We start from the raw sequence: 72,089 nt of genomic DNA, 5'->3' as shown, positions 1-72,089 counted from the left end.
AATTCTTTTTTTTTCTTTTCTGTCTTTCATTTGTTCTTCCTTCTTCCCTTCTTCCTTCCCTCCCTCCCTTCCCCACTCCCCTTCCCTCCTTACTTCCTTCCTTCCCTCCTTCCTTCCTTTCCTTTCCTTCCATCTTCCTTCCTTCTTCCTTCCTTCTTCCTTCCTTCTTCCTTCCTTCCTCCCTTTCCTTTCCTTTCCTTTCCTTTCTCATCCTTCCCTTTCCGTTCCTTTCTTTTCCTTTCATCTCCTTCCTCCTTCCTTCCTTCCTCCCTTCCTTCCTTCCTTCTTTCCTTTCTTCCTTCCTTCCTCCCTCCCTCCCTTTCTTCCTTCCTTCCTTCCTTCCTTTCATGGTAGCAGTTAACATGAGATCTACTCTCTTAAATTTTTAAGTATCCATACAGTATTATTAACAATAGGCACAATGTACAGCAGATCCACAGAATGTACACATATTTCGTAACTAAAATAATACTCTTTAAACAGCAACTCTTATTTTCCACCATCCTCAGTCCCTGGCAACCACCATTCCACTCTCTGATTCTTTGAGTTTGACTATTCTAGTTACTTTATGTAAGTGGAACCATGCAGTATTTGTCCTTCTGTCCCTGACTTATTTCACATTACATAATGTCCTCAAAATTAATCCATGTTGTTGTATATGGCAGGATTTTATCCTTTTTAAAGGCCAAATAACATTTCATTGTATAGATATACCACATTTTTTATCCAGGGATCTGTCTTTCAATAGACATTTAGGTTTTTTCCACATATTGGCTATTATGACTATTGTTGCATTGAACATGGAAGTGCAAATACATCTTTAATATCCTGATTTTAACTATTTTGGATAAATATTCAGAAGTGGAATTGCTAGGTAATGTGGTAGTTCTATTTTAATTGTATGGAAATTTCCAAATGGTTTTCCATATGGCTATACTATTTTTCATTCCATCAACAGTGTACAAGTGTTCCAATTTCTCCACATCCTTGTCAAAACTTATCTTTTTTTTTTTTTATGTCAGACATCCTAATGGGTATGAGGTGATATTTAATTGTGGTTTTGATTTGTATTTCCCTGATGATTAGTGATGTTGAGTATCTTTTCATGTGTCTGTTGATTATCTGTATGTCTCTTTGGAAAAATGTTTATTCATGTCCTTTGCCCATTGTTAACCTAGTCATTTGGTGTTCTTTTGCTATTAGGTTGTAGAAATCCAACATAGATTTTGAATATTAACTCCGGATCAGATATATGATTTGCAAATATTTTGTTTCCATTTCATAGGTTGCCATTTTACTCTGTTGATTGTTTCCTTTGCTGTGCAGAACCTTTTTAGTTTGATGTAATCCCTCTGGTCTATTTTGTTTTTATTGCCTGTGATTTTAGTGTCATATCCAAGAAACAATTGCCAAAACCAATGTCATGAAGCTTTTTCCTATGTTTCCTTCTAGTAGTTTTACAGTTTCAGGTCTTACATTTAAGTCTTTAAATTTGTGAGCTGATTTTTGTATGCGGCATAAGATAAGGGTCCAATTTCATCCTATTCATGTTGAACTTATTCATTATTTCATTCTATGCTTTCTGTTGGTATCGATGCACTAGAGAAAATAGCTACCTTTCCCAGTCTTCATGGACTGATCTTATCCAGAAGATCCTCACCAATCAGCTTGAGGCCTCTCAAACCTGCTCCATGTATGCATCTTCTCTGGACTAATGTGTATAAGTTACCAATTAGAAGGATTTGCTAGTTTTTCTTTTTTCTTTTCAAGAATTCATAATTTCTTCCTCCCTCTGGTGACTTGTCTACTGTGCCATGCATCTTCTGGAGCAGTAGCATTTCCCAAGTAATTTTGTTTTGTTCTTAGTTGCTTCCCAGGATCTAGAGAATGCTGGGTTTGTCCACGCTCTGAGACTGAAGCCAGCCCCATGGGCAGCCACCTGAAAAGTCTGAACACTTGGCATATGTTTCAATCTTCTTTTTCCCTCCCCAGAGAGAAGCCAGAGAATGGGAGTCTTGCCAACCATTTTGCACTGAGTTGGGGAGAGAAGCTCTGGCAGAGGATTGTGTACTAGCCCAAACCTTCACCTTCACTCTCAGTGGTCCTCAGTCACCTAGGCTATGCCAGATCCAGTCACTACTCTGAGACAAGTGACACAGAAGCCAGTCCTCTGATGGCTCCTTGGAAATGTTGGAACATTGGATGCACAGCTATACTCTTTCTCTTCCCAAGTAAAATGTGGAATCCAGGATTTTTAACTCTCTTGCTCTCTACTGAGATTACAGGAAGATCTATACTGAGTGTTTGCATGGTAGTCCATTGCTGTATTTGTTCTCAGGAGCCTCCAACCATCTAGAGTATACCAGGTCCTGTCAGAACTCTGAGACAGGCACAACAGAGCCAATCCCTTGGACAGTCCCTGGAAACTTTGAAACATTGGACACATGGTCCAATTATTTCCTTCCCTGAGGAAAAGATGAGATCTGGGTTTTTCACCCTCTTGCTTTGTGCTGAGCTTGGAAGAGGGGCTATGGCAAGTATTTACATGCTATTCAAACCACCATTTTTGTTCTCAGAGGCTCCCATTATGGGATCCTTTCTTGTCAGCACTGAGATTCAGGCTAGACAGAAACCAGTCCCTTGGGCAACCCCCCAAAAAATCAGAATATTGGACATATGGTCCAGTTCTTTCTTTCTTTCCCTTCCCAGGGAAAATCTGGGGGCTGGAGGTTTCCTCTCTCTCATACGATGCTGTGCTGGGGGCTGGTGGGAGGTAGGGGGAGGTGAAAGATTATGGTGAAAGAGTATCTTAGCTTGTCCTACCAGATTCAGTGTGGTTGGTTTCATGCTTGCCCAGGGTGCAGGAGCTTTTCAGCTGGTTTCTGTATTTGCCATAGTGGAATTTGGTTGGTGTATTGTTGCTCAGTCAGGGTTCCCAGGGGAGAAGGAGGCTCCAGGTCTTCCTGTTTTTCCCACTTATTGACCTCACCACCCTGGAACACAATTCTCTTACTTCAGTGCCTTTGTACATATTGTTCCTTCTGTTGAGAAGGAAACTCTCTCTCCCTTTTCTGTCAAATATTCAAATATATTTTAAGACTATGCTCTGATAGCACGTACTCCCTTACCCCTAGTCAGATTTATATGTCCCTCCTTTGCATTCTGGTAGCGCCCTATGCTTACCTTCAAAATGCACTTAGAATATTGTATCATAATTATTGTTGTACTGCTATGCTTTTACCCATCAGACATTAACCTTATTTTTGTTTCCCTAGAACCTAGCATGACCCGGAACACAGTGGGAAAAACAAACAAGGGATAGTGGAAAGATCTGTCTTTTAAATACATCCTTTTCTTTGTAAGAAACAATAGCATGAAAGACCATAAATGTGAATTTTAGCCACAACAATGCCACTAACTAGCTGTGTAAACTTGCATGTAGTCACACTCGATGTCACTCTCCAGCTGTAAAATAAGGTTTGTTTGACTAGATCATGATTGGTCAACATTTTTGGCTGGCAGCAACACTTCCTTTTTTCAGTGAAATCATGCTATGAAGCTCAAATAAAACACTGGAGTTATTCTGCATGAAAAAAGGAGACTATCTGGAACTCTGCCATTTAATCTCCTCTTTCCTACTGTGCCAACCCACCTGCTCCATCCTTAGAACACAGCTTGAAAACCATAGAACCAGGTGATCTATAACATTCCAACCATCCCAAATACTCTTGGATTATTTGTGCATTGAATTGTGCTGACCTCTTCCTCATTGCTATACCCCTTTCCCAGGCCCTGGGGTACACATCTCTATCCTCACTGGTTTTTATTTTTGTAAGCCCAACTAACAGATTAAGGAAATCAAGTTATTCCTGAAGTCAATAAGCTTTGTTTTGGCATTCAGAGTATTTGTTGGCTGGTTTACCAATGTCTGTAATCTATCTTATTAATGAAGAGAAAGAGTGGCATGTGTATCTTGGCTTTGACATAGAAATATCATTTTAGAATATTGTGTGGGATCAAGGCATATAGTGTTGACCAAGAGCCAGGGACAGATCACAAATTTTTGATCCTATATGCATAGTTTTTAATTTCTTGTGGTTTCTAAAAGGTGCTAAATAAAATTATTATTGACCTGAGTAGTCAATTAAATTTTGGCACAGAAGAAACACCAGTTAAATTCTTTGGTGATATGGGGGAATAATTAAAATAGAGTAATTTGAGATCTCTGTTTTTAACTTGCATCTAGTTGGTGATTTGATTTATAGGAAAGATAAGATTATTTAACAATTCACTGGAGACCAACATAAGTGACCATAAAATTCTACCTTTTTTAAAGCTACAATATGTATGACTGTCAATTATATGATGGAGTATTTATCAATCTTCTTCTAAGGATCAAACTTCATATATATATATATATATATATATATATATATATATATATGATCACTTCTAGTCCCTACAGCCTCATGATGTTAGTACTATTATTCCAATGTTATAAGTAAGGAAACTGAGAGACATGTTTAAGAACTTACCAAAGTACACTCGTAAGTATGGTATATGTAATAAAACTGTTTGTTCTGGGAGAATGAAAAAAAATTGGAAATTTTATATCAAGATAAGAGATTAACACCTATACCCAATCATAATGAAGCCACAGGTAGTGGATTTGCCCTCTTACGGTATACGACTAGAAAACTGGACCAACTCTATGAACCACTGCTTTCTAAACATCAAGCAGCAGGCAGCACAGGGTTGTGACCCTTAATAAAGGGGAACACGCAAGGTAAGTCCTGCAAGTGTCTAAATTTTCTGCGTCACTACATTTCTATCTCACTAGATTTTCTATATCACTACAGGAAGGAGGAGCCCAAACACTATAATGGTCTTTCTGAAAGGAGATAGAAATCAGAATTTGGGAAGCTGAAGCACATTTCAAGATAAATTCCAAGATAAATAAAATTGAGTTATTCTGAGAAAAACTCAATAAATCCTCATGGATTCCCCTTCAATCTGGCTGAACATGAAGCAGCACATGCATAATGTGAGAATATATGAAGCTAAACAAAGAATAGCTATCATGGAAAGAACAATTACCACAAGGCTATAAATTGAACACTTTTCAGGGCTCAAAAAGGGCAGAAAGACTTTCAAGTTCTAACCATCTAGAGTGGAGAGACCTTGTTGAACAACTGGAACTCTCAGTAGAGACCTTAAAAGGGTCATGTTTGATAGAAAATCTGAACTAAGCCAAGAGTAAGAAATACTTTTGGTCACCTTTTTAAAATCTTAAAAATAAGACTCAAAAGAATCAAGCTGATTTGCAAGCTGATCTTGAAACCAAATCCATCAATCTTTAAAGAATGACAAGAAAATTCACACTCTCAACAAAGCTATATCCATAAATTTATCATCTAATAAGAAAAAATTATACTACATTTGAAGAAGCACAGGAAAATTTTAACCGTACCATGGAGAAAATAGAGTCAATAGAAACAGATATGGAAATGCAAGCACTGATAAATTTAGCAAATAGAGACTTTAAAACACTATTATAAATATAAATAAAGAGTTCCAAAAAAATGTGAACATAATAGAGAAATGGAATACATAAAAAAGAATACCTAAAGTTAAAAAATATATAATATCTGGAAAAAAATTAAATTACTGAATGGGATTAACAACAGGGCAGATACTGCAAAAGAAGAGTGGTGAACTTGGAGACACAGCAATGGAATATATCTAAACTGAAGCACACACACACACACACACACACACACACACAGTTGAAAAAATGATAAAAGCTACAGTGACATAAAGGACAATATTAAGTATACTAGAGTATATTTAATTGAAGTCCCAGAAAAGAAAAGGGGATGGTCAGAAAAATCGTTTGAAAGAATAATGGTTAATTTTTTAAATCAATTTTATAAAACCACATATTCAAGAAGATTAAAAAAAAAACTAACAGACAAACACAAAGAAGGATAAATGATAAGAAAATTACACAAAGGTATATCATAATCAAAATGCTGAAAAGAGGGGCACCTGAGTGGCTCAGTCAGTTGGACATCACTCTTTGGCTCAGGTCATGATCGCCTGTTCCATGAGTTCAAGCCCCATGTTGGGTTCTGTGCTGACAGTCCAGAGCCTGGAGTCTGCTTTGGATTCACTCTCTTCTCCTCTCTCTCTCTCTCTCTCTCTGTCTCTCAAAAATAAGTAAACATTAAAAAAAATTTTAATGCTGAAAAGAGAAAAAATATTTAAAGCAGCCTGGAAGGGGGTTGGGAGAAAGACACACGAGAACAAGTGTCTTATAACTTTTCTTCAGAAAAGAGGGAAAAGAAATGAGGACAATTGGGACACATAGAAAACAACTAGCAAGATAATACAATTTACAAATACTTATATTAAATGCAAATTATCTCAATCTGTAATTAAAATGCAAATATTGTCAGACTAGATAAAAAGGCAATATTCTAAATTGCCTATAAGAAATTCACATTTAATAGATTCACCCATTAAAAGCAAAAAAAAAAAAAGAGTAAACGATATACCATGCAAACATCAAGAAGATATAATAGTCTTAATTTATATGTGCCTAATAACAGAACTTCAAAATACATAAAGCAAAAAGTAAGATCTAAAAAGATAAATGAGTATTTATTTTCTCTACAATTATAGTCAGACATTTCAACATGTCTTCTCTCAATAACTAATAGCACAAATAGACAGAAAATCAGTAAAGATATAGAAATCTTGAACAACACCATCAACCAAATTCACCTAATTGACATTTATAGAACACTACGCCAATATAATGTAGAATAGACATTCTTTTCAAATGCACTTGAAACATTCATGACAATAGACCATATACTGGGTCCTAAAAAAAAAGTGTAAATAAATTTAACATACCAAAGTCACAGAGTATCTTCTCTATCACAACATGATTAAATTATAAGTCATTTTCAGAACAGTACCTGGAAAATCCTTAAACATTTGGAAATTTGTCTGAGGCAAATGCCTATGAAAAAAGTCTAATTATCTAGGGGGCAATTTGTGTTAGTTTCACCTTCCAGAGTCTAAAAATTCCCAACTAAGAATGATCCTTTTTTCTGATTGTCACTTACTATGCAACAGCTGATTTCCATGTGCAGAAAACTCAAAAACTTTATCCATCCACACTACTGTCTCAGAAAATACTAGCCCACTAAGAACTGGAAAGGCAACTGGATATTTTATTTTTATTTGAGGAATAAGTTACAATGTTAAGAATGTAACAAAATCAATGCAACTTGCTTCATTCTATCTGAACATATCCCACTTTGGCTCAACCTGCAACAACCACTGCATATATCATCCTCCCTGAGGGCCTATGAGTACTCACCTATCAGGCCCTGTCGGCCATTCAAAGATGAATGACACATAGTCTCTAACCTCAAGAAGCTTGCAAGTTACTTTACCTAAATCCCCTAAATTAACAGGGTATGTTCACATAGTAAAGGCTACTGCCACATTGTGAAGCATTCAGTTTTCCTGTGGCTTTGCTAGTCAGAGCAAAAGGACAAAAGGAAACAGAGCAAGCGAGGGAGACCCAGAAGCTCCTTTTCTTTTTATAGATGTCAATTCAGTACTCGAAAATTCTGAATTTCTAAGAGGTTGATAAGCTATTGGTTTTATAGTAAAAGGACATGGATAGACTGTCAGATATTTTCCCCTTCCAGGTAAAGAAGGTGAACCATGAGTAGTAGTGATAATTCCACATTTTTATACATGCCACTGGTTCTGAGATTATTACCAATCTTAAAGAACAAAATTTCAAAAAATGGTGACCTTCCAAAACTTTCAGAAAAGAGTGATGTGTATTCGAGAGATATTAGCAGCTATAGTCAACAGTGCTATTTTAGAGAAATATTGACAGTTCCTCTAATATTAGCAGTTATATCTCCCATCTACTGGAATCTGTTTTCCAGGTTGAGAATGTCTAGGGGCTTGACTCATGATTCCGTGGCTCCTAAAAGAGCTTACTCTTTTTCATTGGTTTTCTTTTTTTTTCTCTAATGCAAAAGAGATTCCAGAAATAGAATCCAGAAAGATTCCCTTACTAATCTAAGAAGTGAGACTTTCAGAGACAATGTATTTTGACAGCACCTGAATTTTAGGAAGATGAACAGAAAGCAAAGAGAATAAAAGCCCCCTTTTATCTTTTTTTTTTAAAGAATTGTTTTAAAATTATTGAACAGTCTTTTTTTTTTCAAGCTTCTCTGTGCTGTATTTATACCATGAGTCATTGTTTATATAATTTAATTAACATTGGCCAGTGCCTGCAAACTAAAACACTGTCTTAAAGCATTTGCTTGAAAAGTCTCCTTGTCCCTGAGCTGTCATTTCTTAGCATGATGGATAATGGATAGAAATAATTACCCTGAACAAGGCTAGACAGCTTAAATGATTAGAGTTTCAAAGAATTAGCAGCCCTAGCTAAACATCTTATTTTTCAAGATGCATTATTAAAGGAAAATACCATAGGGACTGTGATGAATCTGAAAACCTTCTTAAAACTGTGCCATTGTCTATGACAGGTAAGTTTATATCAAGTATATTTGCAGAGACTCTTTTAAATCAGCCTGCCATCTAATACCTCATAAATCCCTCCACCAAAGTGACTTGAAATACTTTTGAATGTCAAGCATCAATGCAAGACATAGTTAAGTGGAAATATTGAGGCTTGGTATATACATCCCAGGGCCTTCATTAATCCCTCACAGACATCTTCTGTAGCCCTAAATATTCAAGGGTTTTCCATTTGTTTCATTTTTTAAAAATAATGTTTAGTATTATGCCATAACTAGGATTGCCATTTCCCAAAGCAGGACCATTCTCTTGGCTCTCATGGCATTACCTTCTGTGCTGCCGCTTGGAAGGATTTACCACCTTTACTTTATTAGAGCATTTTTATTGCTCAATAAAATTTTTTACTTTTATGTCCAATATTGTAAATGGTGAGAAGATGATGGAAAACTTTGAGAACAATCAAATATCTAAGGAAGTAACCAAATCAATTTAATAAAAGCCACATTCTTTTTAAAACTATTTCTTTCTCAGACACACAATGAGCAGAGCCACCCAGGGACATTTGTGCTGATGTGTCTTCACCCCTTGCTAGGGAAAAGAAGAGGCTCGGTTTCTTGCCTATGGTCAAGAATAAGTCCTCTCTTTTATTGGCATTCAGTTTCAATCCCATCCCACTGGAAACATTTAACAAACATTTGCGAGGAATTTGCGAAATAAAAATTAAGGCCATTTACGGAAGGTGAGTTGTACATGTGTAGGGGGCCTGTGATAACCATCTACTTACTACTTATGTGACAGAGTTCGTGTTTCATCTGGAGAAGATAATATTTTTTCACACTAATGATTTCAGAGTCTAAGGAGATTACATATATGAAAACACTTAGCACAGTATTTAGCCCATCACAGGCAAAAACAGAAAAAAGAAATGTATGCTCACATTTTGTAATGAGGGGTATGTGATTAACAAATATGAAACATCTCATTTGACATATAAAGGAGGCAAAGAAGAATTCCAACAGGCAAACACTATTTAGGGACCATTCTTTCTATACTTTCTTCCATCTCCTAATGCCAGATGCACTTACAATGACGGTTAATGACTTTATAATCCCCTCTGATAATCAACTCTATTTCATCACTAAGATCAGGTTTTGCTTGATACAACCATGCCTGGTATTTCAAAATTACTTCTTGCCGATTCATCTTCTTCCAGTAAAATTCTCCTTCCCTTAGAACAATGATTCTCAAATTTGGCTGCCTATATAACTAACTAGGGATCTTACAAAACAAACAAATAAATTAAAACAAAACAACTGATGCCAAGATCCCACAGAGATTCAAATGTCACCGATGGGGGGGGTGGGGGGAGAGCCTGACCATGCGATTTTTGAAAGCTCCCCCAGTGATTCTAATGTTGACCTGAGGTTGAGAACAATGCCTTGAATTTGAAGGTTAGGAAAGCAATCCATGGCTAACATGAATGGTTTTCACACAGGAAACCACATCTGAACTTTTTTAGAAATACAGATTCCAGAGCCTGTCTCAGACCTACTGGATCAGAATTTGTGGGAGTGGGTCCCAGAATACACATTTTTAGCATGTCTCCCAGGTGATTCTCACAGAGTTTGCACAGCACCAAAACACAATGAAATCTGATTATGCTCTGTGACCTCAATGTGAGTCATACCTGTTACTCATCCCTGGTGCTTGGTCCCTCCTCTCCAGCTGCTAGCTGCTGAACGTAGTGTATAGGCAATGGTTTTCCGAGAAAGTCAACAAAATATTATTAAACATTAACTGATACTTACAAAATGCTTACCAAACTGCAGGGACAGTGATAAGAAATTTGTATGCATTATCTTATTTGAATCCACACAACAAAGCTGTGAACTGGGCTCATTTCCTAGCTGAGGAGATGGTAGTTTGGAGGGGTAGTTTTCCCATGGTTATGCAAGTGAAAGAACTGGGATAGACAAGTAGGTCTAACATTAGACTTAGCACCTGTGATTTTGATTAACTTCCACATCAGTAGTTCCTAGAGTGTGGTCCACCAGTATCAGCATCATGTGGGAACGTGTTTGAAACACAAAATCTTAGGCCCCACCCCACACATAATGAATCAGAAATTCTGGGGCTTAGGCCCATCAGCCTGTGTTTTAACGAACGCTTCAGGTGGTTCCATTGCACGCTAATGTTTCAAAAGCACTGTTCTTCGCTATACCACTTTACCCATTGAAACAGGAATCTCTTTCCCCAAGGCACTGAGCAGCATCTTTCAATCTCAGTGTCCTATAAAGTTCTCTGGGACTCTTCCTAGAAAATGAGGCAGGACATGTCCTACAGGAGGGTTTGGATTTCAGCTGCAAGGGGAACAAATCAGACCCGTTAGGAGACAGATGAATGGAAAAGTGATTGACTTCACCCAACAGCAGGAAAAGTAATAGGAAGATAGAATGCACTGCCTCTTCATCCTTGACTGGCTTTTCTCTCTACAACCACTGTTGGCTCCCGCTGACTCCAGGAATACTAGAATTGAGACAGCACACACAACGGTAATTATTTTCTTATTGTAAATGACTTACCATTACTACAATACACAATAATAATCATGCACATCATTATAGAGGCTTTTAATTATTTAATTTCAACCTTAAATCTTTCTCATGTGTGTGTAGTCCTCAGTCTGAATGTCTCTTATTATTTAAAACAATTACAGTGAGTATTACTTCTGGGTTTGTGTGTGTGTGTGTGTGTGTGTTTCTTTTCCATGCCCAAACGAGTCTGATCATTTTTTAAATTTTTTTAATGTTTAGTTATTTTTGAGAGAGAGAGACAGAGAGAGAGTGTGAGCAGGGGAGGAGCAGAGAGAGAGAGAGGGAGACAGAATTCAAATCAGGCTCCAGGTTCTGAGCTGTCAACACAGAGCCTGACCCAGGGCTTAAACCCATGAACCGTGAGATCATGACCTGAGCTGAAGTCAGATGCTTACGACTGAGCCACCCAGGGAACCCACAAGTCTGATCATTTTAAATGCTTATGTGTGACATGTGTATAAATATCATCACTATATGTGCATGTTTTTCTCTTAGCTTGAAGTTACCACAATGATATCTTTTGGCCTTATATAGTAAAGTCCCCTACCCTAGTAGAGATTGATGGATTTTCCATGTAGCTTGCAGAGAGCTGCTTTACTGCTACCGTGATAGCATAAAGCCAAATGGGTGGTGACATTTCAAGAGAGATGTGGGAGAGGACAGTTTGCACAGAGTAATGTATCTTGGAAAACTCCATTCTTGCCTCCCTCCCCAGTGTCCTTTTAATGATGAAGTCACTGAATAAGTCAAACATTCTAGGAGCATTTTAAATTTGTGTTTGTTAGTGGAACAGCTGATCAATACGAAATACAGGCAAAAAATGAAACCACAGACCTAAGGACAAATAAACCACAACTCACCAGTGGGTCAGATTTGCCTTCCTTTCTTCCTTCCTAATTAACCATGTGTTTATGGAATATACTCCAATGGAAAAAAGGCTGGATTTAGAGTGACTCAAATCAAACGTTTGATTCTCAGTTCCACCTCTAAGCCTGAGTACAAGCTTGTTTGGACAATTCACCTACCTTCTCTGTGCTTTGCTTTCTTCATCTGTAAATAGAGATACAATGAGTTACTGAGAAAATAAGGTAAGTGAGTGTGCATGTCAAGTCTTAGCATAGTGCTTGGCCTACAACTCAACAAATAGATACCTTATTTATCTCTGCCCCTTCTACATAGTTCAACTGTGGCTCTATTCACACTAAGGATTCTCTTATGCTCTTCTTCAGAGGCCTCCAAGAGAATGATCAACACCACACTCTCCCTGACACATAATTCCCCATGGTATTGGGTAATTCTCTGAAAAATAGAAGAGAATGACCTCCTCAAGAGAATGTTGTTGCTTAGTAATGATTTGGGATGTCCCTCAAATATAGTCTCATTGTCTTCTAATTTGGAGCTGGCTGGAAAAATAAAGGTATTTCAGAGTACCAAAAAGATCCTGTATTCCCTTCCCAAGTTCTCTGTTATGCTGATATCCCAATTCTCATGTGTTTCACAGGAGGGAACAGAGGTAAATAATGGCCAAATTATGGAAAGAGCTCAAATGTCCATTGATTGACAAATGGATAAAGAAGATGTGGTGTGCATAATTATATACATACACATACACACATACATATACACAGTGGAATATTACTCAGCGATCGAAAAGAATGAAATTTTGCCATTTGCAACAATGTGGATGGAACTAGAATGTATTATGCTAAGCAAAATAAGTCAGTAGCAAAAAGATAAATATCATATTATTTCCCTCATATGTGGAATTTAAGAAATAAAACAGATGAACATAGGGGAAGGGAAGAAAAAATAAGATAAAAACAAAGAGGGAGGCAAACCATAAGAGACTCTTAAATTAAGAGAAAAATCAGAGTTGCTGGAGGGGTGTTGGTGGGGAGATGTGCTAAATGGGTGATGGGCATTAAGGAAGGCACTTGTTGGGATGAAAACTGGCTGTTGTATGTAAGTGATGAATCACTAAGTTCTACTCCTGAAGCCAATATTACACTACATGTTAACTAACTTAGATTTAAATAAAATTTTAAAAAAAGAAGTAAATAATGTGCCCAAACAGGCACAGTCTTGCTCAGCCAAGAAACTCAGGAGCTGAGTCTGAAACCTAAAAATCTACAAGATTGCATACTCTGAGGCTAGGACCTGAGCCCAAATTATTTTCAAGTAGAAATAGTTGGGTGTGTTAGGAAGGACTATTGAGCAGACAGCACTCACTGCACTTTCTGGCCATGTGATCTTGAAGCAATATTGCTCAGTCTCTTTGAAACCGTACTTTGCAATAATACTTGTTTGCACACATTGTGAGGATTGAATCAAATGAAGAATCTAAAGCGTTCAGTGTGTAGAAGGTAGTCAACACCTGGAAACCACGAATATTTTTATTCAAGGGATTTTTCTCCCACTCTTTTATCTGTTACTAAGCCCCAACTTTGACCTGAGAAACAGAATTTAATTATCTTGTAAGGCACAATAAGCAGCCACCAGTCCATTTTATCCAACATGGAGCTCACTGTAAAATATTAACATTCACCCATATGTCCTTCAATAGGTGAATGGATAAACGATGCTACGTGCAGATAATGCAATATTAGTCAGTACTAAAGAGAAATGAGTTATCAAGCCATGGAGGAAGCTTAAATGCATATTGTTAAGTGAGAGAAGTCAATATAAAAAGGCTACATACTATATGATTCCAACTACATGACATTCTGGAAGAGCAAAACTATAGAGACAGTAAAAAGATCAGTGGTTGCCAGGGGTTGGGGGAGGCAGCAGCAGGGGGTTGAGTAGATAGACAGAGCACAGGAAATTTTTAGGGCAGTAAAAATATATTGCATGATATCACAATAGTGGAATCATATCATTATACATTTGTCCAAATCCATAGAAGGTATAACACCAAGAGTGAATTCTAATGTAAGCTATGGACTTAGGGTGGTTATGTGTCAGTGTAGGTTCATCAAATGTGTCAAATATCATGTACTACTCTGGTGGGGGAAGTTGATAATGGGCAAGACTATGTGTGTGTGAGGACAGAGGTATGTGGAAAATCTCTGCATCTTCCTCTTAATTTTGTTGCGAACCTTAAACCACTCTAAAATAATAAAGTCTTGATAAAGTGATAAAAAAATTAAAAATAACACTCTGACCTTGGTCTAGTCCCACTGTTTGATACTATCTTTCTTTATCTAAAAAGTAGACAAATGTACCTAATGAATCTAATAGTCACACATCTTATTGTATATGGTTTGCAGCATATGTCACAATTAGAATAAATTCCGTACTTATTTAATTAATATCTATGTCTCACATCAGAATCCAAATCTCCATGAGACACTATCTTGTTCATCCCAGCATCCTCTAGGATCTGATATAGTACCTGGCACCTAGAATATATTTAATAACTCTTGTGAAATGAATCAATAAATATGACATAGAGGTGACACAGAAATTAATTGTTCTTTCACTCAACTCTTTCATTTATACAATAAACATTTTTAAATGACTGATATGTACAAGACCACATGCTCTGTGGTTGGCAATGCTGTATTCTCCTGAGATAATCTCATTCAGTCTTCACAAAACATTGTGGGGAGAATTTGCCATTAGGCCCATTTTACAGATAAGAAAAGCAGAACTGAAAAATATTAAGGAATCTATTTTATGATCACACAAATGTCTGCGAAAAAGTGAGCTAACAAATCACTTTTTAAATGTCAAGGTATTTTTATATTGTGATTATTATTGCACACACTATTTGAAGCACTTTGTAAGTATGAAATTCACTTAATTCTTAGCAAAACAAAAAATGCATTGAAGTGGTTACTGTCATTACCCATCATTTTCAGATGAGGAAACTTGAGACCAAAAAAAAGGTAGATGACTTTTCCAAGGACATAAAAATAATCAGAGATTAAGCAATTTGTCTCTGAACTCAGTAGATGGTAGAGAGACAGGGCTTAACCCCACAGACTCCATGCACTTAGCCATAATATACTACTATACTTCTCAGAAACCTAAACATGATTGCAAAGGAAACACCAAATGTTGTCAAGCCTCCTTTGGATGGAGTCAACTGAGTTAGTGAGGGGATGGCTAAAAACTAAAGTATGGTAGGATTGATGCCTGTATGATCTTTATGAAATTATTTGTTTCTCCTTATGAAATTATTTGTTATGTCTAAGTTAACACAATGATGTGCTACATTTGGTATATGCTCAATAATTTTAAACTATGTTATTATCAAAGTATACATTGTGAACTATAATCTGAGTCACAATCAAGAAATTCAAATAAAGGATAAATCAAAGCAATTGCTAATTATTCAGCTGGCCCTCTTTTCTTAGCATAACATCTGATATTCCAGAATAAGAGTTTCAGCAAGAGTTGGCTTGGAATTTATCCTCAACAACTTCAGTTTAGTCCAGTTTGATCTCAGTACAGTAAACGTGTTATTCCCTTCATCTAAAAAGCAACCAAAATTGCTTGGAACTGGGGCTTTTAAAGGGAGGATTCATTGTGTAATATCATTACTATTAAAAGTCAAGAGCTCAGGGGCAACTGGGTGGCTCAGTTGGCTGAGCGTCCGGCTTCAGCTCAGGTCATGATCTCACGGTTCGTGAGTTCGAGCCCACGTCAGGCTCTGTGCTGACAGCTTGGAGCCTGGAGCCTGCTTCAAATTCCGTGTCTCCCTCTCTCTCTGCCCCACCCCTGCTCACATTCTGCCTCTCTCTCTCTCTCTCTTAAAAAATAAAATAAACATTAAAAAAATTTTTTTAAAAAGGCAAGAGTTTATTTTTATAACTTTGAGGAGGGGCAGATATTAGAATAAGAACCTCGAAATTCAAAACTAGTCTCTACTTGAGAATAACCTCATCTTCCATCTTAAGATGCTGATTTTAGTTTATGAAGCCTCAGCAATAAGAATACCCTAAAATATGGGTTGTGGGGTCTTACAGCTTAAGGTTTGTCAGACTGAGGACCTCCCTACACCCTTGGAAAGAAAACTAGCTATAAAATCATGAAACTTTAACTGTTTTCAACTCTAAGCAGTTGTAAAATGAGATTGTGCCAAAGAAAACTTCAGAAGTAAGGGTGAATGCACAGAAAATAGCTGGGCTATAATGAGCCTTAGCTTCTCACAGCTACCTTAGTTTGAGCCAAATATATTTAAATAACATTGGCAATAGCTCATCTGGCTGAGATTCAAAAAGAATGAACTTTTCTCTTTGTTGAGGTAACTTTGAGACCAAGTAGACAACCTCTGGGACATGTCAACAAATCCTGAGTTTAAAAAAAAAAAAAAATCCCCATACCTGTATTTTTATTTTCCTCAGCTATATTGTAATTTTCCATTGTACAACTCAGGCATATATCATGTAATCATTTAGTCATTTCACAGATATTTATTGAGTGTCTACTATGGATAAGATAATATGAAAACTTACATTTACTCTTTCAGTTCCTGTTATATAGCAGCTCAGTAAAATGGTTTGAATAATGCAATTTTTGATTTGTTATTATACTCATGTTCATCACACTTATGGTGTATCAACTTTTATTCTTCATTTAATATTCATGTAATAAATCTCTGTTGATTGTTCTTGAGCTACTATGCCAAGCACTGAGAACACAATGGTAAGTCAAACACATGTGGCCTCTGCCTTATGCGGCTTATGGTCAAAGACTCACCAACACTTACAAACATTTTACTGGAATGTGCTATGAAGGAGCGATTCTCATCAGTAGGAGAAGGAAGAGAACTTTAGGTAGTCAGCCACTCCTAAGAAGTGACATTTTACCTGAGATCTAAAGTAAGTGTACTATCTAGGTGTCTTAGATGGGGGTTCCCTAAAGGGCCTGAGACACACATTCTACTACTAGAGATTTATCGTAGAGTTGGGTAAGAGCTGGGAAAGTAGTACAGAGAAGGGGAGGAAGCCAAACAAAAGTGTGATCTCAGGTACGGCTATGCAGAGAGTAACTGCAGCCAGAATCGTCAGGGGGACTCTGGATTGTAAACCTTGCCTCAGAGTTGTCCTGGTCTGTGACAAGCTTGCTCTCCCTTAGAGCTATTGGTTAAAGGCCCCTATGGGACAGGGGTTCAAACTCACAGGCACCTCCTGTCAGCAAAATGGCTGCAGTAACCAGAAGGGAATCTTCCCCAAAGCTGTTGAAAGTACTGTGTGGAACACAAAGAAGGAGAGGTGCAAAGAACTGATATAAATGCCTCCTGGGAAATTGGGAAAAGCACTAGCATTGTCCTCCAATGGTGGACCAGAGACTTGCCAGGATAAAGAACTGAATGAAATATAAAATAGTTGAAGCCGACCAAGACTATGGGTAGATTGATGTGGGATAGACTGGAGAGGGAGATTAAACAGGTCACAGGTGGGATTAAAGCCATGACTTTTGTCCCATGTGAGGACACTGAATGGTTTTCATTAGAAGATCAACGCAATTGAATTTGCATTGAAAGACTTTTTCCAGCTGCACATTGGAGAATAAATTGAAAAGAGGCATGCGTGCAGGTCGGTAAACCAAGGTAGGAAGTAATCTAGAGACTAAATGATGATGTATCAGAGTTGGGTTTGGTAAAGAGAAGCATGCAGACTGGAGAAATTTTAGGTGAAATAACTAGGAATTGTTGATGGACTGGATGGGGGAGGGAAGACCTGAGAGGTATCACAATTTCTGGCTTCCCTGTCTAGATAGATGGTGGTTGCATTCACATGAACCTGTGAACACTGGAAAGTTAGGTTTCAGGGCTCAAAAGCAACAAAGACATAAACATGCACATGTGGGTAGGGGTCATCACCAATGGCTTTAATTCTGCCAAGAGATTACCTGTTGAGTGGGTAATATTTTGAGAACAAGGAGAAGAACCAGCAAGCAATTTCCAAATAGCAATTGGACAAATCTAGACAAGCATTAAATAGTCAACTTGCTCCAGAGATGGCAATACCCAATGAATGAGGTGGTACCTACTGGGAAGGCTGACCTAGTATAGATGAAAGAACCATCAAACAACATTAAACAGGATACAGTTAATGTTCATGTAGTATGTGATTTAACTGTAAGTCTAAAGTACCTCAAAAAAGCTTTTAATTGAGTGAAATAATTAATATTCTAGCTTGTGATGGGTCACCAAAGTTGGTTCCAATTTTTTTGGCATGCTTAATAATGTTTCTTATGGGGTGGTGAGAGAAGTGGTGAGAGTATCTAATCGTTTTAGCGTGTTTTTGTTTCATTTCTTGTGTAATTACAGTTTTTAGTATCATTTTTTATCCAGTTTTCAAAAAGATCCTTATTGATTTTCCCCAATATATCCTGGGGTATTAGTAATTTTTCTCATTAATTTCTATGAACTCTTTACATATGACAAACCTTTTGTATACTTAACATAAATGCTTTCCCAAATACAGTTTTTATGTCCAGAATCTTTCTATCTAGTCTAAGGAAACTCTGTAAGATTTTCCTTCCTTTGGGATTTCTTCACTGCATTTTCAGTTTAGAAAGCTGTCATAGACTCTGGGTCTAGAGTTCTCTCTTGTTCAGCAAGAGAGAGGATGCAGGATTAAAATGCAAGAGAGGCTCATGTCTTAGCCTCTCTTTTTATTAGGATCAGACCACTTACAAGTGTGATGGGTGTGCACAAAGAGACAATGAAACCATTAACATTAACTCATGGGAGTGGGGGAAAGGGGGGAGTTTGAAGATTTGCGTGTTAGAGGTTTGGGTCAATATAAAACAAAATCCTGGGGCTGAGCAGAGGATTGTTTACAGCAGACGTGAGCACCACCTCTGTTTACCTAAACTGGCCTAGGGGACTAGAAAGAGCAAGCTACCTCAGGGTCAACAGGCACCTTTCTCTTGCTAATTAGCTCCCCTCTGGGCAACTCCCCCCTGCTGCGGTCTAAAGTCCTGTTTACCTGGTTACATATTTTGGTCCTTCCTACAAAAGCAACTTTCTGCTATTGTACTAAATTGGGGGATGTTTCCGCCTAATCTTACTTACCTCATTTTTGATGCTTTCATCCCCAGGTATTTCTATTCCTATATCTTTGTCCTATACTGGGACCTTTGCCCTGTTTATGTAATCTTGTTTACCTAATCTTGGGTGCTTACATTCTGTGGCTTTCTATTTCCTTATGCCTTGTTAACCCTTGGGTGCAAGCTCAGGAAATTCCTAGAATTATTCCCCACAGAAGCTTTCCTTTATTTAGAGATCAAAGTATGTCTAAAATTTGTTTTAAAGAAATCCAACAGGGTTGGAGGGTTAGTAATGAGTAAGTATATTAATGAACCAAAATTAGTCATGTGTGTTGTCCGTGTTGAGTATGGAAGTTCATTATGTTTTTTTTAATTTCACTAAATTTTTTATAGTAAATATTTAAAAAAATTTATAATAAATATTTTTTAAATTTCCATAAATTTTCACTAAAATTTTTATAATAAATATTTTTAAAACTTATTTCTAATTCAAAAGCAAACAAAAAAAATAGTTCTGCATAGTCTTCTACCTGGACTTCTTGTTCTATCTTCTTTCCTATCATCTGTTCTCAACATGACAACCATTGTTCAAATGTAAGCTTTTTAGCTCCTTGTTTAACTCAACCACCTTCAGTGGCCTACAAGACCCTAGGTGATCCATATACCATCATCCTCATTTACTGCTCTGATCTCACTACTCTTCCCCTTTGCTGACTCTCCTTCAGCTACACTTATATCCTTGCTATTATTTGAATAAGCCAAGCACACTTCCACCTCAGGACTTTTGTACTTGCTTTTCTTCCTAGTGCCCCAGGCTTCTGCACGTGAACCCCATACCCTCCAGGTCTTATTCAAATATACCCTTCTCAGTGACACTATCCCTGCCTACTCTAGGAAAAGAGTACCTCCTCAGTTCTCTACCCTCTTACCCTTCTTTTACCTTATATCATCTGCCATAGTTATGTAGTTACTTTTTTTTTCATTATATATATCTTCCAGACTGTAAACTCTTGGAGTCCTTCTCAGTTTTCATTTTTACTGTATTTCCAGTGCCCAGAACAATGCTGATAAAAGAAATAGTCACTAAATAAGTATTAATTGAATGAATGAATGAATGAATGAATGAATGATATATTCAGGCATCAAAGAAACGCTTAAGAACTCTAGCACATCTACGACAGGATATGAAAGTTATTGTAATTGAGATGACTTTTGGGGCACTTGGGTGGCTCAGTTGGTTCAGCATCCGTCTCTTGATTTCAGCCCAGGTCATGATCCCAGGGTCATGGGACTGAGCCCCACATCAGGCTCTGTGCTAAGCATGGGGCCTGCTTAAAGATTCTCTCTCCCTTCCTCTGCCCCTCTCCCCCATTCATGCTCTCTCTTTCTCCCTTAAAAATAAAATAAAATTGAGATGACTTTTTAATAATATAGAAAAATTCTCATCTTCTAATGCTAAGTGGAAGAAAAAGCAGGACACAAAATTTTCCCCTTAAAAAATGTTGGTGAAAAATATCCGTGGGGAAATTAATCTTAACAGCTCCATCTGAGTAGAATTTTGTGTGATTATTTTGTATTTTTGTATATTTTTCATGTTTTCTTCAAAGATTTTTATAATAAATAGCAGTATTTTAAGAAAATATAACAGCAAATTATAAATCTAAGTTTTCACTTCTGCATCAATATCTTCTATGGCTAGTCATAATGTCTATACTCTATTTGTACATATGTCTTTCCTACTATACTAGACTATTAAGGTTTGTGTTGACAGAGGCTATATCTTCTCAGCTGATCACTATCATCCAATTGCCTTGCCCAGGGCCTGTCACATAACAAAGACCCAGTAAATATTTGTGCTATGATTGATGAATGGATATGCCCCAAATTCCCAGGTAGGCAGCATGTAGTAAAAGTCATAGGGGTTCAAATGGTTTAGGGAATTTAGGGAAGCAGAATTCACATCTTGTTTAAAAGAATCTGCAAAATACAAAAAAAAAGAAAAAAAGGTATTTGAGCTTTGAGCCTGACAAAGAATGGTTGGATTTTTACAGGTATAATAGGAAAATGTCATTTCAATCGAAAAGAATAGAATGATTAGTGGCATCAGATGTGCTCCAGTGAGTTTTTGTGACTTGGTGCCCTTTGGAAAGTTAGTCCCATTTAAAGAAAAGTTTAATTGTAGGGACCCACAGCTGGTACCTTAAGTGCCAGATGCTGGTTTTGTTTTATAGTTAACGGTGGCGACACCGCTTAATTGTATATTTACAAGCAAACACATGTTGTTTCATGAAAACTACTTGATAATTACACAGCGACTACTGGAACCCCTGATAATTACACAGTTACACGTGTTACTGCTACCAAGTTATCTCCTGATAGCTGAGTAATTAACTTGTCAACTCAGCAAATGGGGCTGCAGGGGAGACGTCTGAAATGCTTGTTCCTTTTCTTACCGAGTTCTGTGGGTTCAGTTGGCACTTGTTGAACCTGGTACCATCCTCCTTTTAGTTACTTGGCACTTAACCTAGAGGTTGAAGAAATGCTTTCTGCCTCCCTCAACTCCTAAATCTCTTCATATGTCATGTGACTGTAAACACATTTTACCTTGCTGGGAATTTGGGGAGTATGCATCCATCCATCAGTCCATCTATCCATTATTGCGGAATTACTTATTTAGCCCCTCCGATGCACCAGCCCCTGTCAGGGAGTCATTGTTGCTGCTTCCTAACACAGCATGGCACAGTCCAAAGAGCACAAATTGGGTCTCAAATCCTGGAACTGTCACTCACTCTTCAGGTCTGTGATTTGCGGCCAATGTCCTAATCTATAAAATGGGTTTAAAATAATTTTTAACAGTGTGATTGTTAGGATGACAACGAGAAAGGTTAGCATAAAATAGCACTCAATAAATTTTAACACCCAACCACTGCCTCCCCCCAACTCCAGGCCCCAATTAGTCTTTACTGTTTTGCCGCTTCATCAAAATAGATCCCAGAATAACCTCGACTTAAGATTGTTAAAATTTCTGGATATGGTTGAAATTAAAATTAATTAATTAATTAATTAATTCTCAAAATTCAGATGTATTAACTAAACCGACAGGCCTTTTTCCAAAATATATTGAAATTAACAATTTTGCCAAATGGTGTCCAAAACACCTGAAACATAAGACGTATCTGTTTACTATTTCAATAAAACCAATGCTTTAGTGTCTGGGTGGCTCAGTCGGTTAAGCAACTGACTCTTGGTTTCAGCTCAGGTCATGATCTCATGGTAATAAGATTGAGCCCCACATCGGGCTCTGCTCTGAGTGTGGAGCTCTTAGGATCCTCTCTCTTCCTCTCTCTCTGTCCCTCCCCTGCTCACATTTTCTCCTTTCCCCCTCTCTCTCTCTAATAAATAAACATTAAAAAGAAACCAATGCTGGCGCATCTGGGTAGTTCACTCGTTTAAGCATCCAACTTGCACTCAGGTCATGATTTCGTGACTCATGAATTCAACCCCATGTCAGGCTCTGTGCTGATAGCTCAGAGCCTAGAGCCTGCTTCAGATTCCATGTCTCTCTCTCTATCTCTCTCTCTCTCTGCCCCTCCCTGGTTTGTGCTCTGTCTCTCTCTCCCTCTCTCTCTCAAAAAATGAATAAACATTAAAAAAAATTTAAAGAAAAAGAAATCAATGCTCATGTAAAAACCATGAGCCCTAATTACATGGAGTGTATATTCTTAGAAGGTGGAATTTAGGAGTCCTCAGTGCTCCTGGTCATTGGAGACTTCTCCCTGCCCTCACCTCTGCTCCCTGCCTTGCCTGTCACAAAGCTTCCATTCATAAGGAAGCAGCTCTCTGTCTGGAGAATGGGCCACCAGACACTGTGCCGGGACACAAATAAAACAGAAGGTGAAGATAACACTGACCCCTGGGATTAAGAATATATTGAGGCTGAGACAGATGGAATGGCTTGTCCATGTTCATGAAAGTAGGAGGTGGTAGATCTGGAGTTCAAACTCATCATTTTTACTCCCGACCCACCCTCTTCAGAGAACACCACCAAGTCACTTTGCACAGTGCCTTGAAAAACCTCCCATCCAATGCTCTATTCTGTGTTTACATTTATTAAGTGTCTACTACATGCTGATAAAATGTTATGCCCTAGAGGAATAAAATTACATATAACTAGCAACTATTCAATGTCTGCTAAGCGACGGGTACAATTAGCCTGTACACATTAGCTCACTGGATCATCTTAACTGCAGTGTAGAAAAGATGCCATTATTATCCTCACTAAACGCTTGAAGAAACCAAGGCACAGAAAGCTGATTTCACCTGCCTGAGGGCACACCCCCCTGAAGTGGCAGAAGTGAGATTTGAACGTAAACTGACTATCTCCAGAGTCCACGCTGTTTGCCACCAGGGTAGCTCTGCTGTTTTGGTAAGATAGCTACAAGACCCAGCACAGTAATGAAACAAGGGGAAATGTGCTCCAGACCCTGGACACAAAAAGCTCACAGTCTAACAGAGATGAAAGACACAGAAACAAATACACTTCAGTGTGCCAGGTGTTATCGTGTGTGCCAGGATCCCAATCCCTGCTCAGTCACTTAAAGCTCCTGAGAAAATATAACACAAAAGATGCCAACCATATGTGCCCTGGTTATTCCTTGCCATGGTTCTTGCCTGACTCCCTGCCTACTCTAGAGAGCTGGAATAGATCCCATATGGAGTAAGTGAATCAAAAGTAAATTTCAGGAGAGAACTCTAAGACAGAGCTCAGATCAATCCCAAATAAGTATATTTTTCCCCCTTTTGCATTCTCTCATGGTACCTACCTGGTCCCATCTGGCTCTCTCAGTATTGGGATCTCCCTAGTAAGGGTCTACCCAGCCTAAATTTTATGGTCCAGCCACAGGAGAGGACAGAGAGTGTCATGGCAGGAAGTCATATTGACCCCTTTGTCCTTCATACATCACCAGAACACTCTCTCTGGTTAAAGACGGGAGAGGACTCTGTGTCACCATAACAGAGGACTGGTGACATGCCCAAAGGAACAACTCTACACACTGCCTGTGAGGAGAAACAGAGGCTTTGGAGAGGAAGGGATGTTTGATAGATGAGTTAGAAATGCCAAACACACGAGGAAGAAGAAAATTCCCGACAGCGAGAATGTACAGAGGCACAGAACGGGAAATGGTAAGAAAACCAATGGGCACTTGGGCACCTGGACAGGTACAGGGAGGCAAGTGATAAGGGACATAACTGGAGAAGTAATTGGGGCAGATTAAGAAGGATTTTGCTTGTCAAGGTGAATAGTTCTAATTTTTCATGGGAGATCTGAAAGCATGGGACTGGCATGATTTATTTTAACATCATCAGAGGCAGGAAGACAAGTCAAGAGCCTATTCTAATTTTTCAGAGAATGTGAGGTTGTGAATAAGCCAGAGACTGAACCTGGGGGTTATTTATGAATAATAACCTTCAGGGCTCAGTGTCAGAGATGGGGAGAGATGGAGAGAAGAGCCTCAAAGCCTCAACAGAAGGGAGAATGACACATAGAAACACAAACAGAAAAACCCTATAAATCCGTTCTTAAAGAATTATGATAGCAACGTGGCCAAAACTGTGGGCAAGCTTAAGTTTCAGACTCCTGTTCTCCTGATAGGTAGACAGTGCTAGACATGGGTGGCAAAGTAGGGGAGATTAAACTGGACTCCCAGGTAGAACTCTTCTTCTCAGTCCTAATGGCCCCCATGCAGACTATGGTGTCCAGTGTGGGTGGGTGACCCCCTCTGAGAGAATATCCCATCTATGCCAGAATGCCCCCTAGCAATTGGCTTCTGAAGAACCTATATCTGCTCCAAACACAAGAATCTTAATTTTCAGGTTGGATCTACCCACCTAAATAAAGTATTCATCAACAAAATGCTGGAATCTAACCTTTAACTCTACACATGAAACAAAAGTATTATTGAGAATGACTGAACCCATTCTCTGAAATTGTAATAGTTTATTTATTTATTTTTAAAGGTTATTTATTTATTTACTTATTTTGAAAGAGAGAGAGAGAAGGAGAGAATCCTGAACTATGAGATCATGACCTGAGCCCAAATCAAGAGTCAGATGCTGGGGTGCCTGGGTGGCTTAGTCAGTTAAATATCTGACTTTGGCTCAGGTCATGATCTCATGGTTCATGGGTTCAAGCCCTGCGTCAGGCTCTGTGCTGACAGCTCAGACCCTGGAGCCTGCTTTGGATTCTTTGTCTCCCCCTCCCTCTACCCTTCCCTTGCTTGCTCTCTCTCTCTCTCTCTCTCTCTCTCTTTGTCAAAAATGAAAAAACATTAAAAAAAATTTTTTTAAAGAGTCAGACTGAGCCACCCGGGTGCCCCTGAAATTGTAATAGTTTAAATAAGAGCTAATGTCTACTAAAGACTTTTTTAATTCTCAACCTTTTACTAAGGGGGTTTATATATAAATAGCTAATGCAATCTTTGATGTGATATAAATTTGAGTTTAGGTGCCTATTCTCCTCCCAAATTCACTCCCTATAGTCCTCCACAGCGTTACCAGCTACCATGGGAGCAAGAGTAGGTCCATTGTGTATTTGGGCCAAAACGTAAAAAACTTTTACAGCTAAAATGGCAAGCAGTGAAGTATAATGGGAAATGTTTGGGGCTTTGAAGACAGTGAAAACTGGCTTCAGTTCAGTTCAGTTCAATTCAGTGCAACAGAGAGACGTTGAGCCTCTATGCCAGGAGTTTTAATAAATGCCCACTAACATCAGGCAAGCACTATATTTCTTAGTAGATATACGAGAGAGAATGAAGACAGAACACCTGCTCTTAAGGAGCTTGCACATAAATAGACATTTCCACAATAAAGTGGACGATATTAAGAGAGAGGTAAAGAGAGTGCCATGGGAGCACGGAGGAGAGGCACTTAGCACAGCTGAGGTGATTCCTGACCTTCATCGTAGAAGATAAGGAAGCAATCCCAGCCAGGAATGGTGAGAATCCAATTCCAGGCATTGAGAATATTACGAGTGAAGACACCCAGGAAGGACATACAGAGGATGAATGAAAAATTATATACAAGATAAAGTTAAAAGGAGGGCACACAGACTGTGAGCCTGAGCAAATTCCCTTACCTTTCTGAACCCCAGCGACCTCTTTCTTCACTAGCTGGTTGCAAAATTTAAAGATGAAAAGCACATTGGGGCGCCTGGGTGGCGCAGTCGGTTAAGCGTCCGACTTCAGCCAGGTCACGATCTCGCGGTCTGTGAGTTCGAGCCCCGCGTCGGGCTCTGGGCTGATGGCTCAGAGCCTGGAGCCTGTTTCCGATTCTGTGTCTCCCTCTCTCTCTGCCCCTCCCGCGTTCATGCTCTGTCTCTCTCTGTCCCAAAAAAATAAATAAAAAACGTTGAAAAAAAATTAAAAAAAATAAATAAAGATGAAAAGCACTAAAGGACCCAGAACAGTGTTTATATCAGAAATTCGAAGTACAATATTCATAAAACATGTACTCTATGGGATGTTAACAGATGTTCTAAGTCCCATGGTCAGTTGTGATTTGGAATATGCCGTTGAACTAGGTACAGACTTTGAGCGTATTTCTTTAGAACTACAGCTTTTCATATGCTAATTTTCATTGTGGGTCTTTAAGGGTATGAGAGAGAGAGTAAATTCAGCTTTTCCAAACCTTTTTCTTTCTTTCTTTCTTTCTTTCTTTCTTTCTTTCTTTCTTTCTTTCTTTCTTTCTCTTTCTTTTCTTTTCTTTTCTTTTCTTTTCTCTTCTTTTCTTCTCTCTTTTTTTTTTTTTTCTAACCAGGCATCCTAAAGGACTCATGCTCCATAATCACACTGGGAAATATTGGCCAAGACAGACAGAACATACAGGACTACAGGATGCCCAGCACAGCTTTGATCCCTCTGGTTCTTACCAGTAGGGAAACTGTTGCTTCATTAACTCATCACTATATATGAAAGTCAAGATTTTTTTAATCCCATACAAATCAAAGTCTGTGTGACAATGACCCATAGTAATTGATGGTTTTATCTGTGTAAAGTCATTGAAGAGTTTTCCTTCAAGCCTTCAAACAGCTGGCTTGTTAGAAGGGCTGGGCTTCAACCCCTGGTCTTGTAAGTATTTGAAAGACCATCTGGATTATAATCTATTGCCTTATAAGTAAGGAGGCAGCCCATGTGGTGGCTTCGAGCTCCACAGTGATGGGAAAAATCACCTCAATTCTCTACACCTCAGTTTATAATTTTGAAAAACAGGATATTATTATACACTCCTCTAAGATTCTACAACAATATCATATCCTAGGCCAGCCTGGAGAATACTCAGTGTCAGACCTCTGAATTTGGTGAGGCAGGAAGCCATGGTTTCCAGAACAGAATTTCATAGTTTCAGGAGGACTCTGCATTCAGTGATACCTGGGCAGTAATGTAAGGCAGGAAGAATGGATGAGCCAAGTGGATAAGAGTAGTATCTCCATCTAGCCTAAGGCTTCTTGAAAGAAAGTAAGTATAACAGCATGTGTTCAATTGAATTAATTTTTTTAATGTTTATTCATGTTTGAGAGACAGAGAGAGACAGAGCATGAGCGGGAAGGGGGCAGAGAGAGGGAGACACAGAATCTGAAGCAGGCTCCAGGCTCTGAGCTGTCAGCACAGAGCCCGACGTGGGGCTCGAACTCATGAACTGTGATATCATGACCTGAGCCGAAGTCGGTACACTCAACTGACTGAGCCATCCAGGTGCCCTTTGTTCAATTGAATTAAAAGAGGCCAGTGGACAGAAAAGACTAGGAAGACAGTTATTTGCATAAATGCAATTTGGCCAGCTCAGGAAACTTCCATATCATCACCTCCAAGGCTATAGACTTATACATCCAACTTGCAGGTAAACATCTCCACCTGCCTATCCAACAGACACCTCGAAATAAATGTGTTTAAAACAGAACTTGTGTTTTTCCTCCTCTACATATCTCCGAAGCAAGGCACTTCTAAGAGACCCCACAGGTCCAAGGAGGCATTTTCCTGCCCTAGGCTGGACAGTCCTGATGGCATTTTCCTAAGTGGACAGGAGAGAACCACCAGGAACTGTATCCTTTATCTTCCATGTTTTCACTTGTTCTCTCTTATTTAATCCCTCATAAAAACCACAAATAATTGTGTCATTATCCCTATGTTTACAAATGCTGAGAGGTGAAACTCCAGAGAAGTAAATGATTGCTCAAGGTCACATAGCCAGGAAGTCTGGGAGCTGGAATCTATACCTACGCTTGACTCCAAAGCCCACGTTCCTTGGACGAGGCTGTCTGTCAGAGTTGGTGCAAATGATGGCAGGGCACAAGGCTGGCGAGCTCCGGGTCTGGGGAAAGGCTGCTCCTTGTTCTGGGTGGTACATTCTGTCACAAGTGAGCATCTCAAAAGCACTGGCTGTCACTGCAAGAAAGTCGTAGAACTGTCAAGCAGGGAAAGAGATGTTAGGGTCCAGGTTCAGCAAGTGTCTCATGTGATAGATTAGCAGTGCTGTGCTCGCTCTACACGTTACCAGAGAGCCTCACTCCCACACACACTGTAGCTCATCCCACTACCTTCCTCCCTCCCCCCTCGCATCTTTCTCACTCTCTTGGTCTCTCTCACACGCGTACACACGCATACACACAACACTCCCTCTGCCCAATTTCTGTGGGCAATGATAAAAACATACAAGATTTATTTTGAGTTACCAGACCGCTATCCCCAGCTCACATTTTATAGCTCTCATTTACTGAACACCTATTATGAGCATCTGCTCCTCATGCCCAGGCCAATTTAATTCTCACAAAATTCCTCTGACATAGGTGTTATCTACTACATTTTGAAGATGAGGAAACTGAGGCACAGAAAGATACAAAATTGTTCACGGTCACACAGTTAGTAAGAATGGAGGAGTAGAGGAGAGGATACCCAGATGCAAATCCAGGTCTGTAGGGCTCCAAAGCCCAGGATTTGGCCAGGGCACCTGGCTGTCTCAGCAGGCTCTCTCCGTGTGGTGCTGGGTAGACAATCCCATCAAGACAGCTTCTTGATGAAGAAAATTAATTTTAAAAATCACTGATCCCTTCAGTGCCTTAAACTCAACCCTCACAGCAGCTGAAAAAGTGCTATCGAAGAGTTCTTATCCCTTTTCTTTGGAGCAGAAAAAAAAAAAAAATCTAATGAATGCTATTTCATCCTGGCTCACCTAAGAGTTAGTTGAGTGAGGAAAGCAGGAAGCATTTCCTGCTGCCAAAGACAAGTTCCAGAGACCTCCCTCCAGTGCAGCAACAGTGACACCTTGTGGCCAAGTCAGGTCTCCCCAGCCCCTCCCTGGATCCCCTCCCACACTCAGACTCTCAGGAGGGGCGGGTGTTAAGGAGGACAGAATCTTTGAGAAAGAACCAGCCACTGGGTTGGGATAGCTGCTGGTGGAGTTCATTTTGCTTTCATCAGAAGACAAATCCTGTGGTAAACAACCAAATACAAAGCTAGTTCGTGGCATGGGAGAACAGGAAATTAGACATCTTTTTTCTAATTTCTGCATTTGCTCATTTATCAGTTTCTATATCCCTTACTTTGTCCCAAATATACTTATAGGCAGCTTTAAAAAGATACATTGGTGTTCAGTTAGGTAATTGGTTTTATAATTTGGTGGGTAAGGTGAAGCAAAGATAAACAATGCCAGAAACACAGGTCCAGAAATAAAGTATATACAATATGCATAACTAGAAACTGTAATCCAAGGGCATGGATAGGACATAGATTTATCTCTGGGTCTTTGATAGGCCAATGGAAATCTGGGAGCCTCATTGGTTACAGACTAGGAGATAAAAACGAACCATAAGCCAAAGAGGAACACAACTGCTCTTCAGGCTAACAGCAGGGAGGGAAAACCCTCCCGAAGTCCTCATAGACCTTTAGGTCATAAATACTGTCAGTACACACATAGCATAACTGGCCCAGATGATCTTTCTCTGGGGCTCAGCAACTCAGAAAATGCTTACGCTCAAGTCACCCTTCTACCTTGGCGTTCTTAAAATAGTGCAAGGCTTTTCTTTCTTTCTTGTTTCATTATTGGTCTTGATTGTGTTTGTGTGTTTAGAACACTTTGTGCTTCCCCTTTAAATGATTGCTGCCAATTAGTTGTGTTGGTCTCAAATGCAGTAAGATTCCATTTTAAGAAGTCGATGCAGGGCTTTTACTGAGGAACACAATAAATTAATCATTAAATCAATTGTATTGATTGGACCTTACAAGACATGAAAAATTGCAGTGTAAGAGATATTTCCTCCAAGGGGTAGGAAGGGACTTCAGCATCCTAGGGGAGCTTGAGTCAGTATTCCCTTATAATGTCATTCTATCCCTTCTCTTTTGTTTATCCACTCTAAAATAAATATGGAGATCATTTAATTTTAAACATCTACCCTAAATAACAGTTTTCATTTATGAAGTACTCACTAAGCACTCCACACTATACTTAGTGCCCTTATACATCATCTCACGTAATTCTAACAATAAATCTGTGAGGAACCTGTTCCTATCCCCACTCTGTAGATGAGAATACTGAGGCTAGTGAACCTAGAAACTTGCTCAAGGTGACCCACCTAATGAGAAGTAATCTCGGGATTTGAACCCTGAGTTCTGAGTAAACCCAAAGCCCATGCTCTCAACACTAAAATACACCTTAAATTAATAAAAGGATACAGGGGTAGGTAGAAAACTCTACAGCATGCTTTTCTGCCTCTTGCTGGGCTGTTCATGCTTCCTCCTATTGTGCCAACACAAGTACACAGAAGGGGAGCCAAGATCAGATTTTATTTGGAGGAAAAAGTGAATACTGGTTACCAATGTCCAGACGACGAGCAGAGACCCAGGTTAAGTACTGAGACGCCAAGCCGACCCCAGAGTGGCTCACCAACATGGGAGCTCATAGAGAGGAACACCAAGGAAGGTAGGAGTCACGGGCTGAGTTGTCAGCTGCCCCTATGAAGTGACACAAAGTGTTTTCGGCAGTACCTACCATGATTCGGGGGATATACGGATTTAGTTTTCAACCTTAAAGTTCACATACTTTCAACATGCATCTTAAAATCTTTAAGCCTGGGGGCGCCTGGGTGGCTCGGTCTGTCAAGCCTCTGACTTCAGCTCAGGTCATGATCTCACAGTTTGTGAGTTCGAGCCCCGCGTCGGCTCTGTGCTGACAGCTCAGAGACAGGAACCTGTTTCTGCTTCTGTGTCTCCCTCTCTCTCTGCCCCTTCCCTGCTCATTCTGTCTCTCAAAAATAAATAAATGTTAAAAAAATTTTTTTAAATAATAAACACAGGGCGCCTGGATGGCCCAGTTGGTTGAGTGTCCGACTTTGGCTCAGGTCATGATCTCACAGCTCATGAGTTTGAGCCCCGCGTTGGGCTCTGTGCTGACATCTCAGAGCCTGGAGCCTGCTTCTGCTTCTGTGTCTCCCTCTCTCTACCCCTAACCCACTCGCATTCTGTCTCTGTCTCTCTCAAAAATAAATAAACATTAAAATAATTTTGTAAAATAATAATAAATACATAAATAAAATCTCTAAGCCTGTTTCCTCACCTATAAAGTAGGAGTCATAGCCACCGCACAGAGCTGTTGTGAGGTTTAAACGCAATAATGTCTGTGAAGTTCTAGAGAGAGCACCTGGTGGCTAATAAAAGTGTGCCCCTTTCTCCTCTCTCTTAATTTCCCTTAGCAGAGCCTCTATTAAGGAAACTCCGAGCTGGACGTTGCCACAAAGCGTTCTTATTCCCTAGCTGTTTCCTATGGTTCCAGTCAGTTTATCTCTTTGCATGCTAAATAGCCTGCCCTGAATCTGAAATCCAGCTTTGCCACTTTTACTCTCAAGGGAATCTCCACTCCATGGACCAGGTACCAAAGGGTAATCTGCCAGTAATCCTCACAAGTGTTGGGAGGGGTGGGGGTGCTGATGACAAAGGTGTCTGCTTTGTTTCCTGACTCTGCTCATTTTCACGTGACCAAGCCATCTGGTCTCAGAAGACTGGTCTTGATTTCCAAGGAAGCAAAGACAGAAAGAAACCAAGGCCGATCTCCCCCACTACCTTCTCTCCCAGAAGCAGAACCTCTCCCAGGCTTAGGGCCAGAGGTAACTATTTTTCAGGATGAATCACTCAGAAAGACCGATATGAAAGGCAGAAGAGGCACTATTGCTTGACCAAATTCTAGCCACAAAGAAACAAACAAACAGACAACTCAAGTGGGCTTTTCTTTTGCTGGGCACATTGGACAGATGCGTACCTGTCGGCCCATGAAAAGTAAAGGCGGTTACTTATTCATGCCACCACCTCTTGAGGAGGCCAGAACTAAAAGGAGAAAAAGAAAAGTCTCCATCACAGCTGCAACAGCGTTTAAAGGATGGCTGAGTATTCAGCTGAGATTTGAACTTGAAATTCTGGTACCAGATACAGTTTAGGATTCTAGGGAGGAACAGGAAATGGCCTAGCTCAGAGTATTTCTTTTCACTTCTTGAGTCCATTTATTTTATGGTTCTGACCGCATGCCAAAGCCATTTGGAATTTTCAAGAGTTTAAATAGCGAGGTCCAATTAATAAGGCATAAAACTGCAGCTTCCTCACCCCCGTGCATTTAGCGAGCCCTTCTCTGTTCTGAATGTCTGATTGATAGGAGACACTCGCAGCCTGTGTCTCCAAATCCACGCCAGGGATGGGAGCAGTCAGAGTGGTAGTGGTCTCCAGCATGGCTTTGTGTGTTTGGAACCATTCGAGCAGTCATGTTAAGATGAATTACAGTTCCTCATGGACATGTGTCTATGATTGGAATAGGATGAAAGTTCTGGTACTTTTATTTCTTTCTGAGACATTCTGGAACATTTTAGCAGTGAATGTGTCTCCTGGCTTTTTTGGACTACAAACTGCGCACGTATTATTTTAATAATGAGGCATTCTGCTGAGGAATTAATGAGATAGAATTGCGGGGTTCAAAGTGACAATGAAAGCTGTTGTTTGTTTGTTTGTTTGTTTGTTTCTCCCGGAGATGTATTCATCTCTTTCAAAATGATTATTAAAAAAAAAAAAAAAAAGCTCATGTTTAGATTTTACCTTTACTTGAACAGAGTCAAACTGGCAAGTATATGGGAAACAACTTGGTTCCAGGAATATTCGATCATATTTAATGGGAGAGTACATTAAATCTTTCCTCTTCTGTGTTTTTTTCCCCCTTATTGAACTGGTTTTAGGTTATAGCAGGTATTCGCTATCCTATGTAGAAAGCTAAAAAATCTCTTTTTTTTTTTTTGCTGAAGCTTTTAGGATTGGGTGGGGGAGGCAGGAGAGGATGCAATGAGGACCTGTGATCTTTTCCCTACATAATTTGTAGATTACACAAGCCCTTGTGCCTTTAATAGATGGTTCCTCGTTAGACAGCACAACAGAAAAAAATAATTGTCCTCTATTATCCTTGAGAGGCAGGGCCAAGTATTCCCCCCCAAGACATTATCATATCAAACAACTACTTTAAACCCAACACAAAACACAGGCTTTATGGGAAACCTTTGGATTTCTCACTCCTGCCAAAGGAGTTCTAAAAGATGAGCCCCTTTGTTATGGATGGCTCTGGAGTTCCTCTAATAGGTGTACCAGATGAAAGATGACTAAAGGCATCCCAGATGGAAGAGTTGGCTAACAGCAGCGCCATAAATACCTGACGGATATACAAGCCTCTTGGCGTGAAATATGGTCTTTGCTCTGATTTACACCTTTAGGACATATTTAAAAGAATGCCACATTTGCTGGGGGGCGGGGTGGGCATTAATAAAATAAATTCAGATCGGTGGAGAGAAGGTAAAGAGAATCTCTACTCCTTGACACATACATTGTTGCTTTTCCTCACTGGAGCCCCACTTTCTAAGGACACCGTCACTTTTCTGAACAGAAGTTTTTGCTGGAGAGGGCGAATGCCATTTGTCTAGATTAACTCTGAGCTATTCTGCTGGATGTGTAAGCTATGGTATTATGGAAATAGGGCTGAGTCCATAGATGGGACTCTTTATTTTCATACACTTTTACTTATTGGCTTGCTTACCTTTGTCACACTGTTGGTGACAGTACTGAATCTGGTGCTTAGTAGGCACTCAGTAAATACTTGTTTATCTGGGCCTCAGTTTTTTCATCTACAGAGTGAGAGCGAGTTCTATGTCATAAGGACCCAAACCATGTTTAACAAGAACCTCTGTGGGCTATATTCTTTGCTCACACCTGCCTGGACAAGTGAGTAACAACACATCAACGTGTGAAGAGGTCATAATGTAGTGAAGGTAAGCAAACCTGAATTCAAGTCCCAACTCGGCTACTCGCTAGCTTAGCTGGCCTGGGAAACATACTTGGCTTCCAGTTGCCAGTTTGTAAAATGGAATCTTAGAAGTTTCTACCTCATATTGAAAACATCAAATAAGATGATGGTTTAAAACCCTGAAGAAATTGCCTGCATATTGTAAGTACTCTATAAATCTCAGTCAGCACCTTGGCTGGACTTCATGAAACCTAGCGCCTAGAATGAGCTCTTCACTACCTTTCCCTGATCTAACCATGTCTGGGATGTTATTTTTATTTGTGGACATCACAACTTCGATATGTATTGTTACATACAAAAAAAAAGACAAAGTTTTGAAATTATTTTATATGAAAAATGGTTGAACCACCTAATAGCTCGGTTTAAAGGGAAAAAATCCATCACTGTAACACATATTTGAAGAAGTATTTAAGTCGGAAGGGAATTAAAAAAAAAATTTTAACATTTATCCATTTTTGAAGGACAGAGAGAGAGCACAAGTTGGGGAGGGGCAGAGAGAGAGGCAGACACATAATCCGAAGCAGGCTCCAGGCTCCGAGCTGTCAGCACAGAGCAGGACGCGCGGCTCAAGCTCAGGAACCTGTGAGGCCACGACCCGAGGCAAGGTCGGACGCTCAACTGACTGTGCCACTGTGCCCCTGTCTGGAGGGATCTTTAAGGGCAAAACTAGCACCATGTGGCAGGAGGTAGACACCATTTCTATCTAGACGAGGATTGTCTGATATTTAAGGCTTTGTGAAATGAAATGTTCTCTTCTGTGTAGGCATTAATCTCCTGCCACTCAAGAGAGTAGACCTCCTTTCTGCCAAGCATAAGGTAAAGGACTGGACTTCCTTCAACCTTAAATGTTCTGTGACTACGCAGAACAATCAGCCGGCTCACTCCCCTAATGTTATATACTGAATGGCAAAAATCCAGACAGATGCCGACTTCCCAGCCACTTAATGGTAATGTGTGCTATGGATTCACTTGGCTAATTCCATTCCATTTATAGAAAGTCACCGCTTCACTGTGAGCTTCTCCAGGTGCCCCCCCCCCCACCTTGTGTGCAGGGCCAAGCCCTTCACATTTGTTCTTGACTCTGTTCCCGCCCATATTCTCTAGAGTTAGATCTGAAGCCTCTTCCTCTCTAATTTCTTGCTTCCTGGAAAAACAAAAGGAGTCAAACCTCCCCTAAAACCGGGCGGTGAGCCCTCTTGTGGGCTCCCCTATCTAACACTTCATTTTTCATTTTGTGTCTCAGTGCAGTCTTGCTGCCTCCCATTACTCACCTCCCGCTTAATTCTCAGTCTACCTAACACACGACTGAAACAACTCCAGGAGACACTTCTCAGACCTTGCACACCGCCAAATCCGATAGATGTCTTTCAGACCTCCGCATACTACGCTTCTCTTATGCTCATCTGTCTGGGCTTTCTCAGCCCACCACTATCACACGTGTAGATATACTGTGGCAACAGGGAAAAGTGCCCCAAACACAGCAACAGATTAGCAATACTGCGAAGATAAGACATTTTGAGGACGTATAAAAGAAACGACCAGAGTGATTCACTTTGGCTCTCTGTGGCCTAAGGATAATGTTGGTGGTGAGGCCTAACAGCATTCTGCAAGGCCTTACATGCCAGGCTAAGGGACTGAGAATGGTTTATATCTGCAACAAGAAGCCAGTTCATGTTTCTTAGTAGAAAATGGTCATGACCTTTAATTATGATACACTGGATTGAAGACTTGGGGTGAGAAAATCGTTAAGGGGTATGTATTTATTTTCTGAATCCTTCTCTCTGCTTGCTACCTAGTAATCTGTGTTGTTTCACCTGAGATGGTATTCAACGTGCACACCTGCTTGACTTCAGAAGAGAGACTAATAATATCATCACTATCCTGATGAGTTTACCAAAGTATGGGCATGGGACACTAACGGTCCTAGATGGTGTGGGGTGGGCTAGACAAAGCATACATAGCTTTGCACCACATAAAGAGAATTTCTCTCTCTCTTTTTTTAATGTTCACTTTTTTTCTGAGAGAGAGTGGGTGCAAGCAGGGGAGAGGTGGCGGGGGGAAGGGGGTTAGAGAGGATCCCAAAGAAGCTGTACACTAACAGCAGAGAGCCCGATGCAGGGTATAAATCCATGAACCATGAGATCATGACCTGAGCCAATTCGGACACCCAACCAACTGAGCCGCCCAGGCACCTCCGTAACAAGAATTTCAGTTCTTTCGATCTGTTTGATTCCATCAAAGAGAAAAATATCATTTTGGTTCTCCATGTCTTTGGCACTGCTCTAACACTTAGCTAATCTTCCACTTTCATGAGGAAAGTATTCCTTGGACACAGAGCCTTCCAGACACAAGACTCTACAGCAAGAATTCAATAACCCTATTGCGTTTTCATTTATTTACTTTTGTTATTACCATCTATTTGTGGCAAGTGAAATTGCTTTCCATTTAAGATGGCACCATACATCTTCCTTTTAAAATGCAGTCGTGTAAGTAAAATTTGGGAAGGAGAGGAACTGATTTGCAGAAAAATGTACAAGTGCACGCAGATATGGTGAAACACGAAAGAGAACACTACTTAAGAGAATTCGGAAAACCATAATTTGGTAGAAAATGTGGAACTTGGCATCAGACAAAACTGGCTTCATATCCAGGGCCTGCTGAATAATGTAAAGCAGTTTCCTTAAACTGTTTCAGTCTTCACGTCTTCATTTGGAAAAATGAAGAAAATAAGACTTACTTAATAGGTCTGTAGAGAGGAATTAAAAGAGGAAATATTTAAAAAGCACAGAGCACAACACAGTGCCAAGCACAAAGTAGACACAGGGTTCATTTCGGCCCCCCCGTTCCTCCCCACCCCACCACCTGCTGACTGCTCAGCTTGGCCCCTGCCCCTGTTCCTAGGGTCCCCCTTTCACAGTGTAACCTGTGGGCAGGCTCTCACGGTCTGACAGCCTCCGAGTGAGTTCTCTTCTTGCCAGTTTCTCCACTGACAAGCTGGCAAGGGGCCTGCCCTCGAGCTTCCAGGAGGATGAATTGACTGATTGCAGGAGCTCCCAGGCAAGACCTCCTCACAGACACCCCCTTTCCTCCTATGTCAAGGAGTAGAGTCATTTCATTTGTTGCTCCTCCTCTCCCCTTCTATGTGCAAAGCAGCTAACAGCATGCTCTTTCATTGGATTTTCCATGGAGTAGTTCAGGAGCCCAAACCAGTGCAGTCAAAACAGGGAGAACCAGCTGCGCTCTGGCTTCTTCAGGAGTCTTCAGATACAAAGTCAAATCCTACTGTACCTCTTACAAGCTTGGGAAAGACGATTTCCTTGTCGGAATCACAATGTTCTTACCTGCAAAATGGAATTGTTAAGGCCTTCTCCTTAGGGTCACTGTGAAAACATAAAGGCTTCTCCCACGGTGCCCGGCACCTTATACAAAGGCTGCCTTGCAGTACTGGTCCTCTCTGAGCATGGCTTCATTCACAGGTAGAACCACCTGTTCAGAGCTGAAAATAATTTGGAGATTATTCCATTTCTCTGTCATCAGAAGCAAGAAACTTCTCCGGTACTAAAACTTCCCACTCTCTGGCTGGAGACTCCCTACCTTGAAAGGTAGTGAGTTTTATTGTTTGTTACCAATTTGATTCAAATACTGAGTCTAAATTTGTCTTCATTGTTTATCTGTTGTTCTTTCTGGAGCAAGCCTATGTAAGCGGAAGATTTAATGATTTATTTGTTGTTATTATTCTGTTTTCCGATTGCTTCCCATCTGTTATTTCCCCAACCTCTCCTGTTCCTGTGAAGGATTTTCCCACCGCCTTTGGCTTCTCAGTAAAAGATAGTTGTCATTTTGGTTTCTTATTTCCCCTTAACCTACAGTTAATCCCATGAGCCTCATTATGGTCATCGTGAAATAGAAAAGACCCCAAGATATTCAGACAAAAATCTTGCATTATTCTGGGATTTCTGGCCAGAAAAAAAAAGGGGGGGGGCGGTTAATAAGTTAGCATCTAAAAGGGAAGACATCACAAGTTGTCTTCAAAACCTAGACTCATAGAAATGTTGAGGGAGGAGGGTGGCCACATGGTGGTTGTGGCAAACCATTGCACAGAAGAACAAATTCAGAATGGTATGCCTGGCAGCACGCAAGAAGGTCATAATCACACCAGGTAAGATTTGAAAGAGTCCCTGAAGCCTGCTAGCTTTTTCCTTCCACTATTACTGGTGAGGAAGTTGGAAGCTGCCGTGGAGAAGTGATAAGTAACAGCCTCACAAGGGCCGAGTAAGGTCCCAGTTCTCGGACACCTTATCCAGTGCTCTTTCCCCTATACCACATTGTCTCCGGCCCACCCACCACCACACTCCCTGTTGATGACTGTCCCCATCCTCCAAGTCTCATCTGACCATGTGTGGTGGCGCTAGCTTAGCCTCTTACAGAGTCTGCACAGGATGAGACTTCAAACAAGCCTTTAATCTGTAGCAACAAAAGATACAAGCATCTAGACTATGGGAAGGGGAATCAAGAGAGTCTAGTACAAATCTTCATTTACAAAGGGAAAAAGAGAGAAGGAAAAAGAGAAGACCAGACCCAACCTGAATTTATTTTCCAAAGGTTACACATCTTGTTACTGGCAGAGCTGGGATGCAAGTAATAACAATAACTGATTTTACTGAATGGTTATTATGTGTCAGATACAATGTGTTATGATATATACACCCATTGCCTGTTTATTCCTTTCAACAACTCTGAGGTATGCACAGTTTTGCCTGCATTTTCCAGATGAGGAAACCAAAGCATGGAGCACTTAAACGTTTCATGAGAGACCATACATACATTTAGTTATATGCAAGACATTGGGGATAGAGAAGTGACTAAGTTCTCTCCCTGTCATCCATACGGAGTACACAGTCTGGTCATAAAGACACCCACATAAATAAGTGAGTCTTAGTCACTGTGATGAGTGTGACAATAAGAAATATGGAAGGGCAGTTCAGGAAACAAAGTAACAAATTTCCATCCGGTCTACATTACATACGAATCTGAATTCCATTACTTTTTCTTAACATTATCATAAAGGCATTTGCCATGTTATGAAAAGCTTTTTTGTAAGATCCTCATAGTGTTCTATGAAATAGATGAACTGCCATCTACTTAAACAGAACTGCTTTAAAATATTCACTATTATAAATACTTCGTCAGTAAAAATCTTTGAATATTCAACACTTTTTTCTTTTGACCATAAAATACAATTAGCGGCTCAACAGGGTCTAATTTCTTTCCCCAAAGCCCCTTTCCTCATTTTATATACAAACAAGCCAAAGTCCAAAATCATTAAGCTGTGTGACCATGTTAATGTTAAGTAATAAGCAGTTGATGTGAGCCTGGAATACAGGTCACACAGTTTCCAAAGTAATGCCTAACGGCTGTAGGAGGAAACTATTCCTCTAAGTCATGGTTTCTCAGTCTTCATACTATTGATATTTGGACCAGGTAATTCTGTCTTGTGTGAGAGTGTCCTGTGATTGTCAGGGTTTAGCAGCATCCTTTGCCTCTATTCAATAGCACCCCACACCCATACTAGTTCTGACAACCACAAGTACCTCCAGATATTGCCACTGCCCCCTGGGTCAGGGGTGGCAATATGTGCCACTGGTTGAGAACCACTGCTCTGCAAGGTTATCTGCTGCTTGAATTCTGAAAACAGATCCTCATTGACAGCATTGCCAGTAAGAAGTCATCCTTTTCAATACTGAATGTACTTCAGTTCACAACCATAAGTGGACAAATAAATCAAGTGTAACTTACATACTAAACCTCAACAAATTCAGGATAAAATACATAGAAGAGTTTCAAGTAGGTTATCCCAAAGAACAAGAGGAAATATATTATTTTGAAAGGCTTGTAGGATTCCTGCTGGTGTCCAAGAGAATATATGATCTGCACAGACAATAAAATGAAGGAAAGGAACATAGAAACAGACATCAACTCCACGGCTATCACGGCCTTCCAAGCTGCTAATCTCCTAAGATTTCTCTGAAAAGACAAACCATATGGAGAGCTTGTTACCTGGCACTAGTGTTTATGAGTCCTTGGATAGTGATACAGGGCCTTGGGAAGACTCTGGCCGTCAGTGGGGGAAGAGTATAAAGCTGGAGGAATCACTTTCAGCTAATGCATAGGTGTCTGGTTTCTTACAACACAGAATTAAGGGAGTCATAATCTTGTAATGGGTCCACATATGTGGCCACTGACTGCATCCTTTGAAACTCTGATTTCAAGAGACCATGGTTACAGGGTGCTAGCTACTATTAAGCAACCCAAAGGTACCATTCCATTGCACACACTCTCCTGGCAGCTGCAAGGTATCTAGAAATTGTCCCAGGAGACCACCTCGACCTGCTTCTGGAGACTTTCCCCTGAAAAGCAGCTTCGTGGTATTGTTCTCTTTCTGACCAGGCCTAACTGCCAGCACAAAATCCACTGTTCTGGCTTTGAGGCCTATGAATAGTTCTGTGATATTTTAAGTGGTAGGATATTGACCTAGTTGAGTCCTGGTTACCTGGGGAAACAACAACTTGGGGTTTTTCCTTGCCCTTGACCTAATGGCTACAAGTGGGCTAAACTAGCCTTTGTTATGTTGGGAGGCTGGAGAGAGGAGCCTATCCAGGCTGGAGGACCATTGCCAGGGCAGGCCAACTTCCCAGATTCACACGTTCTGGGAGGGCAGGGCTTCTTCCAGGGGCAAAAAAAAAAAAAAAAGAAAAAGAAAAAGAGTCTTTGAAGTGGAAAGGAAATGAGGGTCAGTGAACTCCCCAGGATGGGTCTTTTGGAGGTAGATGTAATCTTAACCATGTAAGCAAGGCTAAGACTTCAAATGAGTTGGCAAAGCTCATGCCCTTTGAAGCCTGGAAGCTTGCTTTTGGCCCTAGGCCAGGATGCACTTTGGGCAGTTCTTCGGAAATAAGAAAGCCTCTGGGACTCTTCCTATACTGCTTACCTGGGTCTGGAGATTCTTGCTACTGGGTGGGGAGAGCACTATCTGCTTGAGGCTTTTGGTGTCAGGCTCACTGGAAAAGACTGCTGAGGTAGAGTGGGAGCTGCCTCTATCCCTAGCCTTCTCCCATGGGAGGGCTTTTTGCTGAGCTGATGCCTTCACCAAAGCTTGAAAAGAGTGGAAAAATTGACTAGTGTCCTAGGAGTCTTCCAAAGGTGACAGGGATTCAGTTACCAGCCACAACAGAGGAAGGCTCTGAGGTTACTCAGTCTGGCCTCATTCTCCCACTCCCGCTGCTCATCCAGGTATCCAGGCTGGCCAAGCTATTGGGTCAAGTCTCCGAAGATCTTATGCATTTCAGGCTATTATATCACCTGTACTTAAATCAAGGGCTCAAAGCTGAGCTAGAATTAATGTAGTGAACTATTGTAGAACTGCTATCTTATACAGGAGCTGCTTGTTCTTGGCTTTAGAATCATCCCATGCAGGCCAAAGCTTTGCTTAAGCTTGGTGGAGTTTCGCCGGCAGTGGCCCCAACTTATCCTTTTGCTTGTATTTTTCCACCTTGGCCTACAATCTCCTACAATCTTACCAGGACTGCTCTGCCATTTCACCGGCATGTAAGGTTAAGGAAGACACTGCCAAACTTTTTAAAGGGCTCAACCACAGTCTTCTGGATCTGGTTCACCTTTTTCTGGTTGAGGGCATCCATCCATTTGTGGCCATGTCCAGTGCTGTCACCAAGTTCAGAAAGCCCTGGTCTTGCTCACAAAGAGGGATGGAGAATAAGTCCGAGGGTATCTCTCTCCTCTTCATGTCTTCTTCCTCTTGCTCTGCTCTTCCAGATGCTAGAGTTTTCCATACTTCCTCTCAAAGTTTCTCTCCACTGTTGTGGAGAGAACAACACTGTTGTTGTTTCCTGGGCTGCCCAGGAAGTTGTTTCACTTACAGTTAAAAATTATGCCACGGATTAATTCAACACAAATATATGTAGAGGATATTACACATGTAAAAAAATCTTGCAGAGGGTTGTATCAATGCAGAAACAAGAAGCTAGGAGCAAGGAAGCATTCTCCCCTACAGGTTTCAGAGGGAATATGGCCCTACAAACACTGGATTTCAAATTTTGTGCCTTCAAAACTGTAACACAATAAATGTTTATTGTTTTAAGTCATCTAATTTGTGGCACTCTGTTACAGAAGCCATAGGAAACTAATGTATATCCTCTACACAAACAACTGCCCAGCAAATTAGAGCATTTCAACTCATTTGTGTTGTTCTAAATTAAACTCCTCTGTGAAGAATGCTCTTCACTATTGCTGGAGGTGCTCAAACACAGGAAGACCATTCGGTGGTGATGTTGTTGAGAAATTTAAGTTATTTCTAAGATTCCCACCTAAACCAGATTTTCTGACCTTCAGTAAGATGTGAAGACCTTGGAGGGGATGCATTCTGGGTTTATATTACAATGTTTGGAGGTGGCTCTGACTCATGTTACTAGTTCAGTCAGGGTTTTACAAATTTGCCCCGTCTTGGGGAGCCTGGGTGGCTTAGTCGGTTGAGCGTCCTACGTTGGCTCAGGTCATAATCTCGCGGTTCGTGAGTTTGAGCCCCGCATCGGGCTCTGTGCTAACAGCTCGGAGCCTGCAGCCTGCTTCAGATTCTGTGTCTCCCTCTCTTTCTGCCCCTCCCGTGCTCATGCTCTGTCTCTCTCTCTGTCAAAAATAAATAAACATTTAAAAAAATTTTAACAAATTTGCCCCATCTGATGAGCTCTGGCCATCAATTAGGAAAAGATTTTTTAAGTGCTGCTAAGATCTTTTTCAATGATATATCCACTTTTAAACAATATTCACCTTCAATGGGCATTGTGGATTTAATTGCTTTGTCTGTTTTTTGCCATTTTTTAGCCCTAGAGGGAAAATGTGTGTTTCAGATATAAAATAACCCTCTTGAACCAAGAAAGCAAGAGGAGACTCACCCAGGCACTCCAACAGAGTCCCAAACTCTTCACCTCCTCTTGGATGACATTAGAGGACAACGGCTGTGGAAACTGCCAACATTATAATGAAGCAAACTGCACCAATTTCAAATTTCTCCCCCTGGGTACGTTTCTTGTTGGAAATGAAGCCCCCTGCCTTTTTATTGTTAAAGAAGTCTCTTTTCCTTTCTCCCGATTATCCCCCAGTATTGAATATTGATTTATCATTTTCATAAAATTGCAAATGGGGGCCTGTTGCCTGAGACCAGTCATAAATTATGAAAATGTGTTCAGCTCCCCTGGAGGGACTGACTTCTTATGGGGAAGAGTTTCCCAGAGCTAAACTTAAGTGCTTTGCATGGGTTTGCCAGGTTTGATGTTTCTGACCCTCTGATAAGGAAGGGATTAACATTTGCTAACAACCTAGTAGGGACCAAATTCTTCTCATGTTACTTAATTTAATGCTATTAACACAATGGTGCATAATCACCCTCTGCTTTGACAGAAGACAAAACAGCAGTCCAGGATGGTTTAAAGACTTCTGCGGAAGGGACATAGCCAGGTTCAAACCTAAGTTTGTCTGCTTCCTGAAATTTAACGCCTTCCCATGTACTGCATTGTCTTTCATTCTAAAGTGGAATAGTAATATCTCAGGAGGGGTGGATAGGGTAGTTTTCATTAACATCAACGTAAGCCTTAGGCTCTTCAAGTTCTGATAGATTTGCTCCAAGGAGCCATTAAGAAAGGCCACTGATCCAAGGGTTATAAATTAACACTTTCTTCATACAGAGCTATAAGCAGCTATTTAAAACCTGGATAATATCGTCCTTAAAATAAGTATCAGTTTTCTGGGTATTTATGCTCTGTCACTCTTGGTTTTTCCATCCTTGACTCCATTAATAGAATTTTTCTTAATTCCTTTTCTCTTTTTATGGCTTTGCAAGGGGCTAATTTGCAGGCAAAATTGCTAATTTTACAGTTGCTTTCTGCTTTGTCAGCATGAGGCTGACTCTCAGAGTTATTAATAGAAGAATAGGATTCCCTTTTCATCCTTTTGCTCTTGACTGTTGTAGGAGGTGGGACAAAATCCATTATTTAATAACATTTGTTCTTCTTGAAAGGTCATCATTCCGGCCTTTCAGTTTCCACTCAACTATAGCAGTATCAGCAGCAACAGCAGCCACTTTCTCTTCCTGAAAGGCTTCTGGAATTCTTCCAGGTTATACAGTTGATGTAAAACTGTCTTTGAGATCCACCTTGGGAATGGGGTCCAGCTGGGAAATTTTCTCAGTATTTCTGTGCATTTTCTAAGGAGTAATTTCTAGCTGTAAGTATTCATAAGTGTCCCAGTCACCTACACTCCTGGAATTGATACTGAATTCGGGATACTCACTTAGGAATTGCATCTGGCCACTAAAGCAGAGGATAGAAATAACAGTGTCCAAAACAAGATGGAAATTGATGTTTTGCATAAAATATATCTTAAAGTAGACACTCAGGATTGGTACAGTAAACTCACACTGTCATCAGGGACCCAGGGTCCTTCTGCTGTCCAGTTTTATTGTCACTATCATGTGGTTTCCATCTTCAAGGTTGACCTATGGTCTCAGCCACTGCTCCCAGGACTGTGAATATATGATTCTAAGAAGGTCAGAACATATGAGCAAAGAGTAAAAAAGGACAGATTGAGCTGTCTATCTGTTTCTGATGGAACTTTCCAGCAGTCCTCCTAACAATTTCTGTTTGTGTCCTCAAGCTGCAAAGGAGGCTGGGAACCACAGTGTTCTGTCTGGGTGCTTGCTGCCTCTAATAAAACCCAGGTTCTCTTACTACAGAGAAAGGGGAGGACAATATTAGAGAGGCCAGCTATCTGCTGCATAGGACCAAGAGAATGACTAAATAAATTAAGCCAATGTGACTTTATTAAGCACCTATTTTGTTTACAAATGAATAGAAAGTTTTGATTCATTTCTTTAAGGAACCAAAGCTTACCTACCTTTTGCTCATGCCTTCTTCTTAGCCTAGAGTGCTAAGGCTCACCTAAAAACGTGCTCACCTAAAACACGCATTAATTATTCATTTCCTGCTCACCTAAAAACGTGCATTAATTATTCAAAGTTGTTCTCAAATATCACTGCTGTCCGATGCTTCCCTGAAAGACTGTTCCCAGGAAGAATTCATTGACTACTCAGCTCTGTCCCTATACACTTTATCCTTACTTCTATTATGCCACTTCCTCAGAGGTGGAGACGGTATACTGAAGTGAAGAGAGGCAGGTACCACACCCCCCACGTCTGCCACCTACTAGCATCGGGCCACATACTTTTGCCCTTTGAGTTTTCTGTCTTCAGAATAGAGATAGAGATTGCTCAATTCCACCTCTAGGGCTCTTGCAAAGATTAAATGAGATAATGTGTGCAAAGCACAGTTTCAGGCAATACTTACTTTAGTTTATCTCAGCATGCTGTTTTATGTGCCTTTTATGAGTTCCAGAAAAAAGAAATAAACTTCTAAGCCACTATTATTTTGTGGGGTTTCTTTTTAGAACAATGAACAGAAATTTAATATTCTAATTAGTAAAGTTTGTGGAGATCTATTATTTAAATACCTTTCCTTAAAAGCCTATTTAAAGATACACCTCATGGGGCACCTGGGTGGCTCAGTCAGTTAAACGTCTGACTCAGGTCATAATCTCCCCGCTCGTGGGTTTGAGCCCTATGTTGGGCTCTGTGCTGACAGCTCAGAGCCTGGAGCCTGCTTCAGATGCTGTGTCTCCCTCTCTCTCTGCCCCTCTCCTGCCCATACTCTGTCTCGTTCTCTCAAAAATAAATAAACATTAAAAATTTTTTTAAATAAATAAGTAAATAAATAGAGATATACCTCATGCAAAGGAGAAATATATCAAAATTCAGTGGTCAAAAGTGGGGAAGTTTAATATGAAAAGACACAATGAACACTAACCCATGCAGCCGAGAATTGAGCCTAAATAATGATAGTTAGAAAACCATCTCTTGGAAATCAAAAATACATAAATGTGAAAAAACAATAGATTAAGTATAATAGAAAGGCATAAAATGTCCAGATCATACAAATAGAAACAAAAAATAGAGCAAAAGAGCATTAATTGATGAAGGTAAAACCATGTGATTTGTCTTCATTTTTCACCAGTGAGTTAATAGAATTATGTTAGAATAGATAGGATTTCATAATATAGCACATATTATGAAATATAAATGTCAGTTACTTAAAGTTATAAATATAATTCTGAATGGAGCTAAAAGCCAACTGTATACCTTTCAAATTTCTAAATGAGAAGAACAATGACAAAATTCTCTACCTATGAATAAAGGTAAAAATTTTTAATTTTTTAAAGTTTATTTATTTATTTTGAAAGAGACAGAGACAGTGTGAGTCGAGGAGGGGCAGGAAGAGAGGGAGAGAGAGAAACCCAAGCAGGCTCCGTGCTGTCAGCACAGAGCCCAACACAGGGCCCGAACTCACAAAACCATGAGATCATGACCTGAACAGAAACCAAGAGTGAGATGCTCAACTGACTGAGCCACCCAGGCACGTCAAGATGAAATTTTTAATGGAAGGAAAAAGGACATATTCTTTTAAAAATACCAGATGTAAATGGAAAAGACAGATGTAAAACTGTAAGAATTTTGTTAAAGCAATATTTGGTAATTACAATAGAATAAATAAATTTTAGTTTAAATGTTTACATTAAATCAAAATAAAAAGTGATACGTCTAAAACAAAACATCTTCAAAAAAACTGATGAAAAGGAAGGGCAGATGAAAAGCTTGACTAATAAAAAATAAGAATACATTATTATTATTATCAGAAAGACTTGGAATCAAGGTAAAATTGATTAAGCGTCCTAGATAAGGAGGTTTACTAAAAACACAATATCATATGAGACAGTAACTAGTGACTTTTAAAGTACTCAAATAAGTTGAACCAAGTATATAGAGCAAAACTCATGAAAATGGAGGCTAAATAGCTCAGAATTTCTGGCCACAGAGCACTCAAATAATACAAAAGTAATTTCAAATAATAGGTAGATATAAGTAAGCTAGAGAAATAAATACGTAAATAAATAAAAATAGAGCTGAATCAAATTTTATCATCTGTAAATATAAAATACACATTCTTTTTATGGACCCATGGAATAGCTTTAGTAATGATCACATATTAGAAAAATTTTAAAACCTCCATAAAACTCAGAAAATAAGACTATCACACACTATACTTTCTGGCAAAAGTGTGATAATACTAAAAGCTAATAAAGCAGACATAAAAAAATTCACGGTCTCTTTAATTTGGATGTCAAAAGGAAAGATATCTAGAAAATACCTAGAAATATCTGGAAAATTACAAAATTAAAACACTAATATCGTAATGCATGTAACTTTGCCAAAAATGGACTATAAGAAAAATTCACAGAATCTAAGTAAATTAGAATATATTAATTATATATTTAATTAAGACTTAGAAAATAGATTAAACAATCTAATTGCTGACTAAATCCCAGGAGAGTTCCTTTGAAGAAATAAATGAAATAAATCAACCATTATTATTTTGAAGAAAAATAAGTGGGAGAAAACAAAACATATGAAATAAGGGATGAACTGGAGACAAAGGTCTTGAAGTTACAGGGGAAATTAATGCAAATGATATTTGTGCAATCTATTGTAAAAAGTTTTTAGGTTCTGGATGAAAGTGACTATTTTCTAGGGAAATACATGGCTTTAAAAGTAGATTCAAGGAAAAAAATTCTAGATTTTTTTTTCTGTAAATATGGTCCACTGAAAATTCTGTCTACTCTCTTTCTGTAAAATACCTAGAAATAATGATAAAATACAAGGGAGGAGGGCATTTTTGAATGCAGAACTCAGCTTACAAGACCATAAGTAAAATTCTTAATTATGAAATATAAAATAAGAGCATGGACTCAGACAGGTAAGCAAACACTTTAAATGGTAACTGCCCTTTGTATATTTATAGATTCAAATATGTATTGCAAACTTCTCATTGTCCAGAATGAGATTAGGAGATCTAAGGCCAGTACAAGGTAGAAAATAGAAATGGAGACCCCTCAAAGAGCTGAGATTCCCAAATCATTAACAAAAGTGTAAACTAAAAAAAGGGGGGGAAAGGAAAAATGCGCTGCATGAAAGTTTACTCTTTTAGCATTGGATAGGAACGAAAGGAGAAAAAGTATTTCCCCTGTGAATTGATGCCTGTGTCAACAGTATCATCTTTCCTAAAACCACAACCTAAACATTTAATTTAAAGGTCTTCTTTTTTAACAAATATTATTAATATCTATTTTTGAGAGAGAGAGAGAGACAGAGACAGAGTATGAGCATGAGGGGAGGGGCAGAGAGAGGGAGACACAGAATCCAAAGTAGGCTCCAAGCTCTGAGCTGTCAGCACAGAGCCCGATACAGGGCTTGGACTCATGAACCACAAGACCATGACCTGAGCCGAAGCTGGACGCTTAACTGACTGAGCCACCCAGGTGCCCTTAATTTAAAGGTCTTCTGGGTCAAGAGCACTTTCCAGCACTTAAAATAAGCAAACACAATTCATTCTTGAAAAATATACCCTTAATCTAGGTCCAACGGAAGCCCCATAATAAATTTCATAGTAAAATAATTTCAAATATAATTTCACAGTAAAAATGAGCAAAGCATATGTAGCACAAAGCATACAAATGTAGCACAGAGCAAAACCTCCATGAGTGACAGCAGAAAATGTCCACAGCAAAAATAAACTCCTAAAGACCATATACATAAGTATATGTTCAATATGTTTGAAGAAATAAAAGAGGAATTTCAAATAAAGGCCACACAATTATTAAAACAAACCCAGAGACTTGAAAAAGAATCAAAAGGAAATTCTAAATGTTGAATGTATAATAATTGAAGTCAACAACTTAAACAATACATTAGGTATCAGACAAGATAGCTAAAGAGTGAATGAATTGAAAAAATATCTCATGAAAGACCCACAATGTAATACAAACTAAGATAGGGACAATGTAAGAGTTCATGAGACTTAAGCAAAAAAAATGGAGAGGTCTAATATGTATCAAATTATAGTTCTGTTGAAAGTTGAGTTTAAAAAAATAGAAAAGAGAGGACACCCGGGTGCCTCACTTCACTGAACATCCGACTATTGATTTCAGTGCAGGTCATGATTCCAATATCACGGAACGAGCCCCACATCAGGCTCTGTGCGGAGTGTGGAGCCTGCTTAAAATTCTCAGCCTCTCTCACTCTGCTTCTCTCCTCCACTCTCTCTCTCTTTCTAAAATTAAAAAAAAATTTTTTTTAGTGGAGAAGAAAGGATATTTGAAGAAACAATCACTAAGAATTTCTCAACCTTGATGACAACAGTCTAATGAATCCCAAGCTGGATAAATAAAACAAATCTACACTTGGCCATATCAGATCAATACCAAACAATATCAAAGAAAAGACCAATTTTAAGAACAAATAAAGAGAAGAGTTAACTCACCAACAAGGGAACAATAATTAAACTAATAATTAACTTCTCAAAAACCATAATAGCAACTTAAAGAGAGAGAAAGAAAATATATACATAGAATGCTATTAGAAAATAGCTGGAATCTTAGAGTTGTATATACAGTGAAAATATTTTTCAAAATTACAGGGAAAAAATAGGTTTTTAGGTAAACAAAATTGAGAAAGTTTACCACCAATAAACCTTCAATAAAGAGAACTACAAAAGATGTATTCCAGGAAAATATTACCAGCCCCACAAGAAAAGCTGGAGAAACAAGAAGGAATATTGAACAAATAATAAGGTTAACATGTGGAAATAGAAACAAACGTTGACTCTATAAAAAAGTAAATAATAATTTTCAACTTGTAGGCTTAAAATAAAACTATTTGAAGCTAAAATATTGTAAAAGACACCATATGAGCCAGTTGGTAAACCATTAGAATTAGAGTATTTTAAGATGTTTATATTATTCAGAGGAAGGGGAAAGATATTAATCGTAATTTAGACTTTAAGTGTAAATACTTAAATTTCAAGGTTGACCAGAAAAAAATAAAAGAAATAGTATATCACTTTAAAATCAGTAAAAGGAGAAAAATGGTATGAGATTTTTAAAAATTTCATCCTAAAGAAGATAAGGAAGGAAGGCAAAGACACAGAAGAAGTAAAATTAATAAAAAGCACCAAACAAGGTGCTAAAAATAAATCCAAATGCAACAATAATTACAACAAATACGACTAGATTAAAATTCTAAATAAAATTCTTTAGTTTGGACTTTTTTTGATACTAACACTTGTTATTTGTAAGTAATATATGTAAAGCCATCAAGACACCAAAATATTAAAATGAAATGGAAGAAATGTGACTTCTCAGACATATGCTATCCAAAAGAAATTTATGTCAGCCATACCAAAATTAAATAAAATTGATGTGAAAGCGAAAAGCATTTTTTAAAAGGGAAAAGATTATCATGTAATAGTGAAAGTTTTCATTCTCCTAGAATTTTAATGATTTTAAATCTGTATGCACTTCAAAAGGTGACCTCAAAAATACATAAGGCAAAAACAAAGTGAAACTTGAGGTAGAAATGGATAAACTGAAGACTCATTAGAATATTTAAAATAATTATCTGTCTAAAATTAAGCACAACAACCACTAAAGATATGGAAAATTTGAACAACACAACTAACAAGTTTGGTCTAATGAACATATATATAAACAGTCTTGCATCAGTGTTGGAGAACACATATCCTGTTTAAGCACACTTAGACCCTTTATGAAAAATTATGTCCTATACCCTGAAGTAAGTCTCAACCAATTTCAAGGATGTGTCACCATACAGACCATATTCTCTGACCACAATATAACTAATGCAATGGAAAGTTACTTGCAAAAAGATACTTTAAAACAATATACCACTGAAAATTTTTAAATTTACTTTTTTTAAATATTCAAGTATTACTGACATCCAGTGTTGTATTAGTTTCAGGTGTACAACATATCGATTCAACAATTCTATACATTACTAAATGCTCACCATGGTAAGTATCAGCATCATCTGTTACTAACCTCACTGAGATACAATTCTCTACTTACTGTCCAATGTTCTCACAGCAGAACTAGTTAGAGAAAAAAAAAAAACAAAACCCTACTGATTGCTCTCATTTGAAATTCAGAATAGTTAAACTCACGCAGAACTTCAACTTTAAGGTTGCTTGATAATTATGCTAATTTCACTCACTCTCCTACTCTGTTACATGACTATTCCAGCTATATTCTCTCTCCTCAAACTGCTACACCTACTCCCATTCTTGCTCTCAGCTTAAGACCTTGCTTACTATTTCCCTCAGAAGAAAGAAGTAATCAGAAGAGAACTTTGACAAGCTCACATCACAAAATAAATTTACCTATTTCTTCCTGACCCTCTGTTTTAATGCCCAAACTCTTCACATACCCCTGAACAGATCTCAACCCTTCCACTCTTACACCACATCCCATTTCCTGACACCTCCTCAAGAACATAGCTCCAGCAACTCCACTTTATTTCCTATATCATCAATTTTCATAATCACATAGACATGCAAATTTTCCATTTATAAAGAGAACATGTTTTCATTCATGTACCACACTATTTCCTTCTGCTTTTTTACAGAAAAAAATCCTTATGGCAGCCATTAAAATGCCTCTGGCAACCTCCAACTACAGGGAGTGTAACTAAAAGCCCAGTTGCTGTGCTCTGAAATCCACCTCTACATTTGCACAAAGGCCATGTGTCCCACAGCTACCTCTAGTCAATGACTAAGTGCAGCATGACCCTAAAGCAGGTACACTTAGTCCACTGAAATGGGAATCCTCTGATGGCAGACCTTGGTTCAAGGACTCTGACAACCTGTAGTAATGTCTTTAAGATGCACAACATCTGATGTGTCCCCCCGACCTTCGACCCCTTTCTCTTTCTTGCAAGGTCAGGCTTGCATCACACTCAGGGGACTCTACCAGGTCTTTTAGCTCCCCCTCCATTTTCTCCAACACAGCTATGTTCACTAAATGAATCCTTGTACATATAATTCCATCTTGGAATGTGCTTCTCAGAGGACAGCATAACACACTCCTCTAAAGAGCCCACTTTCCTCACTCTCTAATTCATCTCCTCTCACTTTGTCTTGAGTCCAGTCCAGTCCAAATTTTGAGCCATAGCTCCATTACACCTGTTCTTGTCAAAACATCTATAATTCCAGATCGCTATTTTGAAAGATTAAATGATAAATTGAAAGATTGAATCTTATCCACATCTTAATTTGCTCTACTAGCAACATTTAATATAGTTCCTCTCTCCCTCTTCCTTTACACAATGAGCTTATAGGACACACTAAACTGCATCTTGTTTATCCAATTCCTTCTCAATTTCTCCATTTGGTTGTTTTATTGTTATCTCAGATTTAACCTGTCCAAACCTGGGGGTTTGGGACACCTGGGTGGCTCAGTTGGTTAAGCATCTGGGTTCTTGGGTTTGAGCTTCACATCAGGCTCTGTACTGACAGCTCAGGGCCTGCTGGAATTCACTTCCTCTCTCTGTCCCTCCCCCTGCTCACACACTCTCTTTTTCAAAATGTATAAGCAAACTTTAAAAAACTGGGGGGTTTGATCCCCCCCAAAATATTCCTTTACCTTTATCTTCTCTAATCCATAAATGAACAGTCCATCTTGAAAGAAGGACATTAATTACTACAATCTCATGGACACTAAGAGGATATTGAAGTGATACTATGAACAATTCTATGCCCACAACTTTGATAATGAAATGCGCCAATAACTTGAAGGACACGATTTGCCAAAACATACACAGAAAGACATACACAATATGAACAGACCTTTATCTATTAAGGCAATCAAAAATGGTTTGCCGAGAGGTGGTCCTTGTCTGCTCCATACTGGTGAATTGCCACTTCAAACATCTGCTTGCTTTCTTCCCTGAAGAACAGATTCTGATTATTGCTATGGTCCCTATTAATTTCCTTTCATTGAGTATTTTCTATGAGCTATTATGCTGTGCTGGTTGCTCTTGACATATACTTTTCACTTCTTTTAACCACCTTCCCATTTTACAGATGAAGGAATCGTAGTTCAGTGAAATTTAGTTGTTGCCCAATTTTCCAACAGCTAGCCAGGTGGATAAACTGGGATTTGAAAACCTTTAACTGACTCCAAAGCCTCTGCATTCTCTACAGCTCCATGCTGATGCATTAAAAGGTAGAGCTGGTACCCTGGAACATGTGTACCAATGAGATACCACTTTCCAGTCTCTAAAGGGTGATTATCCTTAACTGCTCCTGTTCTAGCTTCTTGGAAGAAGGTGTTGGGTCTTTGCCTCTACATCTATCATGAAGTCAACTTCAAAGCACTCAACCTGGGTGTTTGATCTCCTGCCGGCATGCTTTCTGACACACGCTGGAAAATGAAAGCAGGAAATGAGGAACAGTTTAGTCATCCTTGTTAAACATTTCTGGTGCCGGTCAGGAAAGATGTTGACCTTCACATTAAGAATTAGAAGCACACATTCTGGAAAAATAAATCAGTCCAATAAGAACCGAACCAGTGAGACCCAGGAGAGACTTCTGAGTGCCCACAAAAGACATGAAGCATAAGCAGCTGCTAAATGTTCTCTCTCCTCTGGCTTTCCCTATTTATGGTACAACTCTAGCGTGGTACAATTTTACCCTGTACACATGTTTTTCATGAGAGAAGGCAGGGAGTGGGGATCATGCCATTTTTGTAGTTTCAAAGACTTGAAGTAAAAAAAAAAATCCAGGTAAACCAGAGAGTTAAACAGGCGTTTCAGACACACCTGCCTTTGAGACCATCTATACTGTGATTGTGGCAAAGTATACATAATATAAAATTTACATTTTAACCATTTTAAGGTAGACAGTTCAGGGGCCTTAGGTACATTCACAATCTTGTGCATCCATCACCACCACCTAGTTCCAGAACTTCTTTATCCCAAGTGGAAAGCTTGTGTCTGTTAGTACTCACTTCCTGCCTCCTCCAGCCCCTTGTAGTCACTAATTTCCTTTTTGTCTCCCTATATAGATTTGCCTGTTCTGAACATCTTATATAAGTGGAACCATGCAACATGTGGTCTTTCATGGTGGCTTCATCTTTACTGAGCATCGTATTTTCAATATTCACCCACGTTGCAGCACAGTAATGTTCCAGGTAACATTCCATTGCGCGTTCATTTTCCAACAAAACGATGATGGACATTTGAGTTGTTTCTGTCTTTCGGCTGTCGTGAACAATGCTGCTTGGAGATTGTTTTAGATGTGTGCAAATCAAATTTTCAGGTCTTGAGGCAAGTTGTGAGAACCCTATACTTCTCCCAAGTGCCCCAAGGAGCCACCCCTTTGCACAGACTGCCAGTACCACTCCCACACTGCTTCACCAGCTTCAATGATATCTTCTCAGGGTCCTCTTCCTCCACCAGTGTACAAAGCGATTCCTCGCCCTGCCGGTCTCTATCTTGGGCACTTCTGTGCTTCCTTCCATCATCACAATTTGTAATGAGGTTGTTGATTTTTGTTTTTAAATGTCTCTCTCCTCTAATCCTTAAGGGATGTCAACTCCTCAAGAATAGGAAACCCTATCTGTTTGTTTACTGAGGAGTTGTTCTCAGCACTAATGTCACTGCCTGCCACATACGAGTGCTTCGGTGTTGGTAATGGAGATACTGATCTACACGGGCTTTAAAGATGTTATCAGACTTGATCCCTCGAGTCCAGACTGGGCTCCATTTAAACTCTGAGGACCAAATAACGTGTGGCTTAAATACCTACGTCAATGGATTGCTCAAGGTTGTCCAGGCACTATGAGGCAAGCAAGTGGTTTTGATGCTACTGTTTTGCTTAGCAGGAACCAGAAAATGCGGAGGCTTTAAAACCAGATACCCTGTTCTTAGAGCGTTCGCTCCCCAGAAATTCATCTAGGTCACTCCCTAGGTTTTTGCTGTAAGGTCCTTACTTTCTGAGACATTTATTAACCACCTTATTTAAATCTCTGGCTGTGGTTGCTGGGCTCCTATTTTCTTACATTTCTTATCCCTCTTTTTGAGCTTATTTTTCTCCTTAGCACTTGTCACTCTCTGACAAACTCTCTTGTCTATTGGCTGCCTCTTCCTGTGAAAATGTAATACCAGGAAGGCAGAAATTCTCATCCATTTCGTTCATTGCTGCAATCCAGTATCTTGGACAAAAACCATGCACACAAGTGCTCAATTAATATTTGGGGAATGGATAAATAAATAAATAAATAAATAGCATTTTTCCTGTCAGTCCACAAATTTCTCAGTCACATCTATACCAAGATGTATGGTACTCTATGACTCTTGGCTTTAGCAATGATCTTAGTGTTAGCAGTGATCCTAGAATTCTTGGGTTCTAGTCTGGTTCCAAATAGACAATATGCTTCCCTAATTTTTACCCAAATGTTTCTCTCCAGAGTTCCACCCTATTCCTCTTCCAGAGATATCTGTGGTTCTAATCTTGCAAATCATCTTTTTAATTTTTTTTTTAATTTTTGAGAGAGAGACAAAGAGAGTATAAGCAGGGGAGGGAGGGGGAGGGGGAGAGAGAGAGAGAGAGAGAGAGAGAGAGAGAGAATCCCAACCAGAGAGAGAGAGAGAGAGAGAATCCTAACCAGAGAGAGAGAGAGAGAGAGAATCCCAATCTGTCAGTGCAGAGCCTGATGTGGGGCTAGATCCCACAAACCTCAAGATCATGACTTGAGCCAAAATGAGAGTCAGACTGAGCCACCCAGGTGCCCCTATCATGGGCTATTTCTATCTCTTCTGAATAGAATGGTCAGTCTTCCCAGGAGGTGTGAAACAATGTTTTGTGTGCTAGGCATTGCGTAAACTATATCTCATTTAATTGTGGCCACAGTCCTAGAATCAGGTGGGTATTATTCTATCTCTTTATAGGTGAGGAAGTAAACATCTGCAATTAAACCCAACGTCACTTAGCATGTAACAAATGATAATCACGATGAGCCCATGTTTGACTATAAATCTGCAGTTCAAACTATTTCCACCCCTGGATATTGCATAGTTTTCTATTACAAACAAACAAAAAACAGGTCATATTTAGCAACCTGACACAACACTCATTCATTATCTCATAGCTCTGTAGTGCAGAAATGTGGCACTCTATGCATGCGCTCTCTGTGCAGGCTACATTAAGGTATCAGCTGGCTATGTTCTTATCTGAAACTCAGAGTCTTCTTTCAACTTCATTCCTGTTACTAGTGGAATTCAATTCCTTGTCTTTTTAGAACTGAAGCCCCCATTTTCCTACTGGCTATCAGCTGGGGCTGTGCTCATATTCTGGAAACCATCCACATTTCTCATCCCATGGCCCCCTCAAGTCAGCACATCAAATCTTTCTCATGCTTGGAATCTCTCATACTTCTTCTGATACCAGTCAGGGAAAACACTCTGCTTTTAAAGATTGTTCGGTGGGTTAAATGTCAGACTCTTGATTTCAGCTCAAGTCATGATCTGCGCAATGACCGTGTGGAGCCTGCTTGGGATTCTCCTTCTCTTCTCTCTCTGCCCCTCCCCAGTTTGTGCTGTCTCTCTCAAAATAAATAAATAAACTCTGAAAAAATAATAAAAATAAAGATTCCATGTGATTATATTATACCCATCTAGATAATCTCCTTTTGCCATAACACAATAATCATTAGAAGCTATCTGATCATATCTATAGGTTCTACCTCCATTCAAAGGGGAGGGTATTATACAAGGATTAAGATCACTGGGGTCATTCTTAGGATTGTGCCTAACACAGATGTTGCAAACCTGAAGCTCAGCCTAGCTCTTTACTGACAGCCACATGGTCTCAAGGCAGGCACCAATAACCTCATAGCTTTCCTGCAACCTATAAGCTTCCTAAAAGAGCCAGGATCAGATTTCCACCTTATCTTATTTCAATCCCCTCCAATTCCATGAAACTCCTTCATTCTCTCCAAGAGCTGGCTGGCCTAGGCAGGAACTGAAGCAGTTACAATTAATTGCCTAATGGATATGTTGATGAAAAAGGAGTTGGGGACAAATAAAGGCAAGCATTTAAATGTATGTTCATAAGTCTAACTAGAAACTAGAGGAATATATCAAGAAGTAGTCGCCAAAAATATCTTTCTTATCTTTATAAAAAATACACTGGGTACCACACTTCCTCCAATAATTTTTGTCTTTTCCAGTTTCACGTAAGCTCCAAGCTGCAAGAATGAAAGCTCCATGCTGGTTCCCCACACAATGAAGCCTCAAATAGTCTGAAATGGCTACCATCAATTGGTGCTAATTATGATTCAAAACTGAGGATATGAAGGTCTCTTCAACTCAGACAAAGGGCACTGCTATCTAGAGAGCTGCTGGGCTCAGCTTTCCCCTACCCACCACCACACACAGCTTGACAAGAGGTGACACATATGCCTCAGATTTCAATAAATGCCCCTGGGGGATAATGCAGAAAGTAGGCGTTCTTACTTGAAAGAGAAGAAGGATCCTATAACACTCTAAAGTATAATAGCATGTCCTAATGGAACACTTGAACCAATAAGAACTTTCTGTCTACCCTAGGATTTCTATGTCATCTCTCAAACCTCCAACAATTAAATGAAAATTTATAGCTGCTAGTTTTCTAAATAGCTCTCCTCTGTGGCCTTTCCTGAGACCCTGAAAAATTGCATAGTTCCTTTTTTTCTCAACTCTGTAAGAGACTGTGCATTTTTTAGCTTATATTGCCATTATTTTTCTTATCACTTTCGTGAGACTATTACCCTCTTGAGTGTGGAAACTATGCTTTGTTGTACATTTCTATAGAATTCAATGTCTGGCACATAGTAATTGATTAATAAAATGTCAAGTGATATAACACTAGTCTCATCAGTGTTTTGTGTTATTTTTCCTGTTGTGCTGGGGTTTTTTTTCTAAGCCTTCTTTAAAACCAGGGTCATAGGAGTTCCTGGGTGGCTCAGTCGGTTAAGCATCCAACTCTTGATTTCTGTTCACTTCATGAACTCATGGTTTGTGAGTCGGAGCCCCACATCAGGCTCTGTGCTGATAGCACAGAACCTGCTTGGGATTCTTTCTCTCCCTCTCTCTCTCTGCCCCTCCCCCACTCACACGTGCTTACTTTCTCTCTCTCAAAAATAAATAAATAAAACTTTAAAAAAACCCTCAAGGTTATATACTTGTGAGTTAGTGGGTTGGAATAGGGTACTGCTTCTTAGTGTGAGCTAACCAGAGAGACTTAGCTTCTGTTTCTGCTTGCAACTAGTCACAGTGTGAGCCAGCTGGGAGCATCTCAGATGGATTCACAAGGACCTAGTGAACAAAAAAAAAAAAAAAAACCACAGAAATTGAGTGATGAAGTTCAAACACAGACTGGTAAATCCATCCAGAGAAACACTGAGCTCCAGAGGAAGGTTTAGTTTGGAGCTCATGCCACCGAGATCCATTTACTCTCTTCTTTCATAGGAAGTTCCAGGACTACAGTGGAGATGTCTTTTTTTTTTTTTTTTAAAGGAAGGTATTCTCCTTGCTTCTCTGAGAAGAAAGGGAGAAGTCCAATAATTCATATTCAATATGGTGGCCAGTTGTGGTATCCTAGAAGAGTAAAACAAAAGAGCTTGTAAGACAAGTTACGGTCCTGCTGATTTAGTTTGTCTAGAGGGCAAAATTGATATTCATCAACTCCTTCATCAACTATGCATCTTAGATTCTCTTTACCCTTGGCTAACATGTTAACTGGTCTCGGTTGTTTGCCTGGCAGAATGACCCAGATTATAATCTCTAAGAGATCTGAGTTCTTAGTTTTTCATTGTTTTGCCCTTGTTTAGGTATGTTTGCTATAGTTGACCATAGTCATTACCAGACACAGAAGTATGAAGAGACACCTCACAGATTCCTCTGGACTGCAGATCTACCCTCTTAGAGTAGTAGTCACCCTTTCTCCGTAGGTGGTAGGATAAATTACCACCACCAGTACCATAGTGCTCTTCTAAGCCTATTAGTCTACTGCCATTTGAGCAGTCCAAAGTGATTTGGTAGTAGTTACAACACTCAGTTTAGTAAAAATCTATTTTATCCTTTGGAAAAGAATTTTCCACCACCACAAAACTAGGTTCTGTAACATGGCAGGGTCTTAGATTAAGGGAATGGAAGCACAGATTCCGTAAGTGGATCCCTGGGCATAAGAGTTTGGCGCCCATTTTCACTTTCATTCCTCATTCTCTAGAGCAATGTATTTAGTTAAACAGGACAAAATACTACTAGTTCAAAGTAGTAGGATACTGAAGGACAGTATCCTATCCTGCAAGCATATTCCCACTGCCCAATCCTAACGCCCTCAGATGAGTCTTCACTGGCCTTTCCACTCTTATCAGACTGGCTGTTTCCAAGTAATAAGGTACATAGTGAGATCACAAACCCATAACCATGAGCTCATTGCCATACTTCTTTTGTTATACAATGGGTCTCTTTATCAAAGGCAATGTTGTGTTGTACTCATATCAATGGATGAGACTTTTTGTAAGCTTTCAGATAGGAAAGGGTCTATGGGAAGGGAAGTTAAACTGATATCTGGAGTATGTGTCAATTCTAAAATGACTTCTTCCTCCAAGGTAGAAGGATTTTGATGTTGTGATCTGCTGCCAGGTGGCTGCTTGGTCTTCCTGAGAATTGTTCCTTGGTTTTTGCTGCTGGCAGATTTGCACTCAGCAGTGACAGTGGTTATATGAGCCTAGGTGAGGAGGAGCTTATTTTGTGGAGATTGTGAGTAACATACCTATGTGCTCCCATGATCTATCTAAATGTACAAGCACAGGAATATTGAGGAAAAAATATGGCTGACATCCTAAGAATAAGTCATTCTTCCCTCTTGCATTAGATGCTACCTGGTGACATTAAATGTGACACAGAAATTTGCACATTTCAACTATTCCCTCCTGTTCTTCCTGATACACATTAGACAAATTTTGGAATTGCCTTGACTTAGGTGTTTTTCTTTTCAGACCTAAGCTTGTACTTTTTTTTTAATGTTTATTTTTGAGAGACAGAGAGAGAGAGAGAGAGAGAGAGAGAGAAAGAGAGTGCATGAGCAGAGGAAGGGCAGAGAGAGAGACAAATACAGAATCTGAAGCAGGCTCCAGGCCCTGAGCTGTCAGCACAGAGCCCAACGCGGGGCTCGAACTCACGAACCATGAGATCATGATCTGAGCTGAAGTCAAATGCATAACCGACTGAGCCATTCAGGCGTCCTTAAGCTTGTACTTTCTATCAAGGCTGTACTGAGACCTAACCCTAATTGTCAGCCAAGAGGCAATGAATGACGAGTGGTAGGGGTGAGTCTTGAAATAAAGAGAGTCACTTTATGAGACACTTGCTGCAGGCCAAATTATTACATGGTCTCCAGAAAAGGGGAGACTATTCTCCTCTGGAAAAGATAAGAGATGTTGCTTTTACTGGCCAGAAAGATCAGAGAGAATTGGGGGTGTTCCAGATTTTCAGATTTATTTATTCAAATGTTTCTATCCCTGGTCTTGTGCTTCTACTCTTTTTCTATCAAGGCCCTGATTGGGACCTAAGAGACCTACAAAGACTATGCATGTATCTCCTTTGCAGCCCAGTCACCCTTATCATGAGTTCCTGGGCCTAATTTCATCACAGCTGTGTCTTGAGACTGCAGAAGACTAACCTATAAAGCTCTGATAAAAACCTTCTGGTTTTTATATTCTTCCTTAAGTTGAAATTGACTCTCCTTTATCTTTTATTTTTTTGAATGATGTCTTTAATGTTGTCTAAGTAGCCACCTCATTTTACAAACTTTATTTGAGAAAACCTTGCCGCCATACCAATTAAGAGGTACAGTTTCTTGGTCTCCCAATGCCTTATCCTTTAACTGCACTTCACCAACATCGACAGCTAAACACTGAAGTGATCATAATGTACAGCATCTTACTATCAGCAATGAGTCTTACTGCTTCTAGACAAGTGGGCAGTATAATTTTAAAACTCTGTTTGCTAGAATCACATCTGGTTTTAGCCAAGTCTCTATAGAGCAGAGCCTGAGGCAAGGATTGAAGTCATAATACTTTATTTAGAAGAAACAAACCTAGAGATAGGAAGGTGAAAAAAAATAAATGAGGCAAAGAAATATGAGAAGCAATGCAATGTATTTTATCACATTGGCCACTTTTTCTTACTAAGTCAGGAAGACTTACAGCAGTTTGTTGTCAGGTATGTTTGCTTGACCTGCAGGATTTCTTAGGAAGGTTCACAAAGAAATTTTTCACCTCAGAGAAATCCCCAAAAAGATAAATGAGGTGGAATTATCTGACTAGCTCCCTTCTGTCTCTCATTTGTCACTGCTCTTGGTTTGCCCCATCGCACTAGATCAACTTCTATAGCAAATACGAGCCACAGCACCCTGTTTGCAAAAATATCTAAACCTGAAAGCAACCAAATGTTTGGAAGCCATATAAAACAGTAAGAGTTAATGAAATAAAATATACAGACAAATATATCAAGTTGACTCTTAATAAGTTACGATAGGTAATTAATATTATGGAGAAGACTGAAGAGGAGAAAAAACAATGGAACCAGAAATCCATAGAGAATTCTTGGGAATGTTCTTCTGATTGACATGAAATATGTTTACATATTCATGATTCTTTTTTTAAAAAATCAAGAAAAAATAACAACATATTTTATATAATTCTACCCTAAAAATAAATATCTTCTCCTACAGTGAAACAAGTCATTACTTGTCAACATACAAAATTAGTTGGTGCGTACTTTTTTTTTTATTTTACCTTTAAAGCAAACCAAGTACTTGATGTAAAGCAGAAGCAAAGGAACAATGTAAGGAGTACCCATTCTTGAGTGACTTTTGGATCCATACCAAGATTTTTTAATTTTTACCTAAAAGTGTGCTCAAAAAAGCATATAGTATCCTCATGGATATGTACTTTGATACTGTTGCTACAAATACTGCCTAATATAAATCTAAAGGTCACTGGATTGTACCTTCTGTAAGAGCATGGACTGCATGTTTTAGTCACCAATGGATATAGTATATCAAACTTGGTAAGCACCCAATTAGAATTTTTTGAATGATATAATAAGCCAATTAATCAATCAATCCAAAAAGGTCTGATATACTTTTCCATCTGTCATTCTCATTGCTCTTGGTTAACCCTATTTGAAGTCTTGATTCTACATCAAATACAAATTACATTGACAAGACAATATTTGAGTAGTCCCCTCCAGTTTGCCTCATAGATCTTCCTCAGTGCAGTGAATATGAACATTGAAAATTATATAAATATGTAGCTAAAAAAATGAGACTTCAGAATGTTATGAGGTTGATACATGAGTTAGGCATGGCTGAATTTTTGTGGTCATTTAGGGTAACTTAGGTACCTTCAAAGGATCCACAATGGTTTATTATGTCAGTGTTCATAGTTTTACAGGGCATATTTGTCTTCAATCTAAATGTATAAAGAAACAAACATCATAGCTTTTTGTAGGCTTATGTGATGAGTCACTCACATAGGATTCATTATAGACCTACCATGGGCCAAATTTCCCTATTGGTAGCAAATTTTTCTCTGCCTTTGTCTTATTTAATATGCTTCAGTCCATTATTAATAGCCACAAAAAATAAGCCTGAATTTTTATGCTTATCATGGCCTGCAGTCCAGAGCATGGATCCATGGATGATTCTCTACGTCATGAGACAGAATTGAAAATGAATGGATAACCAGTGTGGGCTCAAAATAATAAAAATGTACTAAGAAGGGCATGGATCTTCTCCCTCAAAATGTAAAAATGTCATTCCATAGGATACTTGAGAAACTTCCTACTTTTTCCACAATATTTCCATATGTTATTAATGTTCAGACCAAATGGTAAAGGAAATAACAACCTGCAGTACAAGGGAGTTCACCAATTCTCCATTCTAGCAGAAGTATTCTCGTCCAAATTTGATCTGTTTCAAGACTCAATATTTTTTTTTCAAAATTCATTTTTTTAATTCTTTTTTTTAATATGAAATTTATTGTCAGATTGGTTTCCATACAACACCCAGTGCTCATCCCAACAGGTGCCCTCCTCAATGCCCATCACCCACTTTCCCCTCCCTCCTACCCCCTATCAACCCTCAGTTTAGTCTCAGTTTTTTTTTAATTTTTTTTCAACGTTTTTTATTTACTTTTGGGACAGAGAGAGACAGAGCATGAACGGGGGAGGGGCAGAGAGAGAGGGAGACACAGAATCGGAAACAGGATCCAGGCTCTGAGCCATCAGCCCAGAGCCCGACGCGGGGCTCGAACTCACGGACCGCGAGATCGTGACCTGGCTGAAGTCGGACGCTTAACCGACTGCGCCACCCAGGCACCCCTAGTCTCAGTTTTTAAGAGTCTCTTATGGTTTGCCTCCCTCTCTAACTTAAGACTCAATATTTTTAATATGTGCTCACGTTGCCAACACCAACCAACTGAAAATACGTTGGAAGCATTGATTCTTGGAAGAATAAGGAGTCAGGGAAGTTCTTAGAGAACTCCATGGGAATAGAAAATGATTCCCTGGCCAATAAAAACAACAAAGGTGTGAAGAGAAACAAGATATTAGCTATCAGTGGAAAGAATTAAGTGCTTCTCATACCTGGTGACATCAGACAAAAAGTCCAAAATTAATGTCTCAGGTGACAATTGATGCTAGGCAGATAACAGCTAGTGGGGTTAATGGCTTCTTGGAAAACCAGGTGTGACTAGATTACAGGTAAACTCAGTGGGACCATACCCAGTTGAATGGAAAGATGCTCATTAAAAGGGGGTGTGACTGAATTTTCTTGCTTCATCCAAAGCTAAATTCACATAGTGGAGTCTTGGGAGAGCTCAGAGTCTGAACACATACGTTTCTCAAGTTTTCCATACTTACTCAGGAAAAGGAGTAAAGCATCAGTTGTCTAGGTTAGTTGAATAGCTCTTGAAGAATAAAGTTGTTCAGCAATTATCAGGCCCTAGATCCCATTTGTTCATTTCTCAACTAATCTACCATTGTCAATATGATCTGCTGTTTAACATATCTTTGGGGCGCCTGGGTGGCTCAGTCAGTTGAGCGTTTGACTTCGGCTCAGGTCATGATCTCACGGTTTGTGAGTTTGAGCCCCGCGTCAGGCTCTTTGCTGACAGCTCAGAGCCTGGAGCCTGCTTTGGATTCTGTCTCCTTCTCTCTCTGCCCCTCCCCAACTTGTGCTCTGTCTCTCTATGTTTCTCAAAAAAATAAATAAGTGTTAAAAAAAATAAAAATAAATAAACATATCTTTGAGCTGAGATCATCTTCCAATATTCTTAAAAAAAAAAAAAAAGATGGGGCACCTGGGTGGTTCAGTCTGTTAAGTGTCCAACTTCAGCTGAGGTCATGATCTTGTGATTTGTGAGCCTGCCACATCAGGCTCTCTGCTGTCAGCACAGCACCCACTTGGGAACCTCTGTCCTCCTTTCTCTCCCCACCCCCCCTCCATTTGTACTCTCTACTCAAAAATAAATAAACATTTTTTTAAAAAAAGATCATTTGCCAATATTACAGTCTAAGAAGTGAATATTGTTCTTGCCCACATTTCATGAAACTAACAACCTGGTGACATCAAAGAAGACTACACAAGTTAAAGCTTCCTTTTTTAGTGCAGGCAGATGAGAATATTTTAGGAGCTTTCCTTTCTCCTATATTTTTTCTCCAACTGAATTCTTTAACGCTGGATTTTCCCTTCTATATTATTAGAGAAGTGATCAATATTTTTTCTCTCATGGGCCAAGCAATCTTCATGGACTCCCAGGCTTCTGGTGTGCCTGTCTGTGTCTCTGAAAGACAGTATGATACAACTATAAGGATCATGGGACTAGAGACAGAACAGAAGGCTACTGATTACAGCTCAGCCACTAACTCATGTTGTACAACCTTGAACAAGTCATTTTCCTTTTCTAGGTCACAGTTTTGTCATCTGTCAAAGGGACGTATTCAATGAATAATTTGTAAGCTCAATTTACAGCTTAAATGTTCTTTAATTCAAAACGTAATTTGGGATCTAGATTTCCATGATACTTTCAGGAAGCTCACTTACTTCAACAAAGATTAGAGTTTCTGGATATTAAGTATAGCTAATGTGTGTCTATGTCATGAATGTACAGAAAGTAATTGTTAGCTTTCTTAAAATTTGTGAACTTTTCCAAGTTCACTTTGGATACCTTTGCAGAACTCTGGAAGAACTTATTTGCATATCCAATCTCAGTGGCCTCAGTGATTTGAAACATGTCTCTCAGGTGGACAAATCAATTCAGTTTCATAAATGGGTCAGTCTCTGTTGGTCCTCTTTGGGAATAGCCTTTCTACTTAAGAATATGTTAGGAAGGAGATGGGAATTATTCAATGACTAGTGTCTTTCACACTCTGCCTCTTAGGTCCAATGGACCTTTAGCAAGTGCCCAATCTGAGAGAGAACCAGGGGGTTACTAAGGCATTTGCAAAAGAGTATCCATTTGGATTTAGTAATTAGTGCTTCTCAATCTTTTATTATCCTCACTATGGCTAATTGAATGTGAATTCTTCGTATATACCATTACTCAATGGTTTTTCTTTTTTTTCCCCATACACCCTAATATATAAGACAGAGAGAGAGATGAAAGGATCCCTCAGGAAATTTAACTCTTCCTACATTGATGGAAAATGCTTCAAAGTTGGCAAAAGACCAATTTAGAGCCATTTAGAATATTGTTTCAAGGAACGAGCCTATGTGATATCAAATGCTGCAAAGTCTCAGTTCCCATCTATAATAGAGTATGCTTCCAATAAATGTTTATTATTATTATTATTACTATTATTACTATTTTCAGGAGCAATATCAGTACTGGAGAATTGGCATTCTATTCGATATAACACTTTTCCATAAACCACATCCTCACCAGAGTTGTAAGGGTTGAACTGAACACATGATGTGTTGGATACCATCTGTTTCTCCTCTACTTCGACTGTCTACCCTTTGTGCCATGTGATACAGGAGGCTGGTCCATACAAATATATAATTGGGCTAATGTGCTCTCTACTTTCCAAATGGGTATGGCCAATGGAGAATACCATCAGGAAATCAGAGGGGCAAGAGCAAAGTGAGGCTGAGTGTTTATTGCCCTGCTCCCTCCCATTATGATTGGTTAGTTGCCATCAACCAAAGGTCTCGTTCCCTATTAGGCAGTTTTCTTCACCCAGCTATCTCTGTCTCCAGGTTAGTATCCACTCTCTCCTCTTGCCCATCAAGCTAGTACTTTCCTGTTACTAGCCAGACAACACTGCACTATTTATGGTTTACCTGCACTCAACCACACCTTGGCAAATAGTCCTTTTATTAAACTGCCTTCAAATTATCGAGTTTAAGTGTGGCATGCCTTTCCTGATACAATCCTGCCAATGCACATGGTCTTTGTGCTATTAGCTCTATAGGGACAGGGATCTCTATTTTGAGTTTTTAGTTGCTGTATCCCCAGCACATACAGTGCCTGGCATGTATTAGACACTTAAGTAATATTTGTTGAATAAATGACTGTTCTCTAAATAGGGCTTTAGCACAGGTCTTATGGAGACAAAAGCCTTGACAATTTTGGAGGCTCTCTTTAAGAAAAGAATATACATATATGTCAATGTTGCCAAGTTTACAAAAATATATTATCCTATTGGTAAGGCCTCTCCCAAGGCCTTGAATGGGTCCCATAAGAATGAAGGGCCCTGAAACTCAAGCTTCTCCAGCTTCAGCCGACCTCTTCTTGGACAAACTCAAAGTTTCAAGGAAACTGCCAGTTGCCTGTGCATAAATGTGAAGAGAAAAGCATGGTGTCGTGAAAAATGCGTAGAAGTGGGAGTCAGATACACATGGGTGAGGGTTCCAACTCCTTTGCCTATTAGTTATGAACTTGGATAGGGGACTTAACCTCCAAGAGACTTGGCCTACTTAATCTACAGAAGACGGTTAATAATTCTTCCTTCAGAGGACTGCTGTGAGGATTACCTAAAATCACGATGTGAAGTTCCTGGCATACAGTAGGTGCTTAGTAATCATTCAACCTTGCCTGGTGAAGATATTTTCCCAGCAGCTTTCTTTTAAGCCTTCCCCAGGCCTGCTTCCTTTCTGCTATGATTGAATTGGATTTTCCTCCTCAGTCCTCTGAGAGCCAGTCTAAGCAGCTGCTACTTCAGGACCAAGACCATGGCCCTATTCACACCAACTTCTGGAGTCAATATTTGCACAGTGGAAAGTCCAGCATGCAGCACAGTTTGCCTGTGGCCAAATATCCAGCCCTATTTGCCAGGGATTCCTTTCTGTCACCAGCCATAACTCAGCCAGATCTCTGAGGAGTCATTTAGACGCTCTAAGCAAATTTTTTCATTCCTTTCTCAGAGAAAAATTCTCCCCATATTTCATTTTCTAAGTGATCTCAATGGCATGTCAGTTGCCTTTTACATAAACATTATAGGGTTGAGCAAGCCACATTTTAGAGGCTGGGTTACCTTTTTTTTTTTTTTTTATTCTATGTGCTCTTTTATTAATGTTCTCCTCTTCCAGTTACTCAGATATGAATTACACCCAAATCCTTGTTTAAACAATGCAAAATCCATGAAGACAGGGTTGATATTTGCTTTATTTATCATTGTACTCTTAAAGTAGTGCCTGGCATGGAATAAATGTTCAATAAATATTTTGAATTAACAAATGAATGATTAGATATATCATGCAGAAAAGAATGTAAAAGGATGACCTAGGGGATAAGAGTTATAAGGATAAACTTAGAAATCAAATATGGGCAATATTTCCTACCATATTATATACAAGGGTTAACTATCTTGTGGGACAGTGAGGTCCTCGTGACTGGAGGACATCTGTCAGGAATTCCGTAGGGAAAAAGTTTGCATTGAAGATAGAAGTCGGTCACATCTAATTTCAATTCCAACTCTGAGAGTGTAGGATTTCATAAGGTAATATTGCCTAAGTATTAAATAGTGTCTTGTGGAAATTTGAGAACCTAATTGGCTTTGGATCCAATTTCACTTTCAGTATACTAGCTTTAGTACCTGGGCCAAGTTGACTTCCCCAAGCCTCAGTTTCTACATCTATAGAGTAAGCATAACACTGACTTCACAGGATTATTGTGAATTAAATGAGATATTAAATTTAAGAACCCTCACGCGTCACTCTAAGTATCTATGAACAATCCAACAAATACTAGATTCCTCCTCTACCCCTATCCCTCAAGTTTTTATTCTTAATAAAGGCAGAATAGTTAAGCAACTCCTTTTTTAAAGAGGTTGGTGCTGCAATTGGGAAGACCTGGCCCATCAGTCTGTCACTGGCCATAGTCACTCTGACTTACAGCAGATCGTATACCATCTTTAGTCTCTGGCTCTTCAGTTATCACCTGAAAGCCTTAAATTAAGGCTTTCTTGGGTTATCTCATGTCCTGAAGATAAGAAGTTCCTTCAGAAAGCTCAGTTCACCTTCATTTTGGAATTCATTCAATACTCGGAGTGATATTAGGAAACCCCCCCACTTCCTTGTCAATTTTTCTGACCATTATAGGTGGGATCTCAGCATGTGGCTGAATCTTACCTGGTCCCATGAGCGTAGTAAGGTATACTTTGGGCTTTGTAAAATACAATAAGCCACACATGGAATTCATTAGCTAGAATCAACCTCTCTTAGCTGAGATGCAGACACCCTTTCTGACGCAGAACTCTTTCACAATAACTTCATTTCTTCCCGGAATGAGACTAAAGAATTAATGCACTATAGCTATCAGGATAAATTTTCAATTTTTCAAAGGGAATAATCTTAACATGGGCCTGGTATCCCTCCTTCTGCCATACAGTAGGGCCTTCTACCTCCTTTAGGAGCCCTCCCTGGAAAGCCAGGAAAAACTCTGCTAAAACTGTACTTCCATAACCATAGTGGGGAACAGATAATTTTTGCTTCTTGCCCAGGAACCCTACAGCACACTGGTTTGTCTTCCTCAAATCTGATTAGCTCTTCAAATAAGAAACCTAATGCCTTTTCATTATATCCTTCCTCCCCTGGGAAAAATTTTCAAAAATAATAATATGAATAATAAAGCATAACATTAAAATGGGGCAAGCTATTCAGGAAAGATGAAGAGCAAAGGGTCAACAAAAGACTCTTTTGCCTCTAACTGGGAAATTTAACTACCCTCTCAGTTTTGGTTATAAAGGAAAAAGAAAAAGATTTCACTCAACTGTGAAGGCAAAAGATCTGATTGATAGAGCTGTTATCCTTGGTTAGCTTTATAATGACTTAAGTTGGACGGGTTGATTTTAAGAAAAATTGATATCAAAAATGTGCCTCTGCCTCCATGTCTGTGCTTAAGTCACAGCCACACTCCCCCGACCCCCATAGTACTTTCTCAAAGCACTGTCATCATTAATGAGTAGTGTTCAGCTTCCGGATGATTTCAGGCCTCGATCTGCAGATACACAGGCAGATCCTGGCTGTGTTAAGCTTTAAATGCTCTTCTCCAGAGGTTTCAATGTTTCTGCCACTTTCTCTTAATTCCAGTAACTTGCAGGGTCTACTACACTGAGACTTTTCAGGAACCTTCTACAGACCCAAACCACCCCAGCTCAAAGGATCCATTTGGATGTGACTAAAGCTTGAATCCACAAGCACAGAAATACTGTGGGCTATGGGGCACCTGGATGGCTCAGTCGGCTAGGCATCCGACTCTTGATTTCACCTCAGGTTGTGATCTCACCAATATGACATCTAGCCCCACTTCAGTGCAGAGCCTGCTTGGGATTCTCTCTCTCCCTCTCTCTCAAAATAAATAAATAAACATTAAAAAAAAAAAAAAAAAAGACGGGCGCCTGGGTGGCTTCCCCGGTTGAGCGTCCAACTTCAGCTCAGGTCATGATCTCACAGTTTATGAGTTCAAGCCCTGCATCAGGCTCTGTGCTCACAGCTCGGCGCCTGGAGCCTGCTTCAGATTCTGTGTCTCCATCTGTCTCTCTGCCTCTCCCCCACTCATGTTCTGTCTGTCTGTCTCTCTCTCAAAAATAAACATTAAAAAAAAAGAGAGAGAAATACTGTGGACTAAAATAAAGAACAGAAAGAAGGCCATAATGTAGACACCATCCTCCAAAAAAGACTGCAGCAAAACAACTGTTGAGTATGGGGCACCTGGGTGGCTCAGTTGGTTGAGCATCTGACTTTGGCTCAGCTCATGATCTCACAGCTTGTAAGTTTGAGCCCCGCATCAGGCTCTGTGCTGAGAGCTTGGAGTCTGGAGCCTGCTTCAGATTCTGTGCCTCCCTCTCTCTCTGCTCCAACTCACTTGAATTCTGTCTCTCCCTCTCTCTCAAAAATAAACATTAAAAAAAATTTTTAATAAAAAAACGAAACTCCTGAGTAGAAATCAGAGTGCTTGAGTTTCAGAGTCAACAAATCCTAAGCACCCACTTAATAGTGATAAGCTGGCATGTTTCACTTAACTAGAATTCTAACTAGAATCTGTATCTTAAGATATCATTATTAACTCTATCTTATGATGAGAGCACTGAAGCTCAGAAAGGTTACATGACTTTTTTCAGGTCACAAATTTGTTTCAGTGTTGAAATTTGAACTCCCATTTCTTGACTCAAGTTTTTGTTCTTTTCAACATATTACAGTGTTTCTTCAATGAAGTGGGAATCTTGGCTCTGCTACTTGGTAGCTGGATGTCCTTGGTCAAGACACCTACTCCCTCTGTGTCTTTTCTTTTCTATAAAATATCGAGAATAGACCAGAAAAGGAAAACAAGAAGGATTCTGTGCCTATCTGGCATTAAAAAAAAAAAAAAAAATGCCACTGATTGCCTCTCAGAACCAACGGAACAGAATTAAAACCCCCTTTGACCAAGATAAAACCATTAATCATTAATTAGTCCCTTGCATTAAAAGTGCCTTGCAATCACTAAGATTTTTTCCAATGGTCATGGCTGCCCATAGGTGTCAGGATAAAGTTCACAGTTCTTACCCTAGCCTTCTAGGTCTTTCATCACCATTTTTCCTATTCCTTTGCCTTCCTTTCTCCTTAATCCTCAGAGGCTGGTCTCCCTCTACACTGCCACCTTCTACTACAGCCTGTAATTGCAATTTCCCTCCACACACCACTCTTCCAGTGGGTGCCTTCTCCCCTTTGCTCATCCAGATACCCAAATATATCTTTAAAATACCAGCTCTGCAGTCTCCTCCTCTGGGAATCCCACCTTGACTCCAGCTTAATTTAGATGCCTCTCCTCTGTGTCTCCCTACACAATATGGGGACCTGACTCATAGCAATTCTCCATAACGGCCAACTGACTTGCTTTTCTCCTTCACCAGGTTCAGAATTCCTTAAGGACAGGACTATGCTGAATTTATTTTGTATCCTCAGCATCTATCATAGCAAC

At 39.5% G+C, this 72,089-nt stretch overlaps 1 pseudogene; it reads right to left on the bottom strand.

Annotated features, from left to right (window-relative positions):
- Positions 1-41,765: 41,765 nt before the first annotated feature.
- On the bottom strand, positions 41,766-45,523 carry LOC128311789 (bridging integrator 3-like; annotated as a pseudogene).
- Between the last annotated feature and the right edge of the window lie 26,566 nt (positions 45,524-72,089).

Source organism: Acinonyx jubatus, chromosome C1 (assembly GCF_027475565.1).
Source record: "Acinonyx jubatus isolate Ajub_Pintada_27869175 chromosome C1, VMU_Ajub_asm_v1.0, whole genome shotgun sequence".
Taxonomy (NCBI): domain Eukaryota; kingdom Metazoa; phylum Chordata; class Mammalia; order Carnivora; family Felidae; genus Acinonyx; species Acinonyx jubatus.
This window is presented reverse-complemented; position numbering and strand designations above follow the sequence as displayed.